The sequence below is a fragment of the Oncorhynchus tshawytscha genome, linkage group LG25 (genome assembly GCF_018296145.1).
Source record: "Oncorhynchus tshawytscha isolate Ot180627B linkage group LG25, Otsh_v2.0, whole genome shotgun sequence".
In the NCBI taxonomy this organism is placed as follows: Eukaryota; Metazoa; Chordata; class Actinopteri; order Salmoniformes; family Salmonidae; genus Oncorhynchus; species Oncorhynchus tshawytscha.
The window spans coordinates 17136402-17206896 of record NC_056453.1 but is presented as its reverse complement, the minus strand read 5'-3'; the positions used below and the strand labels follow the sequence as shown (position 1 = coordinate 17206896).

General features: G+C 42.3%; 3 protein-coding genes across 6 annotated transcripts; 2 read left to right on the top strand and 1 right to left on the bottom strand.

Moving 5' to 3' along the window:
- The first annotated feature begins 12685 nt into the window (after positions 1 to 12685).
- parp9 (poly(ADP-ribose) polymerase family member 9) lies at positions 12686 to 32311 on the top strand. 2 transcript variants are annotated; one of them, XM_024387822.2, is made up of 8 exons: positions 12686 to 12878; positions 21768 to 22700; positions 24335 to 24568; positions 24786 to 25004; positions 25262 to 25325; positions 25462 to 25940; positions 26045 to 26204; positions 30937 to 32311. In XM_024387822.2, exons 2-8 carry the CDS (start codon positions 21807 to 21809, stop codon positions 31227 to 31229), a joined length of 2343 nt encoding a protein of 780 aa, XP_024243590.1. In that variant the 5' UTR covers positions 12686 to 12878; positions 21768 to 21806; the 3' UTR covers positions 31230 to 32311. The 2 variants fall into 2 exon arrangements, with proteins under 2 accessions (XP_024243590.1, XP_024243589.1); XM_024387821.2 differs by having other exon boundaries at positions 25262 to 25355.
- A 10823-nt stretch (positions 32312 to 43134) lies between these two features.
- LOC112224326 (MBT domain-containing protein 1) lies at positions 43135 to 56500 on the top strand. 2 transcript variants are annotated; one of them, XM_042306028.1, is made up of 17 exons: positions 43140 to 43511; positions 44504 to 44705; positions 45022 to 45155; positions 45326 to 45446; positions 45612 to 45694; positions 45847 to 45964; positions 46174 to 46308; positions 46446 to 46534; positions 48979 to 49204; positions 49316 to 49371; positions 49491 to 49595; positions 50291 to 50438; positions 50666 to 50748; positions 53100 to 53334; positions 54879 to 54950; positions 55657 to 55821; positions 56321 to 56500. In XM_042306028.1, the coding sequence occupies exons 1-17, from the start codon at positions 43491 to 43493 to the stop codon at positions 56437 to 56439; spliced, it is 2112 nt and encodes a 703-aa protein (XP_042161962.1). In that variant the 5' UTR covers positions 43140 to 43490; the 3' UTR covers positions 56440 to 56500. The 2 variants fall into 2 exon arrangements, with proteins under 2 accessions (XP_042161963.1, XP_042161962.1); XM_042306029.1 differs by lacking the exon at positions 55657 to 55821 and having other exon boundaries at positions 43135 to 43511.
- Positions 56501 to 62190: 5690 nt separating this feature from the next.
- nme2a (NME/NM23 nucleoside diphosphate kinase 2a) lies at positions 62191 to 67434 on the bottom strand. Of its 2 annotated transcripts, none has more exons than XM_024387290.2 (5): positions 67279 to 67434; positions 64182 to 64354; positions 63151 to 63252; positions 62749 to 62861; positions 62191 to 62494 (listed from the first exon to the last, which is right to left on the bottom strand). In XM_024387290.2, the coding sequence occupies exons 2-5, from the start codon at positions 64305 to 64307 to the stop codon at positions 62380 to 62382; spliced, it is 456 nt and encodes a 151-aa protein (XP_024243058.1). In that variant the 5' UTR covers positions 64308 to 64354; positions 67279 to 67434; the 3' UTR covers positions 62191 to 62379. The 2 variants fall into 2 exon arrangements, with proteins under 2 accessions (XP_024243058.1, XP_024243057.1); XM_024387289.1 differs by lacking the exon at positions 67279 to 67434 and adding an exon at positions 65109 to 65206.
- Positions 67435 to 70495: the final 3061 nt, after the last annotated feature.

The following is a 70495-nucleotide window of genomic DNA, read 5'->3' as shown; positions in this document are numbered from 1 at the left end:
TCACTCAGAAAAATGAATCATGACTCACGTCAGTAAAGAGTCGTTCAAAAATAACCAATTGTTTTGCAAACTGCACATCACCACTGTGCACTTGTGTTGACCTCATCTGATGGCATTGCAACGGTCAGTTTCAGCATTCCTCAATCCAACTAGCCCAAAGGCCGGCAGATGGCAATGTCTGGGACTAGCATTCCTAGGCATTAGTCACTCTAGCATGGAAAACTCCTGTTTCATAAAGTACCCATATTTTCCCCTTTTTTTCCCTGCCTTCTCGCAGTTGAAGAGGAAATCATCACATTTGTACCCTGAATGGAGAATGTTTTATGTACAAACCGGTCCACAGGATATAGGAGTGTATAGCTAGCTGCATGCATTCCCTTTGGAGGGAAAGATGAAACGATTCAATATCGCCATCTGCCGGCCTTTGGGCTACGCTCCCACCTGATCTCGTGCTCTTGCTTCTCAAGAACTCTCTACCTGGCTGTATGGGATACAAAATAACCCCTCGCACTGGTGTAAAAAATAAAAAATCATGCTCAACATAATCATCCATGAATACAGGGCATTTGCAACAATGTAAGTTAACAGTGTCGCAACATTTGGTTTAATGTCATGTCAAAACAACAGGTGATACAGGCAGGTTAAGACATCATTTGCAATTGCCATAACTTCCCCTCTTCAGTTTTGAACCGCACTACTGCTTGTCCATCTTCGTATACCACGAGACAATCACCACCGTTAGACTTTTGACTTTGGAAATACACTACATGACCAAAAGTATGTGGACACCTGCTCGTTCCAAAATCATTGGCATTAATATGGAGTTGGTCCCCCCTTTGCTGCTATAACAGCCTTCCCTCTTCTCGGGAGGCTTTCTACTAGATGTTGGAACGTTGCTGCGGGGACTTACTTCCACTCAGCCACAAGAGCATGAGTGAGGTTGGGCTATTAGGCCTGGCTAGCAGTCGGCGTTCCAATTCATCCCGAAGGTGTTCGATGGGGTTGAAGTCAGGATTCTGTGCAGGCCAGTCAAGTTCTTCCTCACCGATCTCGACAAACCATTTCTGAATTGGACCTCGTTTACGGGGGCATTGTCATTCTGAAACAGGAAAGGGCCTTCCGCAAACTTTCGCCACAAAGTTGGATTACAAAATCGTCTAGAATGTCATTATATGCTGTAGCGTTAAGATTTCCCTTCAATGGAACTAAGGGGCCGAGCCCGAACCATGAAAAACAGCCCCAGACAATTATTCCTCCTCCAACCAAACTTTACAGTTGGGCAGGTAGCGTTCTCCTGGCATCCGCCAAACCCAGATTGGGAAGCGTGATTCATCACTCCAGAGAACGCATTTCCACTGCTCCAGAATCCAATGGCGGCGAGCTTTACACCACTCCAGCCGACGCTTGACATTGCGCATGGTGATCTTCGGCTTGTGTGAGGCTGCTAGGCCATGGAAACAAATTTCATGAAGCTCCCGAAGAACCGTTTTGGTGCTGACATTGCTTCCAGGGGCAGTTTGAACTCGGTAGTGAGCAGTGGCAATTTGAGCATGTAAATCCTCATGGGGCAAACACAATTTGTTTTTTAGATGCATGCCAGCAAAGTCACAATACAAAACAACACTAAACAATACATGAATTGCACTATAACGGTGACAAACGGTGCCCAAACTGTTAGGGCCTACATAAAGCTGTCCCAACAGCAAAGCTTTCTTTTCAGCACAATGGAGTGAATCCTTACCACTGCTACACCTGGCTATTAGCAGAACCTTGTCTGGCAGCAAAACAGTTCATTCAGCCTCATTTACTGCCTTTTATAAAAACATAGCTGATATGGTGTACTTTCTACTGACAATTGAGATGTACAAACTATGGCATAAGGGGACAACGAGCGGATAAGAGGCAATCCGTAGTTTCGATTAAGACAATGAGCTTGCTAGAACGGACGTAGTCAATATAACTATTTGTTCAGCGCTTTTGAAATGTACAGTGACAGAATTCAGATCATGGGCCGTTCTTACAGTATTATCTCCCTTTACACCAAGTCAGAACTGTAGGATAAATAAAGGGGATGTCACGACTTCCGTCCAAGTCGGTACCTCCCCTTGTTCGTTCGGCAGTCGACGTCACCGGTCTTCTAGCATTCGCCGCTCCACCTTTCATTTTCCATTTGTTTTGTCTTGGTTTTCCTCACAACTGGTTCACATTCCCTCATCCGACTAAATGTATATTACCCTCTGTTCCCCCCCATGTCTGTGTGTGTAATTATTTGTTTGTTATGTGTGGTTCGCATCAGGCTGGTTTGCGCCGGGTATGTGTTTGACCCGTGTATTTTGTTTATTGTACCGTTTTTGTACTTTGGGCGTTATCGCTGTTTTCCTTGAGCATGAATAAAGTGTGCCTGTTATTACCCATCTCTGCTCTCCTGCACCCGATTTACCGTCAACCAGTTGCGCACATCGTGACAGGGGACATATAAGCCGACAATGAAAGTTCTTACAATATTTGATGATTACATTTCTCTAAAACAGGCTATATGTGCACCACCAAGTCAGAAATGCAATTTGGCTAAGTTATGAGGAGGAAAGGGACTAAATTCTTAGGGACTTACTACACAACATACACTTAGTATTACTTTCTTAGCAACAGTATGCAGTAGCATACAATACATTTTTGGAATCACCTTGGTGTGCTGTGCTCACTTGAACAGGAAGGTGGCATGGCAGTCCATCTTGTGGGCAAATTTTGTAATCGAACTTTGTTATCAAAGTCTGTCATTCTCTGGATTTATGGCGCTTTCTAGACAACTGGGAACCCTGGAAAAAAAACTAGGTTGAATCATGACGTCAGCTCGAGTAAGAGGCCCGAGTTCCTGACTTGGAATTCCAAGTTGGATGACCGTTCAAAACACATTTTCCCAGTTGGAGCTAGTTTTTTCAGTTCCCAGTTGTCTTCAACTCACTGAAGTCTGAGATTTTCGAGTTATAAATTGTTTTAAATGCAGTATGCTTTGTTGAGAGTATGGTTAAGGCATTCAAACTTTTCTGGCCCATGGTGTTGAATGTTTATCCTTTTAAGCTTGGAAAAGAGACCCTTAAACCCAGACTTTGACCACACAACGGCTCCACTGAATAGCAGGCTAGTGATTGCTTTGCAGCGGTTGCAGTTAGCCACTGATTCCTTCCAAACCATTAGTTGTTGAATTTGTGATTTCCCACTTGTGTAATGTTTATGTCCAATGGAAGATGAGCACCAATACATTAAATCTATAATTTCTCTTCATATGACAAGGATTGAAAAGGATTTGCCAGTAGATTGTTAGCTTGATTCATGACTGCTTGTCTAGCATGCTTTACTCCACACACAGAGAAACGTACAAAGCTCTCCCTCGCCCTCCATTTGGAAAATCTGACCACAATTCTATCCTTCTGATTCCTGCTTACAAGCAAAAATTAAAGCTGGAAGCACCAGTGACTCGCTCTATAAAAAAGTGGTCAGATGAAGCAGATGCTAAACGACAGACTGTTTTGCTAGCACAGATTGGAATATGTTCCCGGGACTTTTGGCATTGATGAGTACACCACATCAGTCACTGGCTTTATCAATAAGTGCATCGAGGACGTTGTCCCCACAGTGACTGTGGCAACATTTGCACTGAGCTAAAGGGTAGAGCTGCCGCTTTCAAGGTGCAGGACTCCAACCCGGAAGCTTATAAGAAATCCTGCTATGCCCTCAGATGAACCATCAAACAGGCAAAGCGCCAATACAGGAGTAAGATTGAATCGTACTACACCGGCTCCGACGTTCGTCGGATGTGGCAGGGCCTGCAAACTATTACAGACTACAAAGGGAAGCACAGCCGCGAGCTGCCCAGTGACACAAGCCTACCAGTCGAGCTAAATCACTTCTATGCTCGCTTCGAGGCAAGCAACACTGCAGCATGCATGAGAGCATCAGCTGTTCCGGACAACTGTGATCGCACTCGCCGTAGCTGACGCGAGTAAGACCTTTAAACCAGGACGTGTGCTCCGGGCATGTGCTGACCAACTGGCAGGTGTCTTCACTGATATTTTCAACATGTCCCTGATTGAGTCTAATACCAACATGCTTCAAGCAGACCACCAGTCCCTGTGCCCAAGAACACAAAGGCAACCTGCCTAAATGACTACAGACCCGTAGCACTCACGTCCATAGCCATGAAGTGCTTTGAAAGGCTGGTAGTGGCTCACATTAACACCATTATCCCAGAAACCCTTGACCCACTCCAATTTGCATACCGCTCAAACAGATCCACAGATGATGCAATCTCTATTGCACTCCACACTGCCCTGTCCCACCTGGACAAAAGGAACATCTACTTGAGAATGTAATTAATTGACTACAGCTCAGCGTTCAACACCATATTGCCCTCAATGCTCATCACTAAGCTAAGGATCCTGAGACTAAACACCACCCTCTGCAACTGGATCCTGGACTTCCTGATGGGCCGCCCCCAGGTGGTAAGGGTAGGTAGGAACATCTCCACTTCGCTGATCCTCAACACTGGGGCTCCACAATGGTGCGTGCTCAGTCCCCTCCTGTACTCCCTGTTCACCCACGACTGCATGGACAGGCCCGACTCCAACACCATCATTAAGTTTGCAGACGACACAACAGTGGTAGGCCTGATCACCAACAATGACAAGACAGCCTATAGGGAGGAGGTCAGAGACCTGGCCGGGTGGTGTCAGAATAACAACCTGTCCCTTAACGTAATCAAGACAAAGGAGATGATTGTGGACTACAGGAAAAGGAGGACCGAGCATGCCCCCATTCTCATCGACGGGGCTGTAGTGGAGCAGGTTGAGAGCTTCAAGTTCCTCACCAACAAACTAGAATGGTCTAAACACACCAAGACAGTTGTGAAGAGGGCATGACAAAACCTATTCTCCCTCAGGAGACTGAAAAGATTTGGCATGGGTCCTCAGATCCTCAATAGGTTCTACAACTGCAACATCGAGAGCATCCTGACTAGTTGCATCACTGCCTGGTACGGCAACTGCTCGGCCTCCGACCGCAAGGCACTACAGAGGGTAGTGCGTACAGCCCAGTACATCACTGGGGCTAAGCTGCCTGCCACCCAGGACCACTACACCAGGCGGTGTCAGAGGAAGGTCCTATAAATTGTCCAAGACCCCAGCCACCCCAGTCATAGACTGTTCTCTATGCTACCGCATGGCAAACGGTATCAGAGCGCCAAGTCTAGGACCAAAAGGCTTCTCAAACAGCTTTTACCCCCAAGCCATAAGACTCATGAACAGGTAATCAAATGGCTACCCAGACTATTTGCATTGTGTCCCGCCACCCCCTCTTTTACGCTGCTGCTACTCTGTTTATTATCTATGCATATTCACTTTAACTATACATTCATGTACATATTACCTCAATTAGCCCGGCTAACAAGTGCCCCCCCGCACATTGGCTACCCTGACTATTTGCATTGTGTCCCGCCACCCCCTCTTTTCGCTGCTGCTACTCTCTGTTTATCATCTATCCATAGTCCATTGAACTCTACCTACATGTACATATTACCTCAATTAGCCCGACTAACCTGTGCCCCCGCAAATTGACTCTGTACCGGTACCACCTGTATATAGACTTTGTTTTTAAATATATTTTTTAAATCTAATGTTTACCTAATATTTTTTACTTAAAAATTGCACTGTTGGTTAGGGCTTGTAAGTAAGCATTTCACTGTAAGGTTGTATTTTGCGCACTTGACAAATAAACTTTGATTTGATACAGTTGACCTAGGCAGATCTAGGACGACAGAAATGTTACAAGCTGACTTGTTGGAAACCTGGCATCCTATGATGGCGCCACATTGAAAGTCACTGAGCTCTTCAGTAAGGCCATTCTACTGCCAATGTTTTTCTATGGAGATCGCATAGCTGTGTGCTCGATTTTATACACCTGTCAGCAACGGGTGTGGCTGAAATAGCCGAATTCACTAACTTGAAGGGGTGTCCACATACTTTTTTTAATATAAAGTGTATTTTACCAACTTGTTTTTCAGTTTGGGAATATTGGGGTTCCCCTCCTGCTCAACAAGCAGTCCAAATGCGTATGCATCTGCCATTGCAGCCTGAATAACTTCCAACTGGCAAACAGCAAATATATTCACTGTGGGTGTGGTAGCCTGTATCAGTTTAGTTTCACTTTTGATTCGTGTGAAATGATATTATATAAATGACATTGAAACGTGATCGGTATCGATCGTTCGTCTGTATATTTGCTTTATTTTTTGTTGACATCAATACATTACATTAGCACACTGACTGTACACATACTTTTTCTTACAGTTTGCAATCATCAAGTCTTAAATGTATTTTTGAAACTAGTATTCTGCCAGCAGCACAAATGATGACATCACGTTTGTATGTTCATATCAGAACCTTCAAAATAACAGCCTGTATTTCAAAACTCCTTCAAAAGATATAGCATTTTAATCAATTGACACTTTTATTGTGCCAACAAGAGAAGGCAATAAGACAGTTTTGAAAACAAATACAAAATATGGTTAATAAAAACTAAAATCAATAATGAATACAATGATACAATGTTGACTCTAGTATGTTGAGATTATTGAGAGAGAACTTTTCTACCTGTCTCAGCTAAAGTTGGGTGGGAAGTACTCAGTGTAGTTTTGGAGGGGAGCTGTGTAGCACGGCCTGCTGCTGGCTTTTCACTCCGCCCACTAAATAGCCTCCAATGCAATAATACACTGTTATAGTTAGTACATGGGGTCGATATTGGCTTGTAGAGAGAACTTTTTGACCTGTCTCAGCTAAAGTGTGTTGGAAAATACTCAGTAGGGTCTATATTGTATGTGTTGTTTTGGAGGGGGACTGTGTCCTACATATCCATCAGCACTTTATTTTACACCCCCCCCCCCCATCCCCCATAGCCCACAATGCAATACACATTGGCTTGTAGAGAACTTTGGGGTTTGAAATACTCAGTAGATAAAATGCAAAACATGTAAACCAGAGAACATGCACTACAAAAGAGAACATCCTTATTTGCATTATGTATATATTTTTGGGCATTTACACAGTTATGCCAATTAAACCACTGTAGGCCTGTACATTTTGAATGACTAACAATAATAAAGAAACAAGCTTTCGATAACTATGTCTACTTGAACACAGAGAAACTATAAATGAAAGTGACTTGGGTAGCCTATGAAACCGTAATGCATTGAGTGCAGTAGGATCCTCATCTCATTTGAGTGTCGGATTTGGGCCTCAGGATTGGGATCAATTTGAATTTTTTTGGCAATCAATTCAGGAAGATAAATTATATTCCAATGCAATCATTGAAAAGAGGTAGTCATATCTATTTTAATTTACTTCTTAATAGGCTGATAAGGAAAATATATTTATGTCAAGTTCTCTCAATTTTGTAAATTCAAAGAACTTCCTCCAATTGACCCCAACTCAAGTAGGAATATTAAATTATCAACACATATGCCTACATACACAAACAGTAATAGTACCAACAACATTGACCAACAACAACAAAAGCTTTGTAGCCTACCTGCCAAAGCAACAGGGTCTCTCACCAATAGTCTCAAAATAGATCAAGTTGAAGAAGGTTGAATCACCAAGCTGAGTTAATCAAGGTGTCCAACAAAGGTGTGTGTAAATATCCATTGTCCCATTTCTCTTGTTGGGGGGCTATGCCACCTCTCCTCTTTTACAGCTAGGCCTATCAAATGAGAGATTTCTGTAAGAAATGCTATCCAGTAGTTGGAAGGAGCACAAGTTAAAACAACCATTGCATAGGACTTTAAGACAGGAGTTATAATAAGACGAAGGCTAAGTAATAACATTTTATTTTCTCACAAAAGACAATTTGGAGAAATAGGCGATGATTCATGATTCAGTCCAAAACCCAAGTCCAAGAGTTTAAGAAACTCGTTGGAAAGCTATGCATAATTGGGGTGATTATAAACCTATAGCAAGGTGATTGTATTGGGATACTACTTCAAAAATATTTATTTGTCAGGCCAAGCCATTGACCTGATGCATTTTTAGGCACAACATAGAAATGTTGTGGGACTATAGTAGATGAAGAATCAATATTTTTTAGAATTAGTATTTATTGGGTCGTTATGTTAGTATATTATGTGTGTTTGTAATAGTGTGTTATATGTGGAAATGTGTTCGTATTATGAATTGTATTTTAATGTTTAAGGACTCTTGGAAGATTAGTCTAAATGGGGACACAAAGAGATCCAAATCAAATCTTGCTGTGATTTGTCTTCCTGAGGGTCCCGAGATAAAATGTACTATAGTTCTGTTTGATAAAATCCATTTTTAAATTCAAATGTAGGAACTGGGTTCTACAGTTTGAACCCTTGCTGTCTCTGGACCCACACCCACCCTGTCCGGCCATCTAGATGTGTGAAAGTTAGTGTATAAGCTAATGATCCATCATGTATGACATTCCTGGGAGTGTGTAAACTTAAATTGTGTATTACCATATAATTTGTGTTTGTTCTCTATAGTTATGTACTTAAATGTATCAATTGACCAATTCTGCACATTTGGGCAGACTTGATACAAAATATTGTCCAGTATTGAAACGCTTCACTGGCTCAATCTGAAACTTCGCATAAACACTGCCGCCATCTAGTGGCAAAATTTGGGCCTAATCTCCAATAATACATTATGGATTTATTTCAATGATGAATGATGATGAAATAAAAATAAAAAACACACGTTTTTTTGTTTGCATTATCTTTTACCAGATCTAATGTGTTATATTATCCTACATTAATTTCACATTTCCACAAACTTCAAAGTGTTTCCTTTCTAATTGTATCAATAATATGCATATCCTTGCTTCAGGTCCTGAGCTAGTTAGAATATGGGTATGTCATTTTTGGTGAAAATTGAAAACAAGTGTCTGATGCTTAAAAGGTTGAACATGCTGGTAGAAATGAGGTAAAATCGCTTTTATTTACCCTTCATTAAAGTCCCCAGACTCTGGACTGGCGCTTTCCTGTTTTTTTTATGGCCGTATACTCCCCATTGAGTGTGGTCCAAGTTTCAGAATCGGTTTGTTGTGGTAAATGGACAGCTAAAAATAATTGATAAACTCTCTCAGTAAATAGTGTGGTCTACACGTTATCATGAGATACTCTAACTCAAGCGAGCAAAACCTCAACTTCCTTAGATTTCATGCACCAGCTTTATTTTTACAAATATACACAGACCGCCAGCCCTTGTCTTACCGGAGGCAGCTGTTCTATCCTGCTGAAAAAAACTAGTCTCTCAAAGCACTTCATGATGACAGAAGTGAGTGCTACGGGGGCGATAGTCATTTAGTTCAGTTACCTTTGCATTCTTGGGTACAGGAACAATGGTGGCCATCTTGAAGCATGTGGGGACAGAAGACTGGGATAGGGAGAGATTGAATATGTCCGTAAACACACCAGCCAGCTGGTCTGCGCATGCTCTGAGGACTCAGCTCGGGATGCCGTCTGGGCCGGCAGCCTTGCAAGGATTAACACATTTAAATGTCTTACTCACGTCGGCCACGGAGAAGGATAGCCCACAGTCCTTGGTTGTGGGCTGCGTCAGTGGCACTGTATTATCATCAAAGCGGGAAAAGAAGGTGTTTAGTTTGTCTGAAAGCAAGACTGTGTCCGCGTTGTGGCTGGTTTTCCTTTTGTAGTCCGTGATTGTCTGTAGACCCTGACACATTCATCTCGTGTCTGAGCCGTTGAATGGCGACTCCACTTTGTCTCTATACTGACATTTTGCTTGTTTGATTGTCCTGTGGAGGGAACGACTACTCTGTTTGTATTCTGCCATATTCCCAGTCACCTTGCCATGGTTAATTCCAGTGGTACACTCTTTCAGTTTTGCACGAATGCTGCCATCCAGCCACAGTTTCTGGTTAGGGTAGGTTTTAATAGTCAGTGGGTACAACATCTCCTATACATTTCCTTATAAACTCACTCACTGAATCAGCGTATACGTCGATATTGTTCTCTGAGGCTACCTGGAACATATCCCAGTCTGCGTGATCAAAACAATCTTGAAGCATGGATTCCGATTGGTCAGACCAGTGTTGAATAGTCCTTGAGACTCTTCCTATAGGAAGGGAGGAGCAAAATGGAGTCGTGGTCAGATTTGCCGAAGGGAGGGCCTTGTATGCATCACGGAAGTTAGAATAACAATGGTCCAGTGTTTTTCCAGTGCGAGTGCTACAGTCGATATGCTGATAGAATTTAGGTATCCTTTTCCTCAAAATTGCTTTGTTAAAATCCCCAGTTACAATAAATGCAGCCTCAGGATATATGGTTTCCAGTTAGCATAAAGTCCAGCGAAGTTCCTTGAGGGCCTTCGTGGTATCGGCTTGAGGGGGGATATACACGGCTGTAACAATAACCGAAGATAATTATTTTGGGAGATAATATGGTCGGCGTTTGATTGTGAGGAATTCTAGGTCAGATTAACAAAATGACTTGAGTTCCTGTATGTTGTTACAATTACACCATGAGTTGTTAATCATGAAACATACACCCCCGTCCTTCTTCTTCCTGGAGAGATGTTTATTCCATTCGGCGCGATGCACTGAGAATCCAGGCGGCTGTACCGACAGCAACAGCATATCCTGAGAGAGCCATATTTCCGTGAAACAGAGTATGTTACAATCTCTGATATCTCTCTGGAAAGCAACCCATGCCCTGATTTTGTTAACTTTTATCTAAGGACTGGACATTAGCGAGTATTATACTCGGAAGCGGTGGATATAAGCCTACCGAAGTCTGACTAGAAGACTGCAGTGTTGTTTTGGGTCGGCCTCTGGAATCAGTTCAAATGCCTCGGGTGTTGCGGACAAAGGATCCGCTTTGGGAAAGTCATATTCCATGTAATAACACTTAAGATTTTCTGGGCTAACAATGTATGAAATAATACATAAAAAATGAAATACTGCAGTTTTCCTAACATCACCAGTACCCAGTGAGGATTTTAGCAACAAACAAAAAATGTGTGATGCATGCCAGCAAAGCCACAACACTAAACAATACATTAATTGCACTCCAACAGTGACAAACAGGTGCCCACAAACTGTTAGGGCCTACATAAAGCTGTCCTAACAGCAGCTCTCCCAACATCTTACCACTGCTACACCTGGCTAACAGTGTAGCCTTGTCTGGCAGCGAAACAGTTCATTCAGCCTCATTAACTGCCTTTAAAAAAACAGCTGGTAGGGCTGACTTGCTTAAACAATTGTGCTTTCTACTGACAATTGAGATGTGCAAACTATTTTATTAGTGGACGACAAGCGGATAAGAGGCAATCCGTAATTTCGATTAAGACATTAATGACCGAGCCAGAACGGACTAGTCAATATAACTACTTGTTCAGCACTATTGGAATATACAGCAACAGACTTCAGAACGTGGGCCGTTGTTAGTGTTACTTTCTTAGCTGCAGTATACATATCTCCCTGGCATATTACATCATTTCTACAGCAGCATATAAGACATTTTTGGACTCTCGATGTTGTCATGTGCTCACTTGAACAGGAAGGTGGTCCTTCGTGGGCAAATTTTGTCATCAACGAAAGAGAAAGGATTTACAATTCCAAGATGGATGACCGTTCAAAACGTATTTGGAGCTTATTCCTGACTTCCCAGTTGCAATGCTTGCAATTAGCCACTGTCACCGATTCCTTCCTAACCAATCATTGTTGAATTTGCGATTTCCAATTTATTGTGTAATGTTTATGTCCGATGAGCACCGATACATGTTATCTATAAATTCTCTTCATATGACAAGGATTAAAAAGGATTTGGCAGTATATTGTCGACTTGACTCATGATGATGACTGCTAGCTAAGATTTTGAAAGTAAGATGTTAACATGATCAATCCAATCAAAGCTACTGTAGATATAAAGTGATTTGATGTAATTGTATCTGTGGGCAATGACCTTGAGCCTTCTTGGAAGGGCACTTCTAATGTAAGTCTATGGCAGGACACAAAGGGCTTACATTTTTGATGTCGACTAAGGGCGGGTGACCGAGTGTCCCCATGAGTGACAGAACACTGAGCCAATCACGGTGCAATGCTCCTATTTTCTGCTGGCCAGCACCACCACCACAGAAAGCACTGAGCTAGGTTGAACACCTGCATTTTGGAGCTACCTGTTTGTTTTAGGCTTTATTAACTCAATTGTATTTTTTACTTATTTATTGTTTGCAAACTGATGTGACAAGTATTAATACCAAAATAACATCAAAACAGGCAAGCCCCCAATTTATATATATATATTGTTTTGCAAAAAATGTGGGGCTCAAAACAAGTGGGGCTCTGAATGACGGATGACAGGTCGCCACTGCCAGTACCACATCCGTATGGTGTTTCTGTCCATAACGTGACTGCAAGAGACAGGTTGGAATGTCTGACAGGAATACGATGTTTGAATTTGATGATAAAATGCGGACATGATTGCGAGACACAGGACAAAGGGCCAAAATTCGGGACTATCCCGCACAATACGGAACATGTGGTCACCCTAGACCGCCCCAAAAAATCGATACTACCAAAGTTTAGCATGTCTTTGCAGGGGGACTCTTATTTTGAAGAAAAAAACAAATCCGCGATCGTGTTGCCAGCATAATATCCTGCTGCTATAAGGAGAACGGTAGCCTAATCATGTTTCGCTTCCAAGAGGGGGGCGTGTTTAAATTTCAGTTTACTGATCATTTCTTTCAGTTTGAGCTTTGTCGACGACGACTCGACGCATTGAATTCCATATTTTTGAATATCCAGTCGACTCGTCAGTTGCCTTTGCTATAAACATTAGCTGCCATCAGGTGAGTAGACTACGCAGCTAAACTATTTCTTTGCAACTTTGCTGTAAAAGTACAGCAAGTACGTTGTGACAATGGGAGGGATATTGTCATCTGGAAACGGATTGTTAGATTAAGCTCGTTTTAAAGGGAGCCCGTTTCTGTATTTTGCGTGTGAGTGTGTTTTGGATGCATGGATAGTAGGCTATTTGTTGTCCATTTATGGCGCACGTGCAGGATTTGTATTTTGACATGAGGTGTAAGCAGAGAGGACGTGTGTCTAACAAGACCGACATTTGGAAAGTGTTTAAAGCTGCTTCACATTGTGCGTTGGTAAATTCACTCTGGCTATCTACTCCGAGTCAAGTGCTCTCATCCGAGTGCTAGAGCGTAGAAGTACTGAGGAATTTACGAACTGGCAACACCCGTTGACTATGACCATGTCAGTAAACGTAATTAAATTGCCTGCAGCACAGGACCAATCACCAACGCTCTAGATAACATAACATAAACAGCCTAACCGGCTATGCTAGGGCGAGAAGAATGGTCAGATTTCGGTGTTCTGTCAATTAGTGTATGATGGATCAACACTACTCCTCGGCCAGAGCTTCCAGTGTGCGCTTTGAACGCTCAAGAGAGCGATATGTATTTACGAACGCTTAGAGCGCACTCAAACATTCCAGAGTAAATTTACGAACACACACACAGAATTTCTCAGGATTTTACCCCTGTGAAGAAGCTAGGTGAATTGAAACAGAACTGCATTCCAAACCAATCTCCCCTCCCCTGTATCTTTATTTCCTGTAACTTGGCAAAGACTCGCGCCTGAGTCTCTTTCGGTTTTGGTCCACCAGCTTCAAACAACTAAAACAAAATATTTTTGCTTATTGAAAATATTACACTGCGATTTAGATGATTCCCAGCAGCACCAGTTAGTGCTTGTTCTCTCACAAACTGAAATTGAGCGAACAGTGTATAACTTTAGCAACCATGACAGAGCATTGCATACACACCTGCGATTGAAACGCTTGAGTGCTCACTTTCTGACGATATAGAAAGTAAACTGGCACTGTGGTAAATTTGGAACATCTTCTACGATGGTTTAACGGCGTTTGGCATCCAATAAATGTTGCATTACTGCCACCTACTAGACTGGCGTATAACTCCCGTATACTTTGCTCAAAAAAATGAAATACAATGAACAAATACCCTACCATCTAACCATACACTCAATAAATTATTAATATATATTTTTTAACCCACTGCCCTACTCCACATTTTAAATCTATTGCCCTACCTCAGGCCAACAGCCTGAACGGACGGGACACTACCACTTAACACACCCTGTAACTTTTCAAATAAAATTGTCACATGGGATGCTTACTTACAAGCCCCTAACCAACAATGCTTTAAGTTAAGAAAACAATTGTGTTAAGTATTCTGTCAAGTCTCGCACACCCAAATATCTCTGCAGCTGCCGCCACAACCTACATTTTCTGCGACTTACATTCCATCCCTGCAGTACAGTTGATAAACATTGTATTTTTAGCAATCTTACTGAAACATATCACTTGTTGGCCTATCCCTCTGTACTGGTACAGATTTACTACTCACACCACTCCTCTCAGGAGCCTACCAGACAAGCTAAACTACTTCTATGCTCGCTTTGAGGCAAATAACACAGACACATGCATGAAAGCACCAGCTGCTCCAGAAGACTGTGATCCCGCTCTCCGCAGCCGATGTGAGTAAGACCTTTTAAGCAGGTCAACATTCACAAGGCCGCAGGGACAGACGGATTACCAGGATGTCTACTTCGAGCATGTGCTGACCAACTGGCAAATGTATTCACTGACATTTTCAACCTCTCCCTATCTGAGTCTGTAATACCAACATGTTTTAAGCAGACCACCATATCCCAGAAACCCTAGACCCACACCAATGTGGATACAGCTCAAACAGATCCACAGATGATGCAATCTCTATTGCACTCCACACTGCCCTTTCCCACCTGGGCAAAAGGAACACTTACATGAGAATGCTATTCTCAGCGTTCAACACCATATTGCCCTCAAAGCTCATCACTAAGCTAAGGACCCTGGGACTAAACACCTCCCTCTGCAACTGGATCCTGGACTTCCTGATGGGCCGCCACCAGGTAGTAAGGGTAGGTAACAAAACTTCTGCCACGCTTCTCCTCAACACAGGGGCCTCTCAGGGGGGTGTGCTCAGTCCCCTCTTGTACTCCCTGTTCACTCATGACTGCACGGCCAAGCACGACTCCAACACCATTAAGTTTGCAGACACAACCGTGGTAGGCCTGATCACTGACAACTGACAACGACGAGACAGCCTATAGGGAGGAGGTCAATCAATGATCCAGCGTTCATATAATTGGTGCACAATGAGGTCATTACTTGTTGTCTTCAAATCGGTTTCTTTCGGTCAATACGTCCCGCAAAAAGAACCATGTCTGGTTGTGTTTCACAACCAGTTGATTGCAATGAAACCAAACATGACTGGATAAACGCACGTTTAGTGTGTGTATTTACATCGACTGTTTAGTCGAAAGTTGAATGAGATGTAATTCACGACAAGCGGTTCACAAAATGTTTCGTGTTAGGCTTTAAAAATGGATTTTGTCAAACAAAAGACCATTCATTGTGTAACAGTGAGCCTTGGGATTTCAAACAGAGGAAGGTAAATTATTTATTTTATTGCAATTTGTGATTGCACACTTCTCACACCTAGGAACCTCCCTCCAACACACTGCTGCCACATGCCCATAAGCTTAACACTTGTAACAATGTAATGTATTTGGCACACAAGCTTGTACAGGATAATGTATATCCAAATATAACTTTGTCAAGCAAAGACTCATCATAACTCAAAAGAACAGACGACTCTGTTTCACCACTCACGCCACCCTGTCTGCGTCGCACCAAACGACGAGTTTCACCAACACCGGTAATTAGTGATGCACCGATATGACATTGTTGGCCGATATCGGATATGTTCCTTGCCCCCCAAAAAACTGGTACCGATATTTATAATTATAGCGACCTTTTTAAGCATTCTGGTACAGTTAAATAGTTAACACACACACATGGATGCTGCGGTCTAAGGCACTGCATCTCAGTGCAAGAGGTGTCGCTACAGTCCCTGGTTCGAATCCAGGCTGTATCGCATCCGGTCGTGACTGGGAGTCCCATAGGGTGGCTCATAATTGGCCCAACGTCGTCAGGGCCATCATTGTAAATAACAATTTGTTCTTAAGACTTGCCTAGTTAAATAAAGGTTACACACACCACACTTAACAAAAAATTATTTTGTTGGCATTTACGTATGTCCCTTTCACTTACTTGCTGTGCTGTTTCATTCTCAACCAGGATTTATATGGAATGCCTTTTGGGTCTTTGCGTGTCAATAAAGATACATGTCAAATAACACAATCTGTTTCAGTAGCTATATAGTTCTATCTACACATTTTCTATAGGATTGAGGTCAGGGCTTTGCCACTCCAGTGCCTTGACTTTGTTGTCCTTAACTTTTTCTAGCGCAGGCTCGACAACATTCCGCAGAAAAGGCAGCGCGCGAAATTCAAAAATATTTTTTAGAAATATGTAACTTTCACACATTAACAAGTCCAATACAGCAAATAAAAGATTAACAAGATGTTTATCTACCCATCGTGTCCCATTTCAACAATGTTTTACAGCTAAAGCACAACATATGATTATGTTAGATCACCGCCAAGTCGAAAAAACACAGCCATTTGTCCAGTCAAAGATAGGAGTCACAAAAAGCAGAAATATAGATAAAATGAATCACTAACCTTTGATCTTCATCAGATGACACTCCTAGGACATAGTGTTACACAATACATGTATGTTTTGTTCGATAATGTGCATATTTATATCCAAAAATCTGTTTACATTGGCGCAGATTTAAAAAAAACTTTACGGAAAAAGCATAATCTGAGAACAGCGCTCAGAACCCAAAACAGCCAGAGGAATATCGGCCATTTTGGAATCAACCATAAATATTAGCTTACCTTTGATCTTCATCAGAAGGCACTTCCAGGAATCCCAGTTCGACAATAAATGACTGATTTGTTCCATCATTTATGTCCATAGCCACTTGTTGTTAGCGTGTTCAGCCCAGTAATCCATCTTCATGAGGCACAGGCACTTCATCCAGACAAACTCAAAGTTCCGTTACATTGTTTGACATGTTTCTAAAAGGACTGTATTTAAGCAATCGTTAGGATGTTTTTAACATAAAACATCAATGTTCCAACCGGAGAATTCCTTTTGTCTTCAGAAAAGCTCTGGAACGAGAAGTAACTCTGTCGGGAGCGTGCGTCATGAGACCAAGGCTCTCTGCCAGACCACTGACTCAGAGGTCTTATGAGCCCCTCCTTTTATAGTAGAATCCTCAAACCAGTTTCTAAAGACGGTTGACATCTAGTGGAAGCCCTAGGAAGTGCAACCACATCCATATCTCAATGTGCATTTGGTAGGCCAAGCTTTGGAAAAACTACAAACCTCAGATGTCCCACTTCCTGGTTGGATTTTTCTCAGTTTTTGCCTGCCATATGAGTTCTGTTATACTCAGACATCATTCAAACAGTTTTAGAAACTTCCGAGTGTTTTCTATCCAATACTAATAATAATATGCATATATTAGTATCTGGGACAGAGTAGGAGGCAGTTCACTCTGGGCACACGATTCATCCAAAAGTGAAAATGCTGCCCCCTATCCCAAAAAGGTTAAGCCATTTGCAACAACTTTTGAAGTATGCTTGGGGTCATTGTCCATTTGGAAGACCCATTTGCGACCAAGCTTTAACTTACTGATGTCTTGATGTTGCTTCAATATATCCACATAATTTACCTCCTCATGATGCCATCTATTTCGTGAATGGAACCAGTCCCTCCTGCAGCAAAGCACCCCCACAACATGATGCTGCCACCACCGTGCTTCACAGTTGGGATGGTGTTCTTTGGCTTGCAACCCTCCCCCTTTTTCCTCCAAACATAACGATGGTCATTATGGCCAAACAGTTCTATTTTTGTTTCATTAGACCAGAGGACATTTCTCCAAAAAGTACGATCTTAGACCCCATGTGCAGTTGAAAACCGCAGTCTGGCTTTTTTTTATGATGGTTTTGGAACAGAGGCTTCTTCCTTGCTGAGCGGCCTTTCAGGTAATGTCGATTATAGGACTCGTTTTACTGTGGAAATAGATAATTTTGTACCGGCTTCCTCCAGCATCTTCACAAGGTCCTTTTTGCTGTTGTTTTGGGATTGATTTGCACTTTTTGCACTAAAGTCATCTCTAGGAGACAGAACACGTCTCCTTCCTGAGCGGTATGACGGCTGCGTGATCCCGAGGTGTTTATACTTGCGTACTGTTGTTTGAACAGATGAACATGGTACCCCCAGGCATTTGGAAATTGCTCCCAAGGATGAACCAGATTTGTGGAGGTCTACAATTTGTTTTGGAGGTCTTGGCTGATTTCTTTTCATTTTCACATGATGTCAAGCAAAGAGGCACTGAGTTTGAAGGTAGGCCTTGAAATACATCCACAGGTACACCTCCAATTGACTCAAATGATGTCAATTAGCCAATCAAAAGCTTCTAAAGCCATGACATAATGTTCTGGAATTTTCAAGCTGTTTTAAAGGCACAGTCAACTTGGTGTGTGTAAACTTCTGACCCACTGGAATTGTGATACAGTGAATAAGTGAAATAATCTGTCTGTAAACAAATATAATCTGTCTGAAATACTCAAATGTCTAGTTCGACCCACTCTGCTTCAAAAGTTGTAACAGTCCGTAGCTAATGGATACAACTGGAGACATTATATCCCCCCTACTTATTGCACCAGCAGCTATAAACTGGTAGTGTACAGTGCCTTCAGAATGTATCGACTCCTTGACTTTTTCCACATTTTGGTACTTTACGGCCTTATTCTGAAATGGATCAAATGTTTTTCCCCCAATCAATCTACACACAATAGCCCATTAAAAAAACTGAAATACGTTACTTACAGCAAAGGGCCTGAACTTGTGAGACTCGAAATTGAGCTCTGGTGCATCCTGTTTCTACGACTTGATTGGAGTCCACCTGTGGTAAATTCAATTGATTGGACATGATTTGTAAAGGCACACACCTGTCTATGTAAGGTCCCACAGTTGACAGTGCATATCAGAGCACAGACCAAGCCATGAGGTCGAAGGAATTCTCCGTAGAGCTCCAAGACAGGATTGTGTCGAGGCACAGATCTGGGGAAGGGTAACAAAACATTTCTTCAGTATTGAAGGTCCCCAAGAACACAGTGGCCTCCATCATTCTTAAATGGAAGAAGTTTGGAACCACCAAGACACTTCCTAATCTGGCTGCCTGGATAAACTGCGCAAATGGGGGAGAATGGCCTTGGTCAGGGAGGTGACCAAGAACCCGTTGGTCACTGACAGAGCTTCAGAGTTCCTCTGTGCAGATGGAACAATCATCTCTGCAGCACTCCACCAATCAGCCCTTTATGGTAGAATGGCTAGACGGAAGCCACTCCTCAGTAAAATGCACATGACAGCCTGCTTGGTGTTTGCCAAAAGGCACGTAAAGACTCTCAGACCATGAGGAAACAATATTCTCTGGTCTGATGAAATGCCAAGTATCACATCTGGAGGAAACCTGGCACCATCCTTACGGTGAAGTATGGTTGTGGCAGCATCATGCTGTGGGTATGTTTTTTTTCAGCGGCAGGGACTGGGAGACTACTCAGGATCAAGAGAAAGATTGAATGGAGCGAAGTACAGAGATCCTTGCTGAAAACCTGCTGCAGAGCACTCAGACTGGGGCCAAGGTTCACCTTCCAACAGGACAATGACCCTAAGCACACAGCCAAGACAGCACAGAAGTGGCTTCAGGACAAGTCTCTGAATGGCCTTGAGTGGCCCAGTCAGAGCCCAGACTTGAACCTGATCTAACATCTCTAGATAAACCTGCGATTAGCTGCGTAGCGACACACCCCATCCAACCTGACACAGCTTGTGAGGATCTGTAGAGAAGAATGGGGGGAACACCCCAAATGTTTTTTTGCAAACATTTCTAAAAGCAAAAACAGGTTTTGTCATTATGGGGGATTGGGGGGAGGTTTTATTCCTTTAATCCATTTTAGAATACGGCTGTAACATAAAAATGTGAAAATAGTCAAGTGGTCTAAATACTTTATTTCCGAATGCACTGTATATGCTGTCTCGAGTAATTAAGTGAAACTAGCTCCAGTAGGCTAATTTGAGTGTGAACTGTGTTATTGTATTGGAATTACACACACAGTTCAAACCACCATTCTGTTGCAGCCTACAAAGTTGCAAGTATAGGCTAGCAAATTTGATTTTAAAATATAATGTGGCCTATTTGTATAATTAGTAGGCTGACTCTTTCTCTCACTGTTGCTTCATTCCTTATTCGCTTTCAACAGAAATGAAGCGGGTTTAGTTGTCTTTATCTTCGTCTTTCTAATGACATCCTTGAATAATATAGGACTAGAATTAGATGCAGAAGGCGACGCTTTAATGGTTACAGATCTGAATAAATCACACGTTAGCTCTTCTTTCAATCTACCCGTGAGTTCTATTGGCTGTTGTATTTAACATTCAGCAAAAATAGTCTTCGAATAGTCTATTGGTATAACAAATGCTAAAAGAAAAGTCTATCTTTTCCTGCATAGGTCTCCAAGAGCTAAGGCGTGTGTTTGTTGTTGTGGAGGCCAGCAGAGCTCATGTGCTTGCATTTTGCCCAAGAGACTGAGGTTTAAAGCTAGAAGCTTAGTAACTATAACCCATCATTAATTAGGTAAATGTATGGCCGACACTACATTGAATGCATTACCTGAAAGAGGTAGGCTAGGACATGGATATCCCTTTTTTGATGCAATTTGAATGGAGTTGATAGAAAGAGTGCTCACGCGCGCACTGATTTTTAAAGCAACGATATTCAACCGCTAGGCTGGGTTTTTTTTTTTTTAACTCTGCAACTGCAATAAGTAAATGCACATCTTTACCCCCCGAAAGCCAGATTCAGATGGGTAAATTAGATGCGCATTCAGTCTTTATATCACTGTAGCATAGGCTATGCTGCAGCAAATGTAGGCCTACCTGTCACAAACAGTTACCATGTCCCCACCTTGAGCATTGATTTAATCATGCAGAGGCAGTAGAGAAGCCATGATTAAACATTGCATATCATTTAACAGTTCCATTTCATGCCATGCTGTTCATAGAAATCATTTACCATTTTCTTGCAATTATTTATCCTGGGAAAATGGAGTGGTTTTGTGCGGTAAATCTCGGTAATCGGGTTCCTGCCATTCAACCCTAATTTACACCCTGCTATATTTATGCTCGAATGTAATATTAAATTCATTATTTTTGAGCTTGGGAGATATTATTGACTGTTGTCTTTATTTATTTTTTTAAATGTACTTATTTATCCAGATCAGTCAAGTAAGTTTACTTTCAGTTTTGATTATAGCCTAGTCCTCAAGGTCAGTGTTGTTCCAGCAAAACAGCTTGATCTGATGTTCCAGCAAAATGGCTTGATCTGATGTCCCAGCCTATAGAGTTCCTCTGATGTGAATAAAGTGTTGTTTTCATAATGATCAAATGAATAGGTGATACAATCATATTTAGTTATTAGAACAACATGCACCTTGATAGTTTGTTGGTAATGTAAGCTAGGCCATGTGCATGAAAAAAATCAAATCGGAATTACATAATGTAGACTATTACAAAAAAACAACCTTTTATATAATGAAAGGTTGTCATGTTCATAAGATGCTCATTTGACTTGTGTAATGTATGCCTTGATTACATATGACCTCTTACGCTCAAATGTTTTCCTCAGTCCTCAGAACAACATTGGATACCCTGTATTGTGTGAGCCATGGCCAATTCAGATAATTTCCCTCTGGAGGAGGAGATAGTGAGCATCCTGGGCCAATGTGGACCAGCTCTGACTTACGCCCTGCAAAGCAAGTTTGGATGCACTGCCGTGCTCCATGGTGTGGATGTTGCCAGTGCAGGTGCAGGACAGTCCATGAAGCCTGAGATGAGGTTTTCTACCCTGCTGTCCAAGGGCCTCAGGGTGTCTGTATGGAGGGACGACCTTACCACTCACCGTGGCGTAGAGGCTGTGGTCAACGCGGCCAATGAAAACCTCAGTCATGGGGGAGGTCTCGCCAAGGCGCTTAGCGATGCCGGTGGCCCAGATATCCAGCGAGAGAGTGACCGGTACACAAAGGCCAACGGAAAGTTGTTAACGGGAGATGCCATCGTTGCCCAACCTGGAAACCTTCCATACAAGAAGATCATTCATGCCGTTGGTCCAAGCCTACCATACAACTGCAGAAAATATGATGTTGATAATGCCACACCAAAACTCAGAGCGGCAATTAAAAACGTTCTGGAGATAACGATAAAAAATCATCTGAAGTCTGTCGCCATTCCTGCCATAAGTTCTGGCCTGTTCAACTTTCCCCTGCCACTCTGTGCAGACGTCATTGTTAAAACCCTGAAACACTACCATGATCACAATTACAACGGAGCTCCTTTAGAGGTTCGCCTGGTCAATCACGATGACCCATCGGTCAGGGAGATGGAGAGAGCATGCCATGAATTACTGGGGTCATCGGTTTCACACAGTCAACCAGCGGCGGCTCAGTGGCTGCCACCTAAAGTTTCATACAGTGAAATTGTGAGTCACGGAAAAGGCTTAACTTCAATGAAAATCAACAATGTCACTCTGAATCTCAAAAAAGGACATATTCAGAAGCAGCAGGTAAAATAATGATAAATAATCAGAATTGAATAGTAGACATGATTTGATGGAGGAATGTGTGTGGATATTTGGCTCCTTTTTGGCTCCTCCTCCTCAGCATTTGGAACATACACTACCGTTTTTAAAAGTTTTATGATCAGTAAGACATTTCCTTGTTTTTGAAAGAAAACAAAAATAACAAAATTGATCAGAAATGCAGTATAGACATTGTTAATGGTGTGAATGACTATTGTAGCTGGAAACAGCAGATTTTTTTTTTTAATTGGGGGGGAATGTCTACATAGGTGTACAGAGGCCCATTTATCAGCAACCATCACTCCTGTGTTCCAATGACACGTTGTGTTGCCTTATCCAAGTTTATCATTTTAAAAAGCTAATTGATCATTAGAAAACCCTTTTGCAATAATTTTAGCACAGCTGAAAACTGTTGTGGTGATTAAGAAGCAATACAACTGGCCTTCTTTAGACTAGTTAAGTATCTGGAGCATCAGCATTTGTGGGTTCGATACAGGCTCAATTTCCATAAACAAGGTACTTTCTTCTGAAACTCGTCAGTCTATTCTTGTTCTGAGAAATGAAGGCTATTCCCTGCCATAAATTGCCAAGAAACTGAAGATCTCGTGAAGATCTCGGCAGCTTCATTAAATAGTACCCGCAAAACACCAGTTGCAACGTCAGCAGTGAAGAGGCGACCGGGATGCTGGCCTTCTAGGCAGAGTTCCTCTGTCCAGTGACCTTTTGCTCATCTTAATCTTTTCATTGGCCAGTCTGAGATATGGCTTTTTCTTTGCAACTCTACCTAGAAGGCCAGCATCCCGGAGTCGCCTCTTCACTGTTGACGTTGCGACTGGTGTTTTGCGGGTACTATTTAATGAAGCTGCCAGTTAAGGACTTGTGAGGCATCTGTTTCTCAAACTGGACACTAATGTACTTGTCCTTTTGCTCTGTTGTGCACCGGGGCCTCGCACTCCTCTTTCTATTCTGGTTAGAGACAGTTTTTGCTGTACTGTGAAGGGAGAAGTACACAGCGTTGTACAAGATCTTCTGTTTCTTGACAACTTCTCGCATGGAATAGCCTTCATTTCTTAGAACAAGAATAGACTGACAAGTTAGTTTCAGAAGGAAGGTCTTTGTTTCTGGCAATTTTGAGCCTGTAATCTAACCCACAAATGCTGATGCTCCAGATACTCAACTAGTCAACTAAAGAAGGCCTGTTTTTATTGCTTATTTAATCAGAACAGTTTTCAGCTGTGCTAACATAATTGCAAAAGGGTTTTCTAATGATCAATTAGCTTTTTTAAAATGATGAACTTGGATTAGCTAACACAACGTGCCATTAGAACACAGGAGTGATGGTTGTTGATAATGGACCTCTGTACGCCAATGTAGATATTCCATTAAAAAAATCTGCCATTTCCAGCTACATTTCCAGTCATTTACGACATTAACAATGTCTACACTGTATTTCTGATCAATTTTGATATTTTAATGGATAAAAAAATGAGCTTCTCTTTCAAAAACAAGGACATTTCTAAGTGACCCTAAACCTTTGAACGGTGGTGTATATTTTCAAACCTATGAAAAGCTTAACTGTGATGAACTGATATTCTAGCTTGCTCATCTTCTATTGACAGACGGGCGCCATTGTGAACACAATTTCTGGCGAGCTTAATTTGTCATCCGGGGCAATATCCAAAGCAATTTGTCAAGCGGCTGGAAAAGGCATCCAGAAGGAGATATCTAGAAACGGCAACTCCAAAAGTTATGGCGACGTTATAGAGACCACAGGACACAACCTGTTATGCTCTTATGTGTATCACACGATATGTCCTTACAAAAATCAATACCAAAGTATTGTGTCTCAAAAGGTAAATACAAATAAGGCTTTAAGGTATTCAACTACACTAAAATGTACTGTGGATATCAAACAATTGTTATCCTACCTTACTGTTCCTAGCAATATGTTAAGGGTAGTTTTTCAAAGATCTAACTATATTTTACTATGTCTCTAGTCCGTAAGTACAACATATAGAATTAGAAACTGGACAAGTAATTTGTAAGCTTTCTGTATTCTTGTCATGACAGATTCTTGGTGACATCATCTCAAAGTGTCTGGGCATGGCCCAAAAAAAACAGCTGTCATCAATCTCCTTCCCAGCCATTGGTACTGGTGTGTTGGGCTTCAACAAGCAAGAGGTTGCCCAGATTATGATGGACACAGCAGTGAAATTTGCCAAGCAAAACAATGGCACGAACATGGATATCCATTATGTTATATATCCAGAGGACACTGAGACATATAGGGTAAAAGTATTATTATTATGATCAAAGTATTATCAGTCATTTTTATACTAATCCTTCGTGGCCTGGTAATCGTCCCACAGCTCTTTGACGATTTCACTCTTTTGAAATTAAATGCCTTAGCCGTTTTTGAACTGAAGAGCTGTGAATATGATACATTTCTAAACCAAAATACTTAATTTCTTTGCTGTCTTCTTATGGACACCAGAGTTGATATAGCCTAGTTACCAGTCATCACATATTTCTGCTCTTTTCCACAGGCTTTTGAAGACAAACTGAAATCTCTTCAATATTCTAGCTCCTTCAACAGTGCCTCCGCTCAAGGTGAGATCCCAGTCAAAAGAAGTAGAAGTGGTATGTTATTATCATTTGTGTGTTAACAGAACTCTTGATACAACGGTTTTTGCACTATGCATGCAGTATTTTGGATGAGATTATAACTTTGTGTCTCATCTGCAAGTATTTGAGCCCACAACTGGCCATTTTGACTCCAGAGATCCAAGGGAAAGCACACAACCATATATCGAGCTCAGCAGTGCCTTTGATGAGACATTGAGAGAGGCCAGGTCCTGGTTGTGTTCTGTTTTCTACCCTGTCTCCAAGAATTTCTTCACCATTCGCAACAATTTCATCCAGCACTTTGGTGAACATGAGGTTGGAAAGCTGCTGACCTTTCAGACCAAGTTCAAAGTTTCCATTGAGGAGTTCTTCAAAGATTGTTGTGCCGGCGTGAACATCCATGGTGCTTTTAGAGATGTCACAGCTGCTGTATTAGAGGTGGAAGCCATGTGCTGCGAAGTCCAAGAGGATTTTGCCAAAGAAGAGGAGACTGACATGGGCCTGAACACTTCCACTAGTTCTGCAAGGAAGCCTGTCGACGAGAGCAGTTCTGACTATAGACAAAGACAGCGGTCTTTTTCCGGGCTTAATATTGTCAGGGTGAGTGTCCACACAAGAAACAACAGATTTAACATTAAAGGTGCAATCTATGATATTAACTGCTTGATAACCAATCACATATGGTTATGGCAAATGTGTTACAGGTTGAGAAAGTGGAGAACCGTGCCCTGAAGCAGGTCTTCGAGCTTAAAAAGAAGCAGTTGGACGTGTCTACCTCTCAGCGAATGTACCAGCGCCTGCCAGCGCAATATTGTCATCTGCTCACCAGAGTGGGCTTCCAGAGGGAGTTTGCACCACCTGAAGGTAAGAGAGAAGCCACCTATTCATGAGATGTACATTGCGTCACAATATTGCAACTGCCCAACTGCATATTCTGCTTAATGCATTCTCAATTGGAGCTGATGAACTTTGCCCACTAAAGGCAACATTGCTGTCTAAAGTAAATTTGACGACATCATAATGATGGCAAGGTTGTTTCTGTCTAATAATTTGCCTACTTTAGCAATGTCATCGTATTACCTGGCAGCTACAGTGTAATTTAGACCAAACAGTCACTAGCCCCTGTTCAGAATGACTGGTCACGACTCGACTTTTGGGCGCAACTATGGCTGAGGCGTCTGTAGAACTTTGATAACAATGGCATGAGGCAACCGATTGACAGAGGTGCAACCCTTGAATAAAAACAAATTCTATTCATTCTAATGACATTCTTTGTGTTCTATTTTTATGGAACCAGCACTGTGTTTGAAGAATATCTCTGAAATAATTGTTGTGAAGCAATTCATTTAATGTATTACTGCAATATGTAACCTTCTCGGTGACCCAACTAGGGTTGCAAAGGGTCGGAAACTTTCCGGAATTTTTCATGACATTTTTCATGGGAACTTAAGCCTGGGATTTTTGGGAATTTTGCTTACCCTCTGCATGCACAGTGCATTCTTCCATCACATGTGCAGATTCTCAAGATCTTGCACACTAATGAGATGCTATTGAGCCCACACTTCTACACTGTCTGAGCCAAGGACTTCGTGCTTTCTGGTAAAGTCTTGATTAAAATACTGGGTGGGGTGAATACATTTTATATTACATATGATTTTTTGTTAACTAGTAAATAGTAGCCTACAACAAAGTGTGTTTAAATCATTTCTAACTTGTTAATAATTTCTGCTAGTTGGTATTTGCTACCATGTGGGTTGTAGCTTATTTGATCCTGCTAAGGAGTGTGAATTCACCTGTTTCCATACATGCTTAATTTTAAAACATATATCTTACAAAAGAGGAGTTTAATCTAACTGCTTAACAATCTAACTGCTTAACAATTTATCTGTACATGGAATTGTATTTTTTTTGTACTCATTTTTGCCCCTGCTTATCTCTACAGGAAAATTGCACGGGCACCATCTGATGTGTGGAGACCTTTCACTGCAGCAAATGTAGAAGGAGAAGCTGTGTACATTTGCAAATACTGTGTCAAATCATATGTGAAGAATGCAACAAATATGCAGAATCATCTGGCCAAGTGCATAAAGTTCCCTCAGTGCTCACAGCAAGCAACCTCTGACAAAAGTCCCTATACTTCTATTTGAGGTGAAAATGATGAATGACACCTTATCGATAGCAACAGCTCATGGTCCTCCTGGAATCAGAAGGTTTTTTGACTCAATGGATGTAGTCAAAGAAATGCTGATGAATGTCTTGCTTAAGCTGTGTATGCAACTGGTTCACCTCTGCTCACAGGCAATGTGTATTGGAAGATATTTCTGAATTTTCTTTGCCCAGCATACACCCCTCCAACCAGATGCTTAATCTACTCATTTACTGTTTGCAGAGTTCAAGTGAAGGTCAAGCAAATCATAGAGAAAGCAGACTGTATTGCAGTCATCTCTGATGGTTGGTCGAATGTTCGTGGGCAAGGAATAATTAACTACATTTCCACCCCTCAACCAGTATTCTACAAGAGCACAGACACAAGGGGCAAGATGTACCGGTCTCTACATTGCAGATGAGCTGAAGGCAGTCATCAATGACCTTGGACCACAGAAGGCATTTGAACTGTTGACAGACAATGCTGCGAACATGAAGACTGCTTGGTCTAAAGTGGTGTCCTACCCTCCCATCACACCCATTGACTTTGCTGCTCATGCATTGAATCTGCTCCTCAAGGATATCATGACACTGAAAACAATGGATACACGCTACAAGAGAGCCAACCACATTGATGCTGCCCAGCAACACACGTTGGGGTGGTGTTGTAATCATGTTTGACAGTCTCCTGGAGGGGAAGGAGTCTCTCCAAGAAATGGCCATATCACAGTCTGCCGATATGGACAGCCCCATCAAGAGGATCCTCCTGGATGATGTATTTTGGGAGAGAGTGGTAAGCAGCCTGAAACTCCTGAAACCTATAGCAGTAGCCATTGCACGGCTTGAGGGAGACAATGCCATCCTGTCTGATGTTCAGACTCTGCTTGCAGATGTAAGATAAATCCGTACTGACCTGCCCACTTCACTGTTGCTCCAAGCAGAGGAAACTGCTGTTCTGAAATACAGCAAAAAGTTTGAAGACTTGAGCCTGATGCCCATAGATGCCACAGCATACATGTTGGACTCCAAGTATCCTGGCAAGAGCATCCTGTCTGGTGCAGATGCATATGGTGTCATCACTACTGTGTCTCGCCACCTTGGCCTGGATGAGGGCAAGTTTCTTGGCAGTCTGGTGAAGTACACTTCCAAGCAAGGACTTTGGGATGGAGATGCAATATGCTAGTTGTGCCAACGGATCTCATCAGCCACCTGGTGGAAGGACCTTTGTGGATATGAGGCTCTTTCCCCTGTTGCCTCCATCATCCTCCAAAACCCACCAACATCAGTCGCCTCAGAGCGCAACTGGTTCTTGTTTTGGAACACACACCAAACCATGCAACAGGTTGACCAATACAAGGGTTGAAAAATTGGTGGCTATCCGGGCAAATTTGAGGCTTTTTGAGCCTGACAACGAGCCATCCTCAACAAGGTTGGAAAGTGACAGTGAAGATGCGGCCACAGAATCTGATGTTCAAAAGGTGGACATTGAGGAGGTCCAAGGAGAAGACATTGAAGCCTGAGAGGAAGACAACCAAAGCTTTAGTTTCTAGCCTATCATTTTACAGATGTATGTTGAAAACATTTTTGGGAGATGTAATTGAGCATGGGGATCATTCAAAATTTATTTATTTTGTTCAGGGAAATCATCCCATGTGAAGAGTAAACTCAATGAATTAAAGTTCAATTTGTAACTCAATTGTTTTTTGTTTTTTTTCTATTGGAAGGATTTAATAATTTGCAATTATGTCTACTTATGACAAGGTCAAATGTTTGTTTCTGTCTCCATATGGTAAATAAACTCAACAAAAAAGGAACTGACATTTTCCAGGACCCTGTCTTTCAAAGATAATTCGTAAAAATCTAAACTTCACAGATCTTCATTGTAAAGGGTTTAAACACTGTTTCCCATGCTTGTTCAATGAACCATAAACAATTAATGAACATGCACCTGTGGAACGGTTGTTAAGACACTAACAGCTTACAGACGGTAGGCAATTAAGGTCACAGTTCTGAAAACGGAGGACACTAAAGGGGCCTTTTTACTGACTGAAAAACACCAAAAGAAAGATGCCCAGGGTCCCTGCTCATCTGCGTGAAAGTGCCTTAGGCATGCTTCAAGGAGGCGTGAGGACTGCAGATGTGGCCAAGGCAATAAATTGCAATGTCTGTTCTATGAGGTGCCTAAGACAGCGCTACAGGGAGACGGGACGGACGGCTGATCGTCCTCGCAGTGGCAGCCCACGTGTAACACCTGCACAGGATCGGTACATCCGAACATCACACCTGCAGGACAGGTACAGGATGGCAACATCTGCCCGAGTTACACCAGGAACTCACTATCCCTCCATCAGTGCTCAGATTGTCTGCAATAGGCTGAGAGAGGCTGGACTGAGGGATTGTAGGCCTGTTGTAAGGCAGGTCCTCACCAGACATCACCGGCAACAATGTTGCCTATGGGCACAAACCCACCGTTGCTGGACCAGACAAGACTGGCAAAAAGTGCTCTTTGACGACGAGTCACGGTTTTATCTTACCAGGGGTGATGGTCGGATTCTCGTTTATCGTTGAAGGAATGAGTGTTACACCGAGGCCTGTACTCTGGAGCGGGATCGATTTGGAGGTGGAGTGTCCGTCAGGTTCTGGGACGGTGTGTCACAGCATCATCGGACTGAGCTTGTTGTCATTCCAGGCAAACTCAATGCTATGCGTTACAGGGAAGACCTCTTCCTCCCTCATGTGGTACCCTTCCTGCAGGCTCATCCTGACATGACCCTCCAGCATGACAATGCCACCAGCCATGCTGCTCGTTCTGTGCGTGATTTCCTGCAAGACAGGAATGTCAGTGTTCTGCCATGGCCAGCGAAGAGCCCGGATCTCAATCCCATTGAGCACGTCTGGGACATGTTGGATTGGAGGGTGAGGGATAGGGCCATTCCCCCCCAGAAATGTCCGTGAACTTGCAGGTGCCTTGGTGGAAGAGTGGGGTAACATCTCACAGCAAGAACTGACAAAACTGGTGCAGTCCATGAGGAGGAGATGCACCACAGTACTTAAAATGCAGCTTGTGGCCACACACCCTTTGTTCAGGGACACATTATTCCATTTCTGTCAGTCACATGTCTGTGGAACTTGTTCAGTTTGTCTGTTGATTATTATGTTCATACAAATATTTACAAGTCTAAGAAGTGTAGATCTGTTCTATTTCTGTGCTTCCTGTTCTTAAGTTGAGGTTTTGAATATCAGCTTTGAACAGTTGAAAATACAACATTTTTGGTTGTGGAGAATATATTTCAGTGGGTTAGATGTTACAATGATTCTCTACACTATACTTGCTTGTTTTGTCACAAACTGAAATTAAGCCAACTATTCAAATGTTAGCAACCAGGAAATGGAGCGATTTCTGGATAGTGCATCTTTAATTTAATTATTGATGTGTTACTTTCATCCGTAGTGCAAATCTATGGAGAGGGGATCTACTTCAGTGGCAGCGTGGATGGGGCAAAGAAGCAGTGGAAAGGCTTGGCAGACGAGGCATACCTGTACTTCGTTGAGGCGCAAGTGCTGACAGGGAAGTCCACACATGGCTCACCAGATCTTATTGTGCCACCGGTGAAGCCCAGTGGAGACCCCATCACTCTTTATGACAGCGTGAAAGGGGGTGTGGACACCTATGTCATCTTCAATGGTCACCAGGCCCTACCTGAATATCTGATCATCTGCAAAAATGAAGTTGCAAATGGGTGAAAAAAGTCAAATGAAAGTCATTTTGTTTTAAAATAACCATATTTATCTTTCATTTGTGCCCTACTGTAGACTATGCAGGAAATCTGCATTTAGATCCACTTTATTATCCCATCGGGGAAATTAATTTGGTCATGTGCTGAAGACTGTACATGAAAACCGAGAAACGACGCAATATAATTCATTCAAAGTGCTATAGCTACACATTTAAAATGAAAGTGCAATATGCTGAAGACTCAAGAGACCAACAGACACTTATACAGCCTAATGACTGTTGGAGTAAGAGTCCCCATATCTATCTGTTTTGATTTTCTTTTCTCTTTCCCCTTGTCCGGCTGCTGCTGCGACTGAGTTTTGAGTGAAGGGGATGTGTACTGTCCTGTGAAATGCCTTCACGTTTTAGTTTTGTGTACAGGTTGGTGGCTGATTCTTGATCTTTACAAATTATCCTTCCCGCCGTCTTAATCAAGCGCTGAAGCTTGACTTGGTCTTGCACTCGCATGTTTCCAAACACGCATGTCAGACCAAAGGATGGCACACGCTGCAGGACAGTTTTATAGAGGCTTGGTCTGGGTGGAGGGAAATTGAATTCAGACATGTTTGCTTCACATTTTATATAGTTTTAATTGGTTATGTTTTTTTTTTTTCATTTTCTGCTTCAGTGTCAAAGCATTATGGTTTCACTTTATAACCAACAAAATGAATGCAGTTTGAATAAATGTTATTTCAGCAATGGGTTGTATGTAATTTTTATTGATAATACTGACAATCCTTTGTGTGTATTGTGATAGCATTATGTAAAAGTATAGCAAAATGCTTTGGTAGAGTAATTCACTTTTATTACACTGATACTGTTACAGAAACAGAACTCAATACTAGCCATCAATGAACAAGGCATTAAGCTATTTTATTAGATTTATGTAAAAAGGTTATGGTTCACAACATTCTGGCAGTGAGCAACTTGGAAGGACTACAGAGTAGGATTTTGCCATATTGCATTAAACAATGAAATGTACTGTAACTGCTTACATACTGATACTGTACTTTCACCTAGTACATCAATTAAAATATGATTTGAGTTTTAACCAGACTCCCTTTGCTTTCACTTGTTATGGAATGTACACTAAACAAAAATATAGACTCAATATGCAACAATTTCAAAGATCTTACGGAGTTACAGATCATAAGGAAATCAGTAAATTGAAATGCATTCAATAGGCCTTTATGGATTTCACATGACTGGGAATACATATGCATCTGTTGGTCACAGACACATTAAAAAAGGTATGGATTGGAAAACCAGTCTGTATCTGGTGTGACCACCATTTGCCTCATGCCACGCAACATCTTCTCAGAGTTGATCAGGCTGTTTCTGGAATGTTGTCCCACTCCTCTTCAATGGCTGTGCGAAGTTGCCGGATATTGGTGGGAACTGGAACACGCTGACCTACCTGTCGATCCAGAGCATCCCTAACATTATCAATGGGTGACAATTGGGATATTTTCACATTCCAGGAATGGGGGCTTGCATTATCATGCTGAAACATGGTGGCGGATGAATGGCACGACAGTGGGCCTCAGGATCTCGCCACGGTATCTGTGCATTCAAAGTGTCATCTATAAAATGCAATTGTGTTTGTTGTCCGTAGCTTATGCCTGCCCATACCATAACCCCACAACCACCATGGGGCACTCTGTTCACAACGTTGACATCAGCAAACAGCTCGCCCACACAACGCCATAAGTCTGCCTTCTGCCCGGTACAGTTGAAACTGGGATTAATCCGTGAAGAGCAGTCAGGTCAAGACCCAAATCACAACCTGACCAAACAAAAATAGAAACATTCAAAGCAATCTACAGTCAGGGCGTGACAGTATCCCTCCCCCAAAGGTGCGGACTCTGAACCTATAGGGGAGGGTCTGGGTGGGCATTACTCAGCGGTGGAGGCTCCAGTGAGAGACGTGGACCCCGCTCCACCTTTGGCTCGGCCCACTTAGGTGATGCCTCTAGAGCTGGGTACCTCACCGCCGACTGAGGGGCGCCTCTGGACTGTGGGGCTGTGACTCTGGCCGCTCCGGAGTGAAGGGCGATTCTGGCCGCTCCGGAGTGAAGGGCGATTCTGGCCGCTCCGGAGTGAAGGGCGACTCTGGCCGCTCCGGACTGGAAGGAGACTCTGGCCGCTCCGGACTGGAAGGAGACTCTTGCAGATCCGGACTGGAGGGAGAACCTGGAGGGAGGAGATGGAGAGACAGCCTGGTCCTTGGAGGAGGCACAGGATAGACCAGGCCGTGGGGGCGCACTGGAGGTCTCGAACTAAGGGCCTGCACAACCTGTCCTGGCCGGATCCTCACCCTAGCCCGGCAGATGCGGGGAGCTGGAATGTAGAGCACCGGGCTCAGAGCACGTATTGGAGAGCTGTAGCGCCGAGCTGGCACAGGACGTGCAGGCCTAGGGAGGTGCGCAGGAGGCCTGGTGCGTGGGGCTGGCACAGTCTTCACCAGATGGCTAGCACGCACCTCAGGACGAGTATGGAGAGTTGACTCAGGTGACATCAAATCGCGGACACGCTCCGTCGGGCGGATGTCGTGCCTCATGCACCAACACAGCAGGTCTCTCACTGCTCTCTCCTCCAATCTCCCCATCATCTCCTTCACAGTCTCGGCTTCGCTTCCTTTGCTCACCTCCAATTTCCCCCCATAGCCTGGGGCCTGACCAGTCCCATGATCGCCACGGTAAGCACGGGGAGTGGGCTCAGGTCTCCAACCTGACTCTGCCACACTCCCCGTGTGCCTCCCCCCAAAAATTATTGGGGCTGCCTCTCGGGCTTCCTTGCCAGCCGTGTTCCCTCGTATCTCCGGTTCCCTTCTCCTGCTGCCTCCGCCTGTTCCCATGTCCAGTCCTCTTCTCCATGCTGCTTGGTTCTTTTGGTGGTGGGTAGTTCTGTAACGGCATTCATAGGAAGAAGGTGAGGACCAAGGTGCAGCGTGCTACGTGTTCATATTATTTATTTGAAACTGAACACTAAATACAAAATAACAAAAGGAATAACCGAAACAGTTCTGACAGGTGATACAAACTCTCAACACAAAACAACTACCCACAAACCATAGTGGGAAAACAGGCTGCCTAAGTATGATTCCCAATCAGAGACAACGAAAGACACCTGTCCCTGATTGAGAACCATACCCGGCCGAAACAAAAATACAAAAACCTAGACATACAAACATAGAATGCCCACCCAAATCACACCCTGACCAAACAAAAATAGAAACATACAAAGCAATCTATGGTCAGTGAGTGGCACTCTGTATGCTATGTCTTGCTTGTCCTATGTTGCTCTGCGTGTGCTCCTGCTCAACGATTGTCTGTGTTGTAATTGTTTTTAATAACCTGCCCAGGGACTGCGGTTGAAAATTAGCCGGCTGGCTAAAACCGGCACTTTTACTGAAACGTTGATTAATGTGCACTGTCCCTGTAAAAATAAAATAAATAAACTCAAAATTATTGACAACCCCAAATATTCGTATAAATAAAGTAGTTCAAAGTTTAGATGTGTTTTAGCAGTTTCTTGGCTGTTTTTAAGATTATTTTGTGCCCAATAGAAATGCCTGGCTACCCAAACTCCTTGCTCCGGCCAAACGCTAAGCCACGGACGTTAGTTTCTTGTAACGAGTCTGGTTCTGAGTACCTCCCCTACGATGAGTCTGGATCTGAGTCTAATGAGTCTGGTTCTGAGTACCTCCCCTACGATGAGTCTGGATCTGAGTCTAATGAGTCTGGTTCTGAGTACCTCCCCTACGATGAGTCTGGTTCTGAGTCTAATGAGTCTGGTTCTGAGTACCTCCCCTACGATGAGTCTGGTTCTGAGTCTAATGAGTCTTATTCTGAGTACCTCCCCTACGATTTCTAGAACGGAAATACATTCTAGACCATCTGATTGGTCCCAGAAACCGATTGGTTGGGCCAGAGTCAGAACACACGTGGGTTTAGAGACATTTTGAAAAGATCATACCCCCAAGACATGCTAACCTCTCACCATTACCAATAACAGGAGAGGTTAGCATGTCTTGGGGGTATGATCATTGACCCTGTGGTGGTTCATTTCTTTACTATCAAATGAGGAGAGACAAACTTATTGCACAAGTCAGAGTTATACTTAAACTAAATATTTAATCACTTATTAACAAGGGAGCAGGTCGAATACAATGCACACATATAAAGTGAATCAATTGAGTGGTCTACGATAATGATGACTGGTCATGGTTGGTCGACAATTCACGCTCAGATGAATCATTGAGAGCCCCGAGACAAAAGTAGAAGGGTCTTTTATAGCCAAGATACACCCCTTTCAACCTACATGACCAACAACAGATATATAGAACGGGTCACAAGGTTTAGATCTGAATGAACGATACCTATAATACATAGCAGACAGTATCTGCTGTGTCAACAGTTTTCATTGTACCAGTGTCTGTCCCTCTGACTCCAAACTGGAACCATCTCTCTCTGGTACCATATAGAACAGAAACATTAACTCATGCTCTGGAATGCTCTTTTGGTTTTATCACCCAAAAGACATCGTAAATCTCCTCTGTCAGCGTTATCTTCCAGAGGCCCATCCTCAGTAGAACACACACACAATAGTTAACAGAATACTCTGTTCTGTTGCATGAAACAACCATTTGATGCAATAAAAGTATTATAACATAGTCTTGCTGATTTGCTCTCTCAACCTTCTATAACTTTCTCATTTATCATTATTCACGATTCATTCAGGATTATCCGTAAATTTGTAGTCATTACATACTAAGAATATGGAACCAAATCAACATTTTTGACTACTTTATTTATAAGAATCTTTAGGGGTGGCAATCATAAATCACCCCAATAAAAAAAATACTTAAAACAATCTCTTTTTCTGAGCAATTGTACTAGTATAAAATAATATAATTTCCCCTTTTTTTGCTTACAATATACTGTAGCTTAGTATTAGATTGTATGCAGTCATTATTGTTCTAATTCACCAATGGTGTCAATATTGTAGGAACCCACTGTATGTATAAGAGCATCTGGGTGTGTGGACCCTACTCTGTTACTACAAAGTTCAGAGGTAACTGAAAACCCACACTAAAAACCCACACAGGAGCTGAAGCCGGAGGAGGCTCCATGATCTTTCAGGGTGAAGGAAGAGGGGCTGTTCCAGGCTAATGGCAGCAGGAGAGGAGTTACAGCTGGATAGAGAAGCATGAGAGGAGGAGATGGAAGAGGATGAAATCATCTCACCTGGCTCCCTATCAGAGGTTTTCAAATTCTAAAGTAGGTTTAGAAGTTCTGAAAATGTGGATTTTTGAAAAGTTGTACCCATTTGAAATTGGCTGTACAATACTGAGATTAATACAGGTGCGCTGTCATTGATACTAAACATTTTGTCAAAAATCATTGACTACGGAATGAGTTTTCCTTTTCAGATCAAATCAAATTTTATTTGTCACATACACATGGTTAGCAGATGTTAATGCGAGTGTAGCGAAATGCTTTTCTCTGCACCACAATGCAATGGTGTCCATGTTGACATTTTCGCTCAAATATATCTCCCTTTCTCTTGTCCTGTCCAGTTCCCAGTCCAGACCTGAGCTTCCAGCCAGATGAGCACCTGGAAGTGCATGTGTCAACGTCAGAGAACCCCCACCACTTCTGGATCCAGATTCTGGGGCTGGACAAACTTATTGCCGAGATGAGCCGCTTCTACAGCAAAGGAACCCAGCAGGCCAGTCATACCTTGCTTGTGTTCTATAGACACCAAACAGACAAATGGATTGAAACAGGGAGGAACTATTTGGTATCTTCCTATAAATGTGCTCATTTTTGTTTTTTTGTTGCTACATGTTGTGTGTTGCTAAATATTTTATTTTGCTAAATGTTTTCGGTTGTGTGCCCTCATGAACATGACTTTCTAGATTCCATCTACAATGAACCACTGAAATAGAATGGTGTCTAGAGCTGACTCTATTATTTTATTCTCCATCACAGAGAAACACAATATGTTTCTATAGTGTTGAACTTTAGTGTTGAGCCCTATGTGTGACGGCTCCAGGAGCAGCGAGTGGAGATCTTCAAGGTGGGGGACATTGCGGCTGCTCCGTACCCGGACTATAGCACCTGGAACAGGGCGAGGCTCCTGGGGGTGATGGGCTCTGGCTTGGTGGACCTCCACTATGTCGACTTTGGAGACAATATTGAACAACCCAGGGACAGTCTACAAAGTATGAGGTGAGAGGTCAGGGTTATGAGGTTAGGGCTCTGAAATAAATCATTTTGTTTCCAAGAAAGAGCTGGACAATACATTCCAGCACTCCTCGTTGTATTGCAAACGTAATAAATAATAGATGAAAGCTGTTACTCTAATAGCTGTTAGCTATTTGGCTAATGGTTTGTCTTTTCTTCTCTCATGCCCCTTTTAGGAGTGACTTCCTCAGCCTACCATTCCAGGTCATCGAGTGCAGCTTAGCTGGAGTCAACCCAGCAGGCAGGTGTGGAGAGAAGAAGTCCTGGATGACTTTGACCGCCTGACATATGTTGCTTAGTGGAGACCCCTGCTGGCCAAACTGTGCAGCTACACCCACTCTGGCTCAGTGTACTGTACAGCTCTACGACAACGCAGAGGGCAAGATCAGTACTAACCTGGACTGGGGTGGGAAATTGCACTGTATGTCTCGCCTATCTCTCTCTCTCTCTGGAAGATGCCTTGTCATTTGTCTCTTACCGTGATCTCCCCCTTTGTGTGTGACTGGTCTCTCGTTCTCTCCCTGTCAGATTGTGGATCTAGGAGAGGAGGTGGAGAGTCTTGGCCATGCTGTGCCTAGCCAGGATAATTGGAACGGTAGGGGCGACAGGGACGACCCCGGATCACCACAGAGGATGTTGGTAAGAGCACAAGGCAGAGGAGAGGGAAAATAAATTAGAGCGATTTAGAGATACAACTGCAAAGTATGTAACTATATCAGGGTTTCCGTTAGCTAGTAATAGACGGCTTTTGAATGATATATTTTGTTTGTTGAAAAAACAATAAATAAAATTAGGTTTATGCAGATTTATACAATATTACGACGTTCAGAATGAGACTGATATGAGGTAATAATAATTAATGGATGACTAATACGATAACGATATGTTCTGATATTCTTGAGTTTATTTTGGGAAACGGTAACTCATTAAACAAACTTTTTCTGTGGTGCCCCAAAATTGCTCATGAGTTCATTGTTACATGATTAATTTAACCATCGTATTAATTAAACATAGTTAATTGATTTGATAAAATAATCGTCATCACATTAATGATATTCACATTATGTACTAAATAAGTTGCAGATAATGCGAAAAAACATACACAATAGCACAATTGGTTACAGGATCGTAAAACGGCAGCCATCTCAATCTGCGCCAAAATCAGACCATATCCGTGGAGGCAATTATTTTATATCAACTTTCTTTCATTTTCCAGTAGCCAAACTCACAATCCTAGTCATATTAGCAACCCATGCTAGTTATTGAATATTATGTCTCCCCTCTTTCAAATTTCTGAAAGGATATTTTCATCTTGGTCACATGATATCCGTCACATTAAACCGCTCACATGAACGGTGTGCTTTTGAAAGTGGTATTTTCCTGCTAATTGAATTATTGTGCTCGTTGCTGCCCTTATAATGTCATGAAATAATTCACTGAACAAGAATATAAACACAACATGCAACTATTTCTAATATTTTTATGAGTTACAGTTCATATAAGGAAATCCAGTCAGTATCTGGTGTGACCACCATTTGCCTCATGCAGCGCGACACATCTCCTTTGTATAGAGTTGATCAGGCTGTTGATTGCGGCCTGTGGAATGTTGTCCCACTCCTCTTCAATGGCTGTGCGAAGTTGCTGGATTTTGGCGGGAACACGCTGTCTTACACGTCGATCCAGAACATCCCAAACATGCTCAGTGGGTGACATGTCTGGTGAGATTGCAGGCCAATAACTGGGATATTTTCCTCTTCCAGGAATTGTGTACAGATCCTTCAACATGGGGTCGTGCATTATCCTGCTGAAACATGAGGTGATAGTGGCGGATGAATGGTACGACAATGGGCCTCAGAATCTCGTCACGGTATCTCTGTGCATTCAAATTGCCATTGAAAAAATGCAATTGTGTTCGTTGTCCATACCATAACCCCACCGTCCCCATGGGACACTCTGTTCACAGCGTTGACATCAGCAAACCGCTCACCCACACGACGACGCCGTACACGTTATGTGCCATCTGCCCGGTACAGTTGAACCTGGGACTCATCTGTGAAGAGCACACTTCTCCAGCGTGCCAGTGGCCATCGAAGGTGGGAGTTTGCCCACTGAAGTAGGTTACAACACAGGAACTGCACTCGGGTCAAGACCCTGGTGAGGACAACGAGCACGCAGATGAGCTTCCCTGAGACGGTTTCTGACAGTTTGTACAGAACTTCTTCGATTGTGCAATCCCACAGTTTCAACAGCTGTCCAGGTGGCTGGTCTCAGACGATCCCGCAGATGAAGATGCCTGCAGTCAGCATGCCAATTGCACACGCCTTCAACTTGAAACATCTGTGGCAATTGTGTTGTGTGACAAAACTACACTTTTAAAAGGGCCTTTTATTGTCCCCAGCACAAGGTATACCTGTGTAATGTTCATGCTGTTTAATCAGCTTCTTGATATGCCACACCTGTCAGGGAGATGGATTGTCTTGGCAAAGGAGAAATGATCACTAACAGGGATATAAACAAATTTGTTCCCAAAATTTTAGAGAAACAAGGTTTTTGTGTGTATAAAACATTTCTGGGATCTTTTATTTCAGCTCATGAAACATGGCACACGCTTTACATGTTGCGTATATATTTTTGTTCAGTATAGTTTATCAACATTTTTAAGCTAAAAGTTCTGATCAGTTGCATCAGACATTGCTTTTTAACTTTTTTAATGTTGAATGAATTTGGGATTTATTGTCCCACAACTGTCCCAGAGTCTGTTTGGAATACGATATTAGAATAGGTCAACTTTTGGACTATGGGGGATAGTAGATTGAAAGACTAGGTATTTTGCTCTTTGTTGCTCGTCTTGTTGGCTGAGGAAAAGTCCATGTGGACAGTTATCGTAACATCTTCAAAGTACGCATCAGGATTCGGTAAGGAGGACCGCACATCGTTGAATCCTCAACTTGCATGTTCTGTTAAGATGAATCACCATAAACTAAATGTGATTTCTGTCATTCTGAGCACCATGGGTAGATGCACTAATCAGGTTACACACACAATGCCTATGGGTCCGGTACATTTTCCAAATGTCTGGTAAATTAAAATGCTGCCGGTCAAATGTCTGGCGCCACATTTTCCTAACAGAAACCCTGAACTATATATGACTTAAAATTGTGTCTGTGTTCCGTTAGGATGATGTGACGGAAGCCTGTCCTTCATCAGCTTATCAGGTGGGTTTACACTGAGAAGGGTCACATTCAGTAGCTAAGAAATTGACTAAATGTTTTGAAATGGATGAATGTATTATGTTCTACCTGAATGTGTGAAATCACTTAATTTCATTTTTCGGTTTCAATGCATTTTCCACATTTATGCTTTATTGAACATCACATTAATATTAAACACAGTTGTCCCCAGGTGTTTTCTCTCTTTCGCTGTCTGACCAACTCCTTTTGGCGGGCACATGTCTTGATTAAAGTACAGGCCCTCACAATGGAGAGTGGGTGTCAGAACTGGCCACAACATCATCTCTGTTCCCATTGTCTTCAGGTTCTTTGAGGCCTCTGGAGCTGCAGCGGGCTGATGTTGAAGTCCCTCCTCTCCCCAGACCACCAGGTCCCAGGCCAGCGCTTTCACACGCTCAACCGAACCACCAACCTCTACAGCATCTCGGTGCCCCAGCTGCCGCTCACACACACTTACTTTAATGTATTATTGTTTTATTTGATGGAATATTAAATCATACAATCTACTTGCAGTGAAGCCGCTCAACATTCTACATCACATTCACTCATCTAACGGACTCCCATCCAGAGCGACACACAGAAGCAACCAGGGTCAACGCCCTGCTCAAAGGGCACATCGACAGATCTCCCACAAGATCAAAATCGGGGACCCGAACCAGTGACCTAGCACCAGGCCACCAGCCCTCCAAAATGAAATCATTCCATTCCCGCCCCACCCCCAAGACCGCCCACCCCCCCCCACCCCCACGTGTGCATTTGAATGCGAGTGTGTGTATATGCACGTGTACAAACACATGCACGGCATCAGCCTCAGGCAAACCGGCATGAGCTGTGAAAACGCTGCCCCTCAATTTCATTCAAATATACTTTTTGTCATGTTTTATTTTGACTTTATTGAATTTTTTTGATACTTTTATCTTTGACAGTCATTCTATCCCCGCCCAGCAACTCCTCTCCCTCTTGTCTCCAATTCCACATCCCAACCCTTAGCCCCTCCCACCTATCTCTGCTGGCCACCCTCTTTGGATTTCTACGCACCATAAACGTCTTTCAACTATGCTGTGATGTTTAATATACAATTTCAATCTATCTAATCAAATAGAATCCACAGATTGCAAGTTGAAGATAAATACTTTTATTAAGAGTATTGGTATATTAGTAATTGACTGACCCGGTCTCTCCAGATCTCCCAACAGTACTATTTCTAGGGTCAATTTTAGATCAATGTTCTGCATTTTTAGCCATTCCTGAACCTGAGACCAGAAACAGGCTACCTGAGGGCAATACCAAAATAAATGGTCTATTGATTCTGCATCTTCACAACATTATCTGCAGAGCTTCGATGATTGAATGCCCCAAATATTCAACTTTTTGTTGGTGGCAAGAATTCTATATAATCATTTTTGCTGAAATTCTTGAATGTTGCGTCGTTTTATATATCAACTCATACACCCTGTACCATGGAATTGGTACATCAAAAATCTATTTTGCAATCGGTATGGCACAGCTGTCAACATCCTGGTCCTCAAATGAAACTGGTATACTTTTTAAGAACATTTTTATTCCTCTGCCATTTTTGATCCTTTATATTGGGCAGACAGACCAGTTCCCTACTGTACCTCCTCCCGCTGCCACCTGCCTCCTCCATTTTGGGGGTAATGCTGTAATCAATTGGTTTTAATCTTGGATTGAGCAGACCTTCCCATACAATTCTGCTAACTCCATGAAAGACAACTCTACCATTCCAATTTACAATATAATTTCAAATCAAAATACTCTTTTCAAACATCTTGACCATAAATACAGGTATTTTATTAACCAGGTTTTATCAATAGGTGCCCTTCTTTGCGAGGTATTGGAAAACCTCCCTGGTCTTTCTGGTTGAATCTGTGTTTGAAATTCACTGCTCGACAGAGGGACCTTACAGATAATTGTATTTTGTGGGGTACAGAGATGAGGTCGTCGTTCAAAAGTCATGTTAACCACTATTATTGCACACAGAGTGAGTCCATGCAACTTATGTGACTTGTTAACAAACTTTTTACTCATGAACTTATTTAGGCTTGACATAACAATGGGGTTGAAAACGACATTTCAGCTTTTCATTTTGTATTAATTTGTATGTAGGCCAGTGACACAAAATCTAAATGTAATCCATTTTAAATTCAGGCTGTAACACAACAAAAATGTAGAAAAAGTCTAGGGGTGTGAATACTTTCTGAAGGCACTGTAGGTAATTGTGGCTAATGTTTGGATTGTGTTGTTTGGTTTTCACTTATTTTCTATCTGTATGGAAATGCAAATGTACGCCTCTGTAATATTGTGCTTCAGATGTTTATGTCGTGAGAAAGAATTAAGAGTTAAGGGTTTTCTGATTTTATTTCAAAGTACACTACAAAGTCATTTTAAATTGAATCTTGAATCTGAACCTTTTGCCAGTTTACTTTGATACTTTTACGATCAAAGATTGTGGTAATTTAACTGGAAAGGAGGGTAAAACATTTACATGACAAAAGGGATGGTCTGTTTTGTTTTCTACAACTCTCGTTCAACTCTGACCAATCACAGCAAAGTGGGTTAAACTCGCGCGTGCGCTTTCGATACATTGTGTTTTTGTTGATATCCTGATATTTTCAGGCTCCGAGTTTAGCTTTCTGAAGCTAATAAACCTCCCCTTCTTTGGGGGGTTTTACTATTATAGCCAATTTAGACAATAATAAAATACCATAGCTAGCTTTATGAAGGGCTGATGGAGAACACAAGGAATTTGGTGAGTTAATTTCTCCGATATGGTCCGTCCGCTTCCGACTTGTTGTGTAGCTAGCTACGTTAGCGTCGTTAGCTAGCTAGCGCTCCCCCTTCGTTGTTATCAGATTGTAGTAAGAACAGCTGATTGAATCACCAAACATGCTAGATAATATCCAATAGCCCTGATTTGGAAAGTGAATATATGGATGCTTTATTCGTTTTTTTTACACGATAAAGGTCTACTCGTTTATTGAAATAATGTATTGCAAGCGGTCTTGTAACTAGCCAACGTTAGCTAGCTAGGTCTGGCTAGCTAACTAACGCTATGGTAGAACTGGATTAACAGATATGCTAAGGCCTCCGCTCTCACATTCATTCTACACAAGTCGGTTAGTTACTTAGCCAGTTAAGTGTACTAACTAGAACATTATAAATAGCTAGCCAGTAACGTAGTGCGAAACAGATCATGGGGAAATCATTTTACAGTAACGTTACTGTCATATGCAGAAGAGGAAGTGTTAAATTAATGCAAACTCTGAGACGGCTTTGTAGTTGTATAGGAAGGTAATTGCTATTATGTATGCTAACTATGTTGCTAAGACTCAGTCATTGCTCAGTAAAATGTTATCTCATACTATTAACGTTAGCTTTATTGGTATGGATGTTGTTTCTCATCTCATTGATGCCGGTAGCCATGTACATATGCATAGCCATGTAACTATCTGTATCTGTCACATATCAGTGCGACTGTTGAATCACATTGTTTACCATACCCAGTTTCCAAGTATACCAGTTTTCAAGACAATATTCTATTATGACTATGCCACAATAAAACATGTGGTTACGAAATTAATAATTACTTACTTTTTGAAAGAAAAACCAAAGTCATGATAATGAATGATAGATCTCTTAGTCTAGCTCTCCACAAAAATCTAGCACAACAGTATAGACTCACTCACACACCCTCTCACTGTACAGTTGGTGTCATTCACTCCCTCTCTCTGCTCCTTCCAGGCTGAGCGCACCCCGCGTTCGGAGCGTAAGCGTCAGGACTCGTTCGGTATGTTTGACGGGTACGACAGCTGCAGTGAGGAGAGCACCAGTAGCTCCAGCTCGGAGGACAGTGAGGATGAGGTGCCCTCCATCCCTGCCAGCCTGCCCATCATCAAGAACAATGGACAGGTTTACACCTATCCCGACGGCAAGGCTGGCATGGGTCAGTACGGACAAATATTGATATAGAATCTGAAGACAAAGATCGAAATTGGTCAGGAATATCTATGGGTCAGTCAGTGTCACTCTAGGGTGATCGCACAAAGCCGGTTGGGGATTGGTGGATGGGGCTTGTGGAAGAGATTGTGAATTAAATGGCTGCCTGTAATTGAGGTTAGACTATAGAGTGTGTATTGGCATGGATCCCGGCCTGCAACTGAGAAGAACTGATAAAAGAATACATTACTTTGAATTAATTGGAATTTACTGCTGTATTCTGAGTTTCCTGGGAATGTTTATGTGTTGCCTCTGTTCCCCAGCCACCTGTGAGATGTGTGGGATGGTTGGAGTGCGAGACGCCTTCTACTCCAAAACCAAACGCTTCTGCAGCGTCTCCTGCTCTAGAAGTTATTCCTCCAACTCTAAAAAAGCCAGTATAATGGCTAGACTCCAGGTAACCATGATATGCCCAACTATGCTCTGCATTTTGTTTCAGCCAAATGGTAGAATGAGAATATTTTCTTATATTTCCTTTGGAAATGCAAGAAAGCATCAGTAAAATTTGTGAACATATTTACCTATTTTCATTCTTTATTGTAATTGTTATGTGCTTTTTACTCGAAGGGTAAACCACCTACGAAAAAGGCCAAGGTGTTACAGAAACAGCCTCTCATGGCGAAGTTGGCAGCTTACGCCCAGTACCAAGCAAGTCAACAACAACAAAACCTGGCTAAATCAAAAGCAGGTGAGTCCCACAGTACACCAAACATACAGTCTCTCATATTGTTGTAATGGAGAAGAATGACCTTGAATGGAAAGTTATTTCAGTCAAAAGAATACACATTCTCTGTATTTTCTTGACCCAGTATAGTGAACATGTGATGTTGACCTTGTTCCTTCTCCCCTACAGTAGTTCCTGTTGAATGCTTTGACTGGGGAAGATACATCTGTAGCAATAACCTGGTTGGAGCACCAGTCAGCTGCTTCAAGCACGTACGTTTAAACAATAGCCAGACATTCAAATTGTCTATTACAGATGCTAAGGTTATACATCTGTAAATCGACACTGTTTTGATCAAAACAATTGTCCCTTGTGGGAAATAATATGAAGTTGTGTTAAATTGAAATATTTCTCTGTGACTTAGGTCCCTATGGGTATGTGCTGGGGAGACCTAGCTGAAGGAGTGAGGGTGGAGGTGCTCAACTCCGATACTAACCTCTCTACTAAAGTCTACTGGATAGCAGGGATCGTCAAACTTGCAGGTAAGAATACATCTAAACACATGGAGGATTTTATACAAATTGTACCTGGTGTACAATAGAAGTATTACGCTGCTTTTTGTCACTATGATCAGACTATACTTGTATACGGTATTCCTCTTAGAAGAATGCACGGTAATGAGGTTGTCACGATGTCACGTGAAACATTCTGTTTTATCTGTTGTCTCTCTCTGTTTTGTTCTCTTCCCAAGGGTTCAAGGCTCTGCTGCGGTACGAGGGTTTTGACAACGACACCATCAGGGACTTCTGGTGTAACCTCTGCGTTCCAGAGATCCACCCCGTGGGGTGGTGCGCCTCCAGTGGGAAACCCCTCGTACCTCCCAAATGTAAACATCACTCTAATAAGGATCATAGTAATACGCTTTGAACTTGCCTTTGATCAAATAGTCACACATTCACTAACAGAAGATGAAAAACCAGGTCGATAGACTGATGGCGGATATGTTTTTGTGTTCTCTCTCAGCGATACAGAATAAGTACTCTAACTGGAAAGCTTTTCTTGTGAAGCGACTCACTGGAGCCAAGACACTGCCACCAGACTTTGCTGCTAAGGTAAGATCTCATAATTACGAGCCGCAGAGGCAAGGATGATAGCTTAAGCACACCAGTATTTCTACTTGCACATCATCATCATCTGCACATCTATCACTCCAGTGTTAATTTGCTAAATTGTAATTACTTCGCTACTATGGTGTATTTATTGCCTTACCTCCTTACTCCATTTGCACACACTGTATGTAGATTTTTCTATTGTGTTATTGACTGTACTTTTGTTTATGCCATGTGTAACTCTGTTGTTTTTTTGTTGCACTGCTTTGCTTTATCTTGGCCAGGTCACAGTTGTAAATGAGAACTTGTTCTCAACTGACCTACCTGGTTAAATAAAGGTTAAATAAAAAAATAGAGCTCTAAAAGCTCCCACTCTAAACCAGGGGTTGAAACCGGTTCAGGGAACAGAACCAAAAACTGGAAAATAATTTTTCATGGAACAGAAACGGAACAGGGAATGAAAGTGACCTCTACTGCTCCGGTACAAAACCGTTATTTTTTTAAAAGCCCGAAACCAGTTTATAATGTTCTTCTTTTACATATAGTGCTTTCGGGAAGACCCCTTGACTTTTATTCAGACCCCTTGACTTTTATTCAGACCCCTGACTTTTTACACATTTTGTTAGGTTTACAACCTTATTCTAAAATTGATTGTTTTTTCCCCTCATCAATCTACACACAATACCCCATAATGTCAAAGCAAAAAAGGTTTCAGAAATTGTTGCACACTTGTATTTGGGGGGTTTCTTCCGTTCTCTGCAGATGCTCTCATGCTCTGTCAGGTTGGATGGGGAGCGTTGCTGCACAGCTATTTTCAGGTCTCCAGAAATGTTCGATCGGGTTCAATTCCGGACCCTGGCTGAGCCACTCAAGGACATTCAGAGACTTGTCCCGAAGCCACTTCTGCGTTGCCTTGGCTGTGTGCTTAGCGCCGTGGTCCTGTTGGAAGGTGAACCTTCGCCCCCTGTTAGTCTTTAGGTGCCTTTTGGCAAACTCTAAGCGGGCTGTCATGTGCCTTTTACTGAGGAGTGGCTTCCGTCTGGTCACGACCATAAAGGCCTGATTGGTGGAGTGCTGCAGAGAGGGTTGTCCTTTCTCCACAGAGAAACTCTAGAGCTCTGTCAGAGTGACCATCAGGTTCTTGGTCACCTCCCTGACCAAGGCCCTCCTCCCCCGATTGCTTAGTTTGGCTGGGCAGCCAGCACGAGGAAGACTCTTGGTGGTTCCAAACTTCTTTCATTTAAGACTGATGGAGGCCACTGTGTTCTTGGGGACCTTTAATGCTGCAGAATTCTTTTGGTACCCTTCCCCAGACCTGTGCCTCGACACAATCCTGTCTCGGAGCTCTACAAACAATTCCTTCCACCTCATGGCTTGGTTTTTGCTCTGACCTGCACTGTCAACTGTGGGACCTTATGTAGCCAGGTGTGTGCCTTTCCAAATGATGTCCAATCAATCAAGTTGTAGAAACATCTCAAGGATGGTCAATGGAAACAGGATGCACCTGGGCTCAATTTCGAATCTCATAAGTAAAGCTTCTGAATACTTTTTTTTTGTTTGTAATAAATTAGCAAAAATGTCTAAACCTGTTTTCACGTTGTCATTATGGGTTATTGTGTGTAGATTGCTGAGGATTTTTATTTAGTCAATTTTAGAACAATGGAATTTTTAGAACAATTAATAATTTCTGAAGGCACTGTATTTCCAGTCCCACAAAAAAAGAAAGAAATAAGAGCTTATGCAAGGCCTACTGACATACCAAGTGTGATTCACAAGATAAGGGGACAGAGATGTTTATTAGAGAAGAACAGATGCACTTTTTCCATGCTAGTTAAGGATAGTATAGTTATCACATTTCACATTGGATTTATTAGCTACAAAAAGGCAATACGTGTTTTTAGTTCTGGTGCCGCACTGCACACACAAGCTTGTTAGCTAGCTCTGGTCCAGTGTTATACCTACTCCGTTCAAAGTTCCTCCATAGAAGCCGCTCTTCCGTAGATGGGCTATATTCTGTGGTCCTAATTCAGGTAATGCATGTCATAACAAGATTCCCAGCGCTTCAAGCCAAGCCTCCTCCTCCGCTCTCTCCCCAACCGCACAATTTCAGTCGTATCTCATACCCTACACTTGTCTATCCATTACGTATGTGAACAACTAGCTTGCCCGCTCCATAGCAAGCTTCTTTATCCGCATTGATTGGTGTAGTAATTTAATGAGCTAAATGTAAAAAAAAAAAAAAAAATAAAAATGTCAATTTTCACAGGTTAAAAAAGGAACAGAAAGGAACGATATTTGTTTTGAACTGGTTCAGAATTTTATTTTGCTGGTTGGAACAGTGAGGGGGAAAAAAATGTGTGGTTCTGTTCAGAACGAAATAGTTTTAAAAAATCATTTTGTTTCCAGTCCCTGCTCTAAACACCTTTCATTCCCCCCTCTCTAACCAGGTCCATGAGAACATGCAGTTCCCTTTTAAGAAGCTGATGCGAGTGGAGGTGGTGGATAAGACGCACCTGTGCCGAACTCGGGTGGCTCTGGTGGAGCAGGTGATCGGGGGAAGGCTGAGGCTTGTCTACGAGGAGAGCTCCGACGACTTCTGGTGTCACATGTACTCCCCGCTCATACACGCCATCGGATGGTCACGGAGCATCGGACACCGCTTCAAACGATCCGGTCAGTCAAGTTAGTTGGTTTGGGTAGTTAAGTTGTTAGTGAGTTAGGACTAGTTAGTTGGTTACTCCAATGTGCTTGTTTTCTGGCTCTGACGGCAATGATTGTTTTCAGATGTGTCAAAGAAAATCGATGGTCAGGTGGACGCCCCCGCCCCGCTGTTTTCCAAGGTAATGTAATACGCCAAGTGGAGTTACAGTGGCCCAAGTCTTTGTGCCTCTGTGGTTTCTATTGATATTTTCCAATGTATGGATCCGGATTGAAGAATGTGTCTGTGATGTCTCCTCAGGTGAAGGATGTGGACCAGAGTGGTGAATGGTTCAAGGACGGGATGAAACTAGAGGCCATTGACCCTCTAAACCTCTCAGCTATATGTGTAGCCACTGTAAGAAAGGTAACCGTCTCACCCCTCAGCTATATATGTAGCCACTGTAAGAAAGGTAACCGTCTCACCCCTCAGCTATATATGTAGCCACTGTAAGAAAGGTAACTGTCTCACCCCTCAGCTATATATGTAGCCACTGTAAGAAAGGTAACTGTCTCACCCCTCAGCTATATATGTAGCCACTGTAAGAAAGGTAACTGTCTCACCCCTCAGCTATATATGTAGCCACTGTAAGAAAGGTAACCGTCTCACCCCTCAGCTATATATGTAGCCACTGTAAGAAAGGTAACTGTCTCACCCCTCAGCTATATATGTAGCCACTGTAAGAAAGGTAACTGTCTCACCCCTCAGCTATATATGTAGCCACTGTAAGAAAGGTAACCGTCTCACCCCTCAGCTATATATGTAGCCACTGTAAGAAAGGTAACCGTCTCACCCCTCAGCTATATATGTAGCCACTGTAAGAAAGTTATGGCAACAGTTTGGATTGTTACCAATGGAAAACTTTCATATATGGCAAATTCAAGGGGCATTTAGCCCAATCATACTTCTCCACTGTTGGTACCCCTGGATTGGGGATTCCATGTTATTTTCAGTCCCCTGTAACCTGTTTCCGGTATTGAGTTGTATACGTCTGGATGTTTGCTGTCTGTTTCAGGTGTTCCGTTGTATACATCTTGTCTTGATGTGTAATTGTGTCTCAGGTGTTGGCAGACGGGTACCTCATGATCGCCATCGACGGGTCGGAGGCAGCTGATGGCTCAGACTGGTTTTGCTACCACTCCACTTCTCCCTCCATCTTCCCTGCTGGCTTCTGTGGAATCAACAACATTGAACTCACGCCCCCTAGAGGTAGTACATTTCTATAGCCCCTTTTCCTTTCACAGACTACAACATTACTTCACTCCGATTTGAATTTTTTTCATTCAACCATTGTTTATTTAATTAAGGATAGTCTCATTTAGATAAAAACTATTGGGACAAAGAGATACTAAGGTAGTTTTCCTTCCTCTTCCTTTCCTTCTCTCTGGTCGGGGGTTATATGTTAACCCAGCCTTACCACTGACTTTGCCCCACAGGGTACACTAAACTGCCATTTAAATGGTTTGACTACCTCAGAGAAACGAGTTCAATAGCCGCTCCTGTGAAGCTCTTTAACAAGGTAGGACTGATTCCTGACATCGTGGATTTGTTGTTTTGTTGTTTCGCCCGGTCCTGTAGTTCTGTGTAATGACAAAGCGATGCCAACATGCGTTTTGTTCTTCTATGATCACATGAAATATACAAATAAATAAAAAATATGTTGATAGGTTTCGGTTGCATACATTGGGTATTATAAGTATTCACCCCCCCTTGGATTTTTTTTCCCACATTTTGTTGCATTACAAAGTGGGATTGAATTATGTCATTTGTGATTTTCTGTCATTGATCTTCACAAAATACTCCATAATGTCAAAGTGAAAAGAACATTCTACACATTTTCACAAATGAATTAAAACAAAATTACTAAAATATAGTCATTTCGTAAGTATTCACCCCATTGTTTAGGCAAGCCTAAATTAGTTCAGGAGTAAAACTTGGTTAAACAAATCACATAAGTTACATGGACTCACTTTGTGTGAAATAATAGGCATGACATTATTTCAACTACAAAGACCAGGGAGCTTTTCGAAAGTCTCAAAGAAGGGCAGTGATTGGTAGATGGGTAACAATAGCAAATCAGACATCGAATGTCACTTTAAGCATGGTCAAGTTAATAATTATGCTGTGGATGATTTATTAAACCACTCAGACACATCAAAGACACAGTTGTTCTTCTGAACTGAGGTGCAGGACAGGAAGGAAACTGCTCAGGGATGTTACCATGAGGCCATTGGTGATTTTAAAACAGCTACAGAGTTCAATGGCTGCGATAGGAGGAAACGGATGAGGATCAAAAACATTGTTGTGACGCCACAATAATGACCAAAAAGACAAGAAGTATGAAAAAAATATATACTGAATATGCATCCTGCATGCAACAGGGCACTAAAGCAATATTGCAACAAAAAACATAACGGCAAAGGAATAGACTTTTTGGCTGAAATGGTGGTGGCTGCATCATGGTATGGGTATGCTTGATATCAGCAAAGACTGTTTCAGGATGAAAAGAAACAGGATGTAGCTAAGCACAGCTAAAATCCTAGAGGAAACCTGCTTCAGTCTGCTTTACACCAGACACTGGATGAGGAATTCCCATTTCAGCAGGACAATAACCTAAAACACAATTCCAAATCTACACTGGAGTTGCCTACCATGAAGACAGTGAATGTTCCTGAGGAGGAGCCAAGTTACAGTTGTGACTTAAATCTGCTTGAGAATCTATGGCGAGACTTAAAATCACTGTCTAGTCATGAGTCCCAACACCTTGACAGAGCTTGGAAGAATTTTGAAAAGAATAATAAGCAATTATTAAACTATCCAGGTGTGGAAATCTCATAGGGGGGGATTTCCACCTGAGTTAAGCAAGCGTAAATGGAATGTAAATCCCTTCATGCACTTTTCTCTCTCCACGTATTCTGACCTTGAACTTAAACATGAGGATAGCGTGCTGTTCACCCGCTATTCATTTGAGGTGGAGATCAGATAAATGAAGGTGTGGCGGAGGTGTCTACAGATACGCCGTATTCTGACCTTGACTTCATTTCCCAATATCTCCACCACCTTTATGCACAAGGAAACCATGAATAAGGTGTAGCGAACCTGCCGCTTCCAAGTGAGGAAAAAAACATCGACTTCATTTTCCTCTGAAAGAAGTAACACCGTTCTCTATGCACTGTAATGTACAACTTGATAAGAGCTGTTGATAAGAGCTAGGTTAAATGAGTAATCAGTTTGGATAAGGGAATTGTAAAAAACAAAATATTTGACCTTATGATCGCTGGAGACACGTGAAACCAGTCATATGGCAGCAAACTGAAGCATATCAACATATCGTCCCCGCTGTAAAGTTGATGAAATACTGTGCCATTATGTAGAATTTAAATTGTACAGCCTTTTTAACTGGTATCCAGGGATGTGCACTCTCGAATATCTTAATTACAGGCTACCCGACTTTCTCTGTTTCCTGTTTCTATCATGTTAAATATTAGTCACTATTAGTAGGCCTAATAACCACATATATTCAACTGCCAATTTACTGTTGGTTCCCTTCAGTTGGTATAGTCTACGTTATCATTTCATTTAATTAGATTGTTTCGTTTACTTTCATTTGCATTTCAGAGCATGTTACGTGACTGAATAAAGTAAGTCTGAATACCAAATACTGAGAAGTCCGTAGGAAAGGCATACATTCCTAGGTCTTTGTAACACAATAAAATGTGAAGGAATCCAAGGGGGGTACTTACGATACCCACTGTACATCTTTGTTGTAAGAAAATGCTTCAAAATTGTAATGGAAAAAACACTGGATTGAGCATTTAACCTAAGAATATCTCTCCTCCTTGCCTCCGCTATCTTGTTGCCCCTGCCCAGGATGTTCCAAACCACGGGTTCCGCCAGGGCATGAAGCTGGAGGCCGTGGACCTGATGGATCCCAGGCTGGTGTGTGTTGCCACAGTGACTCGGATCGTCCACCGCCTGTTGCGCATCCACTTTGACGGCTGGGAGGATGAGTACGACCAATGGGTGGACTGCCAATCACCTGACCTCTACCCCGTGGGCTGGTGTCAGCTGACCGGCTACCAGCTACAGCCCCCCGCCGCACAGAGTGAGATCAAGCACTATAGTTCTACCCAAATATAACACACTAACATGCTCAGACATAAACCAACCTCTACCCTCAGGTTCTCGTTGATGGATTGGATTAGGTTCCAGTGATATGTTGCCAATTACTCGATAACATTCCATTGGAGTCCCAAATTGGGTTTAGTATTTTCCTTCCCCGGAAAATTGCAAACACACCTGGGGCATCCCGGTGTTCCTGTTCAAACCAGAAATGCTATTTATTCTCTAGAGTCTATGGGGAGGGGGTCTTTAGTTCCAAATCCCACAGAAACGCATTGAATAACACATTCATAAATGGCAAAAAAGACAGTCCAAAAATGGATCATAAGGTTTTGAAGTGTCTGTCCTATATCTAGGAGACATAAAGCTCAGGAAATATTTTAGTATTTTTTTGACACATTTAACCCCTTTTTCTGGGGGTATGCACAAAACTCCATACTTCCAAAAGTACCGGTTACCTTCAGACGAGTCCCATCGTAGAGCAAAATGGAGAACACCATCGCATTCACGAGAATCTCCCCTCTCCACACCGATTTTTTCCGGATGTCTCATGATCTGACAAACACCGCTGTAGCTCGGCCGCCTTTCACCGCAGATGTGGAAGGCCACCGTAGGCGGATGCAGTGGATTGAGACGCAGCTCTTGCAAAAAAAAAAAAGCTAGCTTAAAAGAACATGTAATACCAGCGAAAACATCTCACCTGATGATACACTGTAAATGGAGAAATATATACACATGAATATAATGGTGTCTTGATGTACTGTATTTGTTGCCATTTAATAACTCAGAAGTTCTCTGTCACCGCCCTATTTCGTTGATGAAACACTGTTGGCCGACTGGTGAAATATCATACGGTTACCTTTGGCTGAAATATGTCAGCTTGTTTGTCCTTTTCTCTCCCCTTGCACTTGGCTATCAGGGGGAATTTGGGAGGGTTGTGGCTGTTTTTACTCAATGCTAACCGACTTATTGTGGTGACTTTGTCACGGGGAATAAATATGATTCGCCACTGAACAAACAAATGAGAAAGTAGAGGAGATTCAACACTATGCGTAGCGGAGTGGTTGATCCATTTCCGGCAAATTTGACTCGTAAGCCCGATGTGCTCCCGCTTTTTAAGTTTAACATCAGTAACCTACACATGATAGTCAGCAATTAAATTTCTAAAAGCCAAGTGTTTTTTTTAATTGGGAACTTTATGTTGAGTAAATATGGTAGGCTGCTAGCGTTGTGATGACTGGTTTGATTTATGAATGAAGCCACAGAGTAGGTATGTCTGTTTCATGCAGCTATTTGGACGTACGTGTTTAATATTTTTGCGTTAGTGAGACATAGAATTAGTATATTATTGGTCCACGGTACCTTTCATTTTCTTTCTCAGGAAACCTGAAGGAGCTTGGTCGGGAAATCTCGGGATACTGGCTACCGGTTTTACACCCTCGTCCCAAACTAACAGGCAGAAATGTACCTTTGTGTCAGTAAAACAATAGACAACTGTTTATTTACTGCTAATTTATGTAATTTCAGTGGCCAGAGAAATCCCACCTGCTGTACCTAAGCAGAAGAAGAAAGCCCAACAGTACAAAGGCCAAAAGAAAAGTGAGTTATCACTTCTTTCCTCTTTTCCTCCTTCCGTTGGTCCACACTCTGGTGGGGTCAATCTATCTACCCTTTCTCTTATTGGTTAGTTTTTTTCTTTCTTGTCTGTTCCTTGGGTTCTGATTGGTTGGCATGAGTCACATGAAAGGAAACTGTGGCACTCGGGGTAAAAGCCAAAGATGTGGGGAACGTGCTTGTAAACACCAGGTGTGACGGTCCAAACACAGCTTGTTTTACACCTCAGGGAGTGGTTTAGCGGGGATATGTGCAGACACGGTCACACACACCACCAACTCTAGCTGATTTACTTGAGTCTGGCTTACCTGGTAGCTTACCTGGGGTGTATTCAGATTATGTAAGGTTCTAGAACGTTTCATAATGGAACAGAGATCATTCTTGGAACCGTTTTGAAAGGTTTTGCAACAAAATAATTAATTGGGGCCTGGTGATTCGTGTTTTGAAATATTATATGAAAGGACTTGGAATATGTACATGTTATGTAATCTCATTAAAGCATGGAGTTGTCTAGGCCTTTGCCTAATACACACAATATTATCTATGATGAATAAATTAATGCATTTACTAGATTTTTCAAAATACATATAAAGCAACACTGTGCAACCAAACATTCAAATCTATACTGTTGGGAGCGCTAGCATCCTGAAAACACCCCTGGTAGCTTACCTGAGTCTGACTTGGTGTCTAGAGCGGAAGATTCCGGTTGGTCGACGGCCCTTCAGTCAGGCAGGCAGGAGGAGGAGCCTATCAGGGGAGGAGGAAGAGCAGAGTCCGCCCCCTTACTCCAGCCAGGGCCCCACTATGGTCCCCCGGCCCCGCACCCACCACCACCACCACCACACCCACAAACCAGGTAACACACTAACAATGAATAACAACTGAGACCTCCACACAGACAGAGGGCGGTAACAGGGGCCAGTCCTCATCCATTCTGGGTCCTGACCTTCATGTGTGATCGCTGTGTGTCGGATGCAACTGCAGGAATGAAAAATCTATTTGAGCTATTTCTGTGTCATGTTATTGAAGTGGAAGTGTTAATGTGAAAAATGTAATTTTCTCCTCCCACCTCATGATGCGTATTAGGTGAGCAAAAGTGGTAATATGATTTACTGTGTATGTCTGTTCGTATTACTGGAACTGCAGGCTCAAATGGAAGGCTAGGTATTAAGTCAGCTGTTCCTGTGTTTCAAAGGGTTTTGTGAATAAAAATTGTTTTGCTGCTTTGTTCGCTTGGAGTTGAAAAATGAATGCCTTGTCTTGGTATGCTGGAAAGAGTTTTGCCTATAATTTTGAGATTCATCAAACCCTCAATTTGGCTAACACGCTCTCCCCCTCTCTCTCCTGCTCTCCAGAGTCTCTGTTGCGTCTGAAGGAGGAGCCGGCTGAGGTGGATGAGTTCACCTTCTCCCAGGGCATCTCAGATCAGGAGAGCAACGGCTCGGGCAGCTACTACATCAAACAGGAGCCCTGATGATCCGGGGGACAGGGGCCTCGGGCTAGGCCTGGGAGGCCAAGGGGAACCTCTTACACCCCCCCAACTAGGATAAGCCCTCTTTAAACCAAGACGAGAACAACAGGGCAGGGAGCATGGAGTGCTCTAAAAAAAAAAAAAAAAAAAAATCATCCAGAGATGCCAGTTTCTTACACCCCAATCAGGAGAGAATGCTACTGGGGTACAAAACACTGAGTGACTTCACGCCCTGAAACCCCAACCCTCACCCACAAATTAAGCTACTTGGGGCTCCCCAAAACCACCCAGGGCGAGTACCCTTCTGAGCAGCTACAGCCTCAAACCCTGGCGCTCTGATAGTCACTCATTCACTGAGACAGACATATCATATGAACAAGGCTAACGGGTAACTGGACACTTCCCAAAGCCACTGGCCCAGAAGAGGCCTCTTATGATACCTGGACAATCTGATTTAAAATCCCAATTCCCTGGATGATTGGATACGACTGTGGCTCTCTCTCTCTTCCTCCATAAATGCATCTATCTAGGGGGCATTGGAGCTCTGGATGCCCAGAAACAGAAGCCTCTCATTTGGGTAGTCTCTCTCCCCCACCCTGCTAGGCAGGATCTCTGACTCAAAACTTGGGGCCCAAACACACAGTCACCTGGACTAACTGTGACAGATATTTCTGAGCCAGGCCTTGGTTTATTTCTTTCAGGTAAGAAGACTAGCCGCACATGGCGGGATTTAATTTCACTCGGTCTTGAGAGGGAGGGAACAAGTTGTATAAAGCAGGATGATTATTATTATTTTTCAAACATTTTGCCAGATGGACTTGCTTTTTATTTGTTAATAGTACTTGAAGTTTTCAGTTGATATTTGTAAAGTTTCTGTTTTTTGTTTGTTTTTGCCCTTTAAATTGGAGGGTTGTTGTTATTTTGACTTCAACGCTGATTTGTTATCAACCTCTCTTTTGGGGGGATACCGTCGGGAGTGGTGTAGATATTATGAGGATACATATTCATAGATGTGACTGTTCAATATAGAACTATATAGATATTAAGAATTGTGATTTGACGAGAGTGGGTTTTGAATAGATGTTGTATAAATCCGAAACCTTGCTGGTGTGATAGGACTGACACTCTCAAACTAGATGGTGTTTGTGTCTTAATAGGGTAACTTGCGTACTACTTAGTATTGGCTATGCATACTAGGTAGTGCTAATGTGTCTATTGGGATACACTAGATGAACACTGTCACAGATTGCACTACAGGAACAAACAACCAGTCTCTTTGGGTTGTTGGAACCACCCTTTACCATGTCAGCAGCTTTAGAATAGAAGGACCGGACTTAGCTAACGTTTGCATCTGTTTTTTTCAAGTACAGGATACAACTCCAGAAACAAAGCTAAACCATGATATACTCTTTATTTTACTATACCATATTGTCATAACCTATTTTCCTCGAAGAAAACAAGTGTAAACTTAGTAAGTCTGGCCCTAAAATACAGAAATGATTTTAGTAATCAAGCAAAGTTTAATCCTAAAATGATGTAAAGCAGGCAGAAAAACAATGTAGGCTACATTTCATGGATGACTTCCGAGATATGCAAAACCGGTCATTTTATTTCAGTGGTGTTTTTCCTCTTGTGTATGGGTAGTTCTTTATTTCAGAGCCATATTGATGCGTACTGGTTAAGTATTCAACCGAGCCACTGGATAACACCTTTTGTTGTTCGTGTTAATGTCTTTTATTAAACACGGCTTTGTTGATAGTCTGTGCGTACATAAAACCAATGGGATCAGATTGGAGTAGGCTATAGCAGGAGAACCTTTCCCATTGGCTTCTTTATTCACCAATTAGAGGTCATACATTTTTATAAGATTCCTGATTGGTTGGAGGAGATCCTCCTGAATTCCTGAATCTGCTTGTGTGTTGTAGCTGGTACTGAGTGGTGACGGCATCTGTATCTAGACTTCATTTCTATCTTTGTACTACCTCCTGGTGAGCTTGGCAGTCAAATAGAGACAGGGTTGGGGCTCATTGTGAATTCATAATGGGGTCTCAAATTTGAAATGCAGGTTTGGGCAACTTGATATACCATATGCAAATAAAATAATTATATCCTCATATGTTTGACTTTAAGACTAGACCGCAAACACCGATATTTCTAACATAGCACATTTGAGGTAGTCCTCGAAATGGAATAATATGCAATAATGTTTTCTGTATTATTTTGCTATGTCACATCCATGAACTATAACACCCTAAAGTGATATTAAGATACATAAAATATATTATACTTACATCAGTTTACCTAAATTCTATTGCATAACTGTGACAACTGTGAGCTATGGTCTATAATCAGAATAGAATAGTTAGGTTTGTTAGAACCACACGCTATATACACTGAGTGTACAAAACCTTAAGGACACCGTCCTAATACTGAGTTGTTGCCCCCCCACCCCCACAAACCAGTGTGCCTGGTACCTACTACCGTACCCCGTTCAAAGGCACTTAAATCTTTTGTCTTGCCCATTCACCCTCTGAATGGCACACATACACAATCCATGTCTCAAGGCTTAAAAATCCTTCTTTAACCTGTCTGCTCCCCTTCATCTACATTGATTTGAAGTGGATTTAACAAGTGACATCAATAAGGGATCATAGTGTTCACCTGGTCAGTCTGTCATGGAAAGAGTAGGTGTCCGTAATGCTTTGTACACTAGAAAGAGCAGGTGTCCGTAATGCTTTGTACACTAGAAAGAGCAGGTGTCCGTAATGCTTTGTACACTAGAAAGAGCAGGTGTCCGTAATGCTCTGTACACTCCGTGTCGAAATAGACTAGTACAGAAAAATGGGTCTAGCTCAGTGATCGTCGCAGTTGTGAAATTAGCTATAATCTCTCTATACCAGTAAGGTTGACGATTAACTTCTCAGGAAATGTTTGCTTTTTCTTGTCTTCAAGGGTCAAGCAAAGCACATTACAGTTAAAATCAAACAGAATGACATTGCGTAAAGTTACTTAGAGAAAAGTCTTAATGGAACAACTTGCTCACAAATTGTTTCTTGTTCATGTCTGAATGTTGATTTCTCCCGTTTTTGATATGGTTTCTTGTGTTCAGTGATTTACTGTTCAGTTGGTTGGTAAGGTATTTTATATAAACCATTCATGTCCTAATGTTCTAACAGTAACAATTAAGATCAGCTTTCAGTTTGACGCCGTGCTTTGTGTAGATAGGTATGTGTTACCCTCGTTGTTTCCATGTGGTGTTCTTTTTCCAAGGGATGTATAGTTTCATAGTTTCTGCCAATATGCATTTCCTCACTCTGTTGATTTATGATTGAATTGTTCATCATATTAATTAAGGTTATATACAATGTCCAGCAGAGCAATAAAATGTTGTGTCTCGTTATACCCTTATGTGTAAAAGGTTTGGAGTTCAGGATTTGCTTTTTTGTTTGTGATTCACTTTATGAAATTCGATCTGGCGCAGACTTTGACTAACTAGATGAGAATGAAGATAGCATTAAAGGATGGTGGTAATCTTAACCAATTTACTGACCAAATTACATTATCACCGTAAGGAAAATGACACTGCTGTTTATAGACTAACTTTGCTGCTACTTTCCAAATAACCCAAATGATTCCTAACGCACAATCAAACACCGCAAACCTTTTCTGCATTTTGAAGGTTTCTACTTTTTCAGTGATACTATGCCTCTTTCTTTATTCTTAGAAATGTATGTAAGAATATCCCAATATCACCTAGAAGCCCAATCCAAAGTCAACACCTTGCCTCTCCATCTAGTCACTTCTGAATCCTTCTTAGATATCTGAAAGAACAGGTTGCGTATAAGCAATATGACATTATAAGCTCACATCTATCCGGTCTGTTCAGATGTACAAGGGGCAATTCAGGAAGTGTGTAGATCTGAGGGGCTGATTTGGGAGTGGGTGCACTGATCAATCAAGTTAGAGTGCATGCAGAATAGTGAGGTCTTTCTGTGGTCCTGTACTGAGCCTTGTTGTTGTTGCTGTTATGGTCTTTGGTCTTGCTACCGCCCACTAAATTGACCTCTAGCACCTAGCCCAAAGTATCTCCTACAGATTTGATAGGTATGAGAAACATGGTAATACCTCCATTTTGCCCTTTTGGTAAGCTTGGTGGAATTTGAGCCATATTGCTTACACCTATCCAAATCTTTTCAGACTCAAACATGGTTTCTCGTCGTGGTAGGGGCTAGGGAGTCAATCTAGAATGTGGTGTCTGTTCATTGAATACTAACACGGGTCTCTTTTTGTATGCGACAAACCCTCTATATTCAGCCATTATATCATGGTGCTACATATATTTGATAACGTGATTATTAGTTATTTTATTGGGGAAATAATTCTCAATTGTAATTATGAATGGAGGGGCTTAAGTTGCGTTTTTGATTTATTTTGGATACAAATAACAATGGTTTGTTAAGATTGTTGAAATTATTAACACTGGCCCTTGTAATACATATTAAGTTGCAGTGTAGGGTTTGTACATTTTTTGATAGTGTCTATAAAAATGAGGTTTCCTTTCATCATTATGGTAATTTTGTGCTGTGATCAAAGTTTGATAGACAATTCCTTGAATTTGTAAATATATCAAATGTTTGGGGACAATATTGGTTGTGTTTATTTGTTTACAATCATTGCAAACGGTTTCCGCATGGCTGTGAAAAGGTCTATCTGTTAGTGATTTTTGTAAGAACTAACTTTTTACACTGAATAAAATGATACTTATAAATTACTATATTTGTTGATGCAGATTTTTTCCAATCTTTGTAGTTAAGATTTCCCTTCACTGGAACTAAGGGGCCTCGTCCGGACCATGAAAAACAGCCGCACAACATTATTCCTCCTCCACCAAACTTTACAGTAGGCACTATGCATTCTCCTGGCGTCCGCCAAACCCAGATTCATCTGTTAGACTGCCAGATGGTGACGCGGGATTAATCACGCCAGAGAACGCATTTCCACTGCTCCAGAGGCGGTGAGCTTTACACCACTCCAGCCCACGCTTGGCATTGCGCATGGTGATCTTAGGCTTGTGTAACGATTGTAACTCCGATGTCACTTCCCCATGCAGTGGACCCAGTGCGTCTCCAGAGTCCTGCAATGAAACTGACTACAGATCCGCCAGCCTCAGGTGCTTCCAGTGCTCCACACCACATGCACGTCTTCACGTCTGATAGACATCTTGGGTCAAATCTTCCCCAGTCACACAGGTACCATTCTAAGCATACAGTATGTGTGTGATACCTCCTTTGAGCCTTTGTGTCATCCCAGGTCCCAAAATGCTTGTCCACCATTAGGTTGACCGTTTACTCACCTGAGCAAGGCAGCAGATCCACGGTTAATCCCAACCTAGGTTTAATGCGCCGGCTAATCCCTCTTAATATTGGCAGTGACCTGGCCAGGCCTGCTAATGTTTGAACTGTCAATGTGGCCAGCAGGACTGAGGCCTACAGGACGGTGATGCACCAATGAAACCTATCAACCTACTGTAGGCCATGTCAGATGATCAAGAGCAGTTCACTGGGTGGCTGTTGAAAGAAAAGGGTTTTCATGATGTGAGGTAGATTAAATAAAAACCCTGCTTTCCACAAAACACGGTTGGAAATTTCCCTGAATGAACAAGAAATCCAGAATCCTCCATCCAGGATTTCTGGAAAACCTGGGAATTTCAGTAAGGTTATCAGATTTTGTCAACCCCTAGCAACAAGAAAAAAAGACGGGGTTGTGAGTTTTTTATTGGAAAGCTCAGTTGAACAAAACAGGCAGTCGAACACATTTACCATAGTAAATGGTCCTCAGTCACCAGCTAGAGTAGGACGAAGTTGTCTCTGATCTAAGGACAGTTTTACATTCCCCCTCCTAGTCCTAATGGTTAGGGTTTGTGGATGGTAAACTGATCCTAGATCAGTAGAGCCAGCTGGTAGAGCAGCTAGTGTAGCTGCAAAGCTCCTCAGGTTTGAACCACAGGTTGATCTCTGTGTTGGCACTCTCTATTGAGTCACTGCCATGGATGATGTTCCTGAAAACAACAAGGGAAGAAAGATGGAGACTTAACGATGGGTTAATTAGTGTCTCTGGATAGAGTTTAGCAAGTACTGGACTTGTCCAAGTGATGTCAATAATCAAAAAAGCAGAAGTTTTAAAATATCAACACATGTTTACTTAGTAAATGCTTTTGTGTGTTATCTGTTGTGTGTGTGTGTGTGTGTAATTAAACGCGGCTTTCTTTTCTTGTTGTATCATGTGCAGTGGTGTGGCGCGATGAATTTTCACCTGCCCACTTGGATGCAGTAGTCCCCTCGGATGGTGCCGGGTTTGGAGTCTGCAGGGTTGGTCTCTCCCAGCATCACTCTGCCTGTCTTCACCACGTTGAACCCTTCCCACACCTGGCACACACACACAGATGGATAACACTGTACTATCCAAGTTACGCTTTATGATCTTCCATTTCGATGCACAGCGGTCAAATACATGTAAAAATACGAGTACTAATGTGAATATGTTCAAGCCTGGCGGCTCAAAGCTATAATCTGACAGTGGTACAGGTAGTGAACGCAGGCACGGTGAAATGGTATTAGAAGCGTTACAGTGTGCAGGCTTTTCTGTGTTCTTGCAGGGGAAACTAGACCAATTGCACCACTCGTCAATGAACACAACGAGGAAAGTCTCTCCTACCATGGCAACCACTGGTCCTGAGGTCATGTAGCTGACGAGGCCTGGGAAGAAGGGTCTGTCCTCCAGGTCAGCGTAGTGCTCCCTCAGCAGAGACTCCGGGGCCTGGGTTAGTCAGACACGACATAACACAACAGGTAGTCAGAACCATCAATAATCCACCAGAACCATAGACGCCCAAGAGGCAGATCACAGCAAAAATACTGCGGGCCATGTTGGAACACCAGTGGTAGAATAGCAGAAGTAAAGCAGTGGAGGCTGCTGAGGTGAGGACGGTTCATTATAAATGGCTGGAACGGAGCTAATGGAATGCTATCGAACCCCTGGAAACCATGTGCTTGATACTATTCCGCTCCAGCCATTACCATGAGCCCGTCCTCCCCAATTAAGGCGCCACCAACCTCCTGTGGAGTAAAGGATCCTGTCACAGTCATGTTGCAACAAAACAAGGGTTTCGTAAAGCTACAGCCTAAATCTGGATACACTCTGCTATAGTGCATATAGCATCAATCACATGAAGTCACTAGAGTTTATAACTAGGTAACCGTTGAGTGCATGTGTTTAACCTTTAAACAGCCCATTGCAAACAGTGACTATTATCGGTGGGCACTTCTGATCCCTGGGTTCGTAGGTCACAAGGCAGCCCTCTTTGGCAACAGACCAACGAAGACAGGATCAGGAGACCTATGCTAAACATACATGTGGTTAAGAAAAGCCAGGAAGCTAATCTGCTCACTAGGAACTACCTCAAGGACTAGATGAGGTCCTACTGCACTGTATGTCCAAACAATGTGTATTGTATGCCCAAACAATGTGTATTGTATGCCCAAACAATGTGTATTGGCAGTTATTGCTTAGACGATTTGTGTGCTTATTTTAAAAAGATGTCAGATAGCCTGTTTACATACTGTTATACAGGCCTGCCATTCAGTCCTACTTATTGGCTATACCATTTTGTCTGGTAATGCGCTGAAAGTGCATAGGACTACAGCCTACATATAAAATAACAGATTCCAGTAAGTAGAATGACGTACCTGGACAAATTTCATCCCCACCATTTTGAAGCCCTTTAGCTCAAATCGCTTGATGATTTCGCCAACAAGCCTCCTCTGAACTCCATCTGGCTTGATGGCAATGAAAGTCCGCTCCTCGTTCGACATGGCGCTACGAGGACAGGAGATAAGGAGTAGAGAGAAGAGAGAGAAGGCTACACAGTGACAGAGGAGAGTGTGATATGAGACAGACAGAGAGGGAAGGAGGGGGTTAAGAGATTGAGGGGATGGAAGGGAGAGAGGATAGAAAGAGAGAGAGGCGAATTCCACCAACTGTAAGAAAACGTTACGCACATTTGGCACATTCAGCTTGGGGTCGTGGTGCCAAGGCCCCCGACTCCCATCATGGGACAATCTCATGAACGGGGCCAATGACACTGCGCACACTGGACCCCCTTAGCAAGGTAACCCCTCTGCCTTCGCATTTGAAGCCTGAAAACTGTCATGCTCCGTGGCGTCTTTGACCAGCTGCCAGAAGGTAATCTACCTAATCACCCGCATCAAAATCACCTTAGTGGATGATTTGTTCCAACACATTTCCTAACAACACTGAGCAAATAAAAAGTAATAAAATACCACAGCACTAAATGTTTATTCACAAAATACTGATAGGATAATATCCCGAGTGGTGAACATGTGCCTCTCCAGGTAAAACTACGCAGAAAATCACTCACCAAAATGAAATGCATTCACACCAGATGACATATCGCCATAGGAGAGAGTATAGGCTAGGCTATACGACACCTAACAAGAGCTACCAATAGCCTATAACATGTTTCCCGAGATATTAAACGACTAAATATCCCAAAGAAAAATTAAACAAGGTTCCAACTAAGATAGACATATAATATCAGTTAAATAGGTCACAAACAGGTAGACTATACTATAGCTACAATAGCTTTACTATACCTTGACAACTGATCCTCCGGGTTAGTGACTGACAGGGAGCTGGGCAGGTTATTTTCGCTAATGCGGTGCTTTCAGTAATCCCAATGCAGATTGCAGGAGCGCTACTGGGTTTTACACATGGAGGCGCCCATTGGGCAAAAACTGGTTGAATCAACATTGTTTCCACATCATGCAAAAAAGCAATGTGATGACGTTGAATCAACATGGATTTGCAAAAGATCATCAACGTAAGGGAGTTATTGATTTTTTTTTTAACCTAAATCCAATCACGGCATTTTTTGTTGATTTCACGTTTAATTCACATTAGTTGACAACTCAACCAAATATATGTGAGCAAGACAAAGGAGCTGATCGTGGACTACAGGAAAAGGCAGGCCGAACAGGCCCCCATTAACATCGATGGGGCTGTAGTGGAGTGGGTCCAGAGTTTTAAGTTCCTTGGTGTCCACATCCCCAACAAACTATCATGGTCCAAACACTCCAAGAAATGTTGTGAAGAGGGAACGACAACACCTTTTCCCCCTCAGGAGACTGAAAAGATTTGGCATGGGTCCCCAGATCCTCAAAAAGTTCTACAGCTGCACCATCGAGAGCATCCTGACCGGTTGCATCACCGCCTGGTATGGCAACTGTTTAGCATCTGACCATAAGGCGCAACAGAGGATAGTGCATATGGTCCAATACATCACTGGGGCCAAGCTTCCTGCCATCCAGGACCTATATACTAGGCGGTGTCAGAGGAAGGACCCAAACATTTTCTGCTGAACAATTAATCAAATGGCCATTGACGACCCCACCCTTTTTTTTTACATTGCTGCTACACGCTGTTTATTATCTAAGCATTGTCACTTCACCCCTACCTACATGTACAAATTACCTCGACTAACCTGTACCCCCGCACATTGACTCGGTACTGGTACCCGCTGTATATGTTATTGTTATTTTATTGTGTTACTTTTTATTGTATTTTTTTTAACTTTAGTTTATTTAGTAAATATTTTCTTAACTCTATTTCTTGAACTGCATTGTTGGTTAAGGGCTTCTAAGTAAGCATTTCATGGTAAGGTCTACACCTTCTGTATTCGGCGCATGTGACAAATACAATTTGATTTGATCAAAACTAAACGTTGAAATGACATCTGTGCCCAATGGGCGGGGACTGGCAAACTGGTTCATGGAAAGCCATTAGAAGTAGAGGTCGACCGATTATGATTTTTCAACGCTGATACCGATACCGATTATTGGAGGACCAAAAAAGACAATGCAGTTTTTTTTTTTTTGTGCTTTTTTTTGTAATAATGACAATTACAACAATACTGAATTAACACTTATTTTAACTTAATATAAAACATCAATAAAATCAATTTAGCCTCAAATAAATAATGAAACATGTTCAATTTGGTTTAAATAATGCAAAAACAAAGTGTTGGAGAAGAAAGTAATATTGACATAAGCATGCTTTAGTGGCACAGTATATGGTGTGCGTTTGGCTTTTGGGTAGAAGGTTGTGGGTTCGAGCCACTCTCCCTGCCTGTTTCATTACGTTGGTGTCAGAAGTGGCAGTGATGTAATGAAACAAGGCAAGGATTCCTGCCTGCTTCAAGGTAGAATTGCAGGAAATTAGCTTTGAAAATGCAACATTTTCTCTCAGCTTTTTTGGCCCACCCAAATTTCTGCAGGCCCACCCACCAACTAATTACTGGCTATGCTTCTGCAATGAGTGATTATACAGAAAGAATAATAATGTCTATAACCACTGTGGACACAAACAGTACCATTAACAGGGCTAAACAAGCAGGCTGGTACATACAGGCTTCAATTAGCAAAATAGCGCTCGCGCCTGCAAGCACAACCACACTGCCATGAGGCAAAGACATGCACACTAGCATGATGTAGCATATTACTCTTAATTGTAGCACTAACAAAGCAATGCCGCTGCATTTGCATGCAACCCCATGTCACAACTAAGTAATAACCATTAGCTAATATTCATGAGGCAAACAATGTGAGCAAATAGTAGGCCTATACAAACATCAAAGAGAAGCCATATCAGGCGAACAGCTAGTCTAGCAATCTACCATTACTCAAAAGATAAAGGTGAAACCACTCTAATGGCAATTAACACTCGGGCTTTCAATAGAATTACGATATAACCTCAAACAATACTCACTAGTATCTGAACGCACACAAAACAGTTGTAGAAAAGTTGGGAGCCACTCTTCAGATGGTCACCCTCACTCAGTAAGCGATCTCACCAAAGATTTTTTATAACTAAACCTCAAGGAGTGAGATGCGTGAACAGCTAAACTGTGATTGGCTGGGATCAAATTAACCATATAATGGATAAAAGAGTAAACTGCATGAGTGGCGAGCAGTGTTCCCCTCATGTGTCTGAAGCTTCCCGGCGGTCCCAGAGAGCAAATCAAGTGCACTTGGCCCACTGCTGGCCAATCAGATGGCTTAGATGACGGTGTCTGCATTAACGTATCAGGCATAAAATAACCATGGCTTAGAGAGTGTCAACGAATACAGCAAAGAGATGCTGTTTTTATGAGTGTGTTCATGCTGAAGTTCCTTCTCAGCACTGTCAACACTTTTATAAGGCATAACATGGGTGTTCTTCCTATTTCCACTCGGCTCTACAACAAAGACTGCAGCAGTAATGAGTAGGAACGTGTATCTAGGCTTGCATTGTTGTTATTATTCGGGGCTTGGTTCTTTTTTAATATCAAGGAATATTTCACTTTCTCTGTTCATAGGAGTAACAGAAGTTTGTACATGAGGCAGAAATAATGAGATGTGACTCGTGTTTTGCAATCAGCTGGAAGATGGTGTCCCCTTTTGGTCAGTGTTAGTGCAGAAAATGGAGAGCTGAGGGATGTTGAGAGACCAACCTTCAGCCCTAATCTATGGATTTCACATGACTGAGAATACAGATAAGCATCTGTTGGTCACATATACTTGAAAGAAAATGGGCCTCACAATGGATCTCAGGGTCTCGCACGGTATTTCTGTGCATTCAAATTGCCATCAATAAAATTCAATTGTGTTTATTGTCAGTAGCTTATGCCTGCCCATACCATAAACCCACCGCCACCATGGGGCACTCTGTTCACAACATTGACATCAGCAAATCGCTCGCCCACATGACGCCATCCATGTGGTCTGCGGTTGTGAGGCCAGTTGGACATACTGCCAAATTCTCTAAAACGACATTGGAGGCAGCTTATGGTAGAGAGATGAACATTCAATTCTCTGGCAACAGCGCTGGTGGACATTCCTGCAGTCAGCATGACAATTGCATGCTCCCTCAAAAATTGAGACATCTGTGGCATTGTGTTGTGTGACAAAACATATTGTCCCCAGCACAAAGTGCACCTGTGTAATGATCATGTTGTTTATTCAGCTTCCTGATATGCCACAGCTGTCACGTGGATGGATAATTTTGGCAAGGAAGACATTATTTTTAAGCAAATTTGTACACAAAATTTGAAAGAAATAAGCTTATTGTGCCTATGGACAATTTCGGGGATATTTTATTTCAGTTCATGAAACATGGGACCAACACTTTACATGTTGCGTTTATATTTTTGATTAGTGTAATAGGCTAAATGTTTGACTCAATCTGTATAATGTTTTTACTATAGACTACACATTGGTGAATTAACTTGAGTCAAAGATAATTGGGCGAAAATTTTGCGTGGAATTTAATTTAAAAAAATGTACTCTCAGGCAAGGAAAAGAAACAAAAACTGAGTTGGGAAAAAGGTAGCCTACTACAGAAGGTAGAGTCTATGTGTACAAAGCATACTTTGTAATGAACTGTTGGGATTGGCATAGTTTGGTTAACACTCACAATGAAGGATGTGTCACCATGCAGCAACAACACTGCAGACACAAGACTAGTATGCTAAACAGGTTCGCCTGCTAGGCTACACCGACAGCCTCATTGCATTTTGGTATGCCAGAAGTACAATAATTTCCAATGAAATGCTGCGTTTGCCTTGCAGCATTGCAGAGGCAGTTGCAGTGCGTTCTGTGTGGTGCATATGTTGGATTTATCGAATATATGCGTCAATATGCGACGGCTTGACAGAAATGGTAGCAGAAGGTGAATGTTGAACTTTTGTTGCATACATATCCAGATGATGCTACCATTTTGCGCAAAGATGCTATCACAGTTGCAGTAGGTGACTGACAAACAGCCATAGTTGCTAAGGAAGGGGGAGGCAGGAGGTGGGTGGTTTGATGGAGAGATGTTGGATGGGTGGGATTGAGGGAATGGGATGGGAGGTTAGGGGTGGAGGCTCACTTATTGCTTCCAAAGTAAAATGATCAATACTTTGTACCTTGTACAGTACATAAAAAGTGACTGTTAGTAGGATAAGAAACTATCAATATACATGCAAAAACACAGGTATTGGAACAAAAAATTCTGAAAATCAACCTGCAATTGAGCATGCTGGGAAATATGATAATGATGGGTGAGGTTTTGAGTGGTTTTGAGCAAACATTAATTTGTAATTTTACTCAACAAGGTTGTTCAAGTTCAGCTCACTTTGAGCAGAGTTTGTTGAATCAACAATTTTAAAGGCAACCAGCTGCAATAGGATTTTGAGTCGGCGCAAAATTTGGGCATGTAGCTGAACCAACATACAGTGGTGCCTTCCAAAGACAAACATGAATTAGTAAAACGACTCAACAAGTAATATGCATTCAGCTAACTGTGAGGAATTTTGTTGAGTAAACAAATGTTCACGCATTAACTCGATTTCTCTTCTCTTTTCTCTGTGTACCTCAATGATGTCACTCTTGCTGCTGGTGATTCTCTGATCCACCTCAACGCAGACGACACCATTCTGTATACTTCTGGCCCTTCTTTGGACACTGTGTTAACTAACCTCCAGATGAGCTTCAATGCCATACAACTCCCCTTCCGTGGCCTCCAACTGCTCTTAAATGCAAGTAAAACTAAATGCATGCTCTTCAACCGATCGCTGCACACACCTGCCCGCCGGTCCAGCATCACTACTCTGGACGGTTCTGACTTAGAATGTGGACAACTACAAATACCTAGGTGTCTGGTAAGACTGTAAACTCTCCTTCCAGAATCACATTAAGCATCTCCAATCCAAAATTAAATCTAGAATCGGCTTCCTATTTTGCAACAAAGCATCCTTCACTCATGCTGCCAAACATACCCTCGTAAAACTATCTATCCTACCGGTCCTTGACTTCGGAGATGTCATTTACAAAATAGTCTCCAACACTCTACTCAGCAAATTGGTTGCAGTCTATCACAGTGCCATCTGTTTTGTCACCAAAGCCCCATATACTACCCACCACTGCGACCTGTACACTCTCGTTGGCTGACCCTCGCTTCATAT

Excerpts from the sequence above, each read along its gene's own strand:
- LOC112224326 (XM_042306028.1), top strand. The coding sequence starts at position 43,491 with ATGGAGAACACAAGGAATTTG. Across the intron at positions 45,447-45,611 it reads CCTGGCTAAATCAAAAGCAG|TAGTTCCTGTTGAATGCTTT; the intron begins GTGAGTCCCACA and ends TCTCCCCTACAG. Across the intron at positions 49,372-49,490 it reads CCGCCCCGCTGTTTTCCAAG|GTGAAGGATGTGGACCAGAG; the intron begins GTAATGTAATAC and ends ATGTCTCCTCAG.
- parp9 (XM_024387821.2), top strand. The coding sequence starts at position 21,807 with ATGGCCAATTCAGATAATTTCCCTCTGGAGGAGGAGATAGTGAGCATC. Across the intron at positions 24,569-24,785 it reads AAAGTATTGTGTCTCAAAAG|ATTCTTGGTGACATCATCTC; the intron begins GTAAATACAAAT and ends TTGTCATGACAG. Across the intron at positions 25,356-25,461 it reads AGTCAAAAGAAGTAGAAGTG|TATTTGAGCCCACAACTGGC; the intron begins GTATGTTATTAT and ends CTCATCTGCAAG.
- nme2a (XM_024387290.2), bottom strand. The coding sequence starts at position 64,307 with ATGTCGAACGAGGAGCGGACTTTCATTGCCATCAAGCCAGATGGAGTT. Across the intron at positions 62,862-63,150 it reads CAGGACCAGTGGTTGCCATG|GTGTGGGAAGGGTTCAACGT; the intron begins GTAGGAGAGACT and ends TGTGTGTGCCAG. Across the intron at positions 62,495-62,748 it reads TACTGCATCCAAGTGGGCAG|GAACATCATCCATGGCAGTG; the intron begins GTGAAAATTCAT and ends TGTTGTTTTCAG.